At 36.4% G+C, this 72,089-nt stretch overlaps 1 pseudogene; it reads right to left on the reverse strand.

Moving 5' to 3' along the window:
- Positions 1–3,657: 3,657 nt before the first annotated feature.
- LOC101283780 (DNA topoisomerase 2-binding protein 1-like) lies at positions 3,658–11,412 on the reverse strand (annotated as a pseudogene).
- Between the last annotated feature and the right edge of the window lie 60,677 nt (positions 11,413–72,089).

Here is a 72,089-nt window from a genome sequence, read left to right on the forward strand (position 1 = left end):
ATTGGGGAGCTGAATTACTTCAAGTTTCTTACTTCTGAAAGGCTGTTTTTGTTTTGTTGCGGTGCGCGGGCCTCTCACTGTTGTGGCCTCTCCCGTTGCGGAGCACAGGCTCCGGACGCGCAGGCTCAGCGGCCATGGCTCACGGGCCCAGCCGCTCTGCGGCATGTGGGGTCTTCCCGGACTGCGGCACGAACCCGTGTTCCCTGCATCGGCAGGCGGACTCTCAACCACTACGCCACCAGGGAAGCCCCTGAAAGGCTGTTTTGAAGAAAGAGATTTGACCTTAAGATTCAGGCTGATAGTGACACCAGAATTATCTCTCAAAGAAGAGGAGGAGAAGAATGCAGGAGAACAGCAGGTACTGGCCAGAAAAGGACATTTGGGGTCTGCTAGAGGGAAAGTTGGGGACAGTGAGATCACGCATAATAACCAGCTCCTTATTTCAGTCTTCAATTGTGTCCTGCTAAGTGCTACCCCACCCTCCTTTTGCTCATTTTAGCTTGGTGTTTGTGTGGTGGTCCTAAGAAAACAATCTTTTGAAAGTTTGCTTACCCATCATTTCCTGCAGCTAAAATTTTCCTTTTGTTTGGGCCTTCCCATAAACTCTGTATGCTCTCTAAATTCACATACTCATTTATTTTTCTGTTTCTTAGAACTTTCAACCTTGAGCTGTCATTGCTCAGGTATAAGTATCATTTCTTTATGAGACTTTATTTCTTTGAGATCGGTGATCATAGTTTATATGTCTACATCCCTCAAGGTGTCTGTTGTGTTGCCTTGTGCAAGATAGATATTAAAAAGGGTTTGAAAGAATAAAGTTAATACAATAAATGTTTATCCATGGTTCTTTACTTTCTGATCATCAGTAAAAGACAATATATCTACCTAAGCAATTAGATTGTTTTCTATATCAAAAATCATTATACTTTAATAAAGGTGCTTTGTTTAGGTTGTGGCTCCACTTTGGACTAAAGAACTTTTAAGACGTCAGATATGGCTATAAGTGAATACAATTTTTAACAAGGTTAAAATTTAATTGAAACAAAGGATTCCTTCACTAAAAGAACTCTGAAAATGCATGAGATTCTTTAACTGATAGAATTAAACTATTTCTAACTGGGAATTACTTCTCAGGTTTTCTCTACTTAGCTGGTATCTGAAATAATCGATATGTACCTGTCTACACAGTGGTCCTCTGGGCAATTATTATCCAAAGAGACAGAAATGTATCCCTGCCTCCAACATACCTACCTCTTTCCTTTCCTCCTTGCTTCCTTTTTGACACACTTTTTGCTTATTATCTCTAATCCCTTCATGTATCTCAAACTTGTCATTGGGGTGTATGGGGGACACATTGCTATTTAGGAATAAATTGATTATGGACCTTTATTCTGAGTGTTATAATTTGAGACTGTACTTCAAAGTTTATTTCTGACCCACAGAGGAGAAGAATGATCAGTAAGTGTCATTTATTTGCTCTGATCCCTCCTGAAAAGTACTGAGATAACTCTTCAAACATCCTTGCTGGTCTCATGGCCCGCACCCTATATACTCCTCCTGAACATGACTGAAGAATTAGGTGTCATTTGTCCATCTGTCATCATTTTGTTCCAGGTAGTATTATCTTTGTTACAGCTGAGGAAAATTTTTGGTAAGTGAGTCTGGATAAATGACTCTCCCAATTTATTCTAGTAGAAAAACTTGGCAAATATATTCTACTTTTTCTTTTTTCCAAATTGATATGAGATTGCTAATAGAAACATTTATGTAAATGATACATATTAGCAGCTGACCTTGAAGAATAAAGCATTTCCCACATACAGACAAGTCTCCACTTGGCACTTTACTGTGATAATGATCCAGAACAGGTGTTAATTCTCAATTTGCAGGTTCATTTTGGATCTGTTAAAGTTTAGAAGTTGAGCATTTCTCTCATGTGATTCCAATTTTTACTATTTTTATCTATATAGTGGGTTGATGTTCTCTTGCTTCCAAAGAACATATGCTCTACAATGGTAATATGATCCATGTCATATTCAGTATTATATAAACAATCTTACTCTTGAAACATTTGCCTACAAGTGCGATATATTCTTAGCTCCCCTCATTTTCCAAGTTCATTTAGATGACAAAGTGTGGATTTCTTCTCAATGCTTTTACTTTTTTCCCCATGTACTTTTATAAAAGTTTGTACATATTTCTTATGTTGCAGTCTCAAGAGCATTTATTTCCAACCACATGGATAGATGTATTGCTACCTATTTGAATCTTTTGCTTTGTTTTCTACAAGGGAGGGAGTAATCCGAAAACAAAGTATAATTAGTCATAAAAGCTTTATCAAAATGGAAGTAAATCATATATTCATGAATACATTGTCGCACTTTGAAATGACCAGCAGTAGGCACTAGTCTTTTTATAAATACAATGATAAACATTTTTTAAGCTGTTTTACAAATCTTTTATTGCTTCAATAAGAGAATGGATGCCAGAATGCTTTTTTTTCCTGAATTTCATTTTATTTATTTTTTATACAGGAGGTTCTTATTTGTTATCTATTTTATACATGTTAGTATATATATGTCAATCCCAATCTCCCAATTCATCCTACCACCACCAGGCCCCCCACCACTTTCCCCCATTGGTACCCATACGTTTGTTCTCTACATCTGTGTCTCTATTTCTGCCCTGCAAACCAGTTCATCTGTACCGTTTTTCTAGGTTCCACATATATGCGTTAATTTACGATATTTGTTTTTCTCTCTCTGACTTACTTCACTCTGTATGACAGTCTCTAGATCCATCCACGTCTCTACAGATGACCCATTTTCGTTCCTTTTTATGGCTGAGTGATATTCCATTGTATATATGTACCACATCTTCTTTATCCATTCATCTGTCGATGGGCATTTAGGTTGCTTCCATGACCTGGCTATTGTAAATAGTGCTGCAATGAACATTGTGGTGCATGTGTATATTTGAATTATGGTTTTCTCTGGGTATATGCCCCAGAATGCTTTTCTTTTTAAAAACTTATCAATTTGAACAACTACTTTGAGTCACTACTTTTATTCTTTGTCTTTGTTTTCCAAGTTTTGTCACCCAAACTTGGCAAACATCATATTCATGTATATGAATATACGTGTATACACACACATTTAAGTTGAAAGCCTCAATTCCTCATTAAACCTTGTGCCCAGGCTCCTGTTAAAAAGAGGTAAAATGGTGAGAAGCTAAAAATCAGGGAAAACATTAGTAAATCTCAATTGACAACTTCCTTGTTATTATGAATTAAAGCAGACATTTTAAGGCAAAATCAATCACCTTGCTAAAGCTTCCACTAAGCTACAGACTCGGATATTTACAAGAAAATAAATAACAAAAAGCCCCGTACACACGTCAATATGGTTTAATGACAAGCTAGCTAAGGAGTTGTGTTTTGTTATTTCAGGTAACTTTCCATTCAGGAATAGTTAATATTTCAATGATTAAAATTTCAGGTGTTTAACTTCAAGCAGGCTCATCGTTACACTGAAGCTGAATTCTTCAGGTTCTTGTCTTTAAATTACTATACAAATCCATCACAGTCACATTCAAGCTATTAATTTAAAAACCATTTAGCATTTGGTACCTAAGTAAATACAATTACTATACTCTACGTCATTCGATTTTATTTTTCTGTGTACGAGCTGTCCTCTTTTGTGAGAATCCAGTCCCAGGTTCCTTATTATTCTGAAGAAATGAAACAGCTTCTGGTAGACAGTAATTTTCTATTTGAGGAGGGGATTCCTGCATAAGAAAATCAGTAATGTATTACGTTTTCAAGCAGTACACATTCTGGGCAGCAGCTTCTTCTATATTAACTCCCGAGTCATCTGGTATCAGTTTATTAAAGTCACAAAAGAGATGTGCAGCTTCTTTTTTTTTTTCTTTTTTTTTTTAAAGAAGATGTTGGGGGTAGGAGTTTATTTATTTATTTATTTTTGCTGTGTTGGGTCTTCGTTTCTGTGCGAGGGCTTTCTCTAGTTGTGGCAAGCGGGGGCCACTCTTCATCGCTGTGCGCGGGCCTCTCACTATCGCGGCCTCTCTTGTTGCGGAGCACAGGCTCCAGACGCGCAGGCTCAGTAGTTGTGGCTCATGGGCCTAGTTGCTCCGCGGCATGTGGGATCCTCCCAGAGCAGGGCTCGACCCCGTGTCCCCTGCATCAGCAGGCAGACTCTCAACCACTGCGCCACCAGGGAAGCCCCTGTGCAGCTTCTTTAAATAAAGATACAGAATGACCAGGTAGCACTTTTGCTCCTCCTGACTGAAGAAGGCATTTGGATCCTGCTTCTCGGGGCCTATCAACATGTGAAGTAATCTTCCACCTGCTAAATGCTCCCTCAACAATGCGCGATTCTTGTCTCTGCTGGATTTTTCCCCTCCATCTCATCGCTGCAAGTGCTACTTTTCGTTGCTGTACATTGATTCCAGTCAAAACATGAAGTATGGAACTGCTTCCCCGTTCTTAGCCTTCTGGCATGAAACGCCCAGCAGTCCTGCAAGCTTCAAGGTAGGAGCAATAAAGCACCCACTTCCCAGCTGCCACTGAGACTAAATACTTCTCGTTTTGATATGGATGCCCTAAAACAGTGTGTGTACAGTTAGGATCAAAGCGCTGCTTCTCAATCACTAATCCACCTAGTTTTTCAATCAGATGACAATAATCAATACGTTCTTGAGGATTCAGAGATGACAGCTGAAATACATACTGTTTTTTTTAAGTCTTCATGAGTCTCCTTTACCGTTATCATCTTTTCTCTAGGGTGTGGAGCCACAGGTGGGTTGGCTAGGGGGAAGGCAATACCTGGAGCTTGAGGCGTAAGGATCAGGGGGCTGTCTTTTATTGGAGTTTCCAGTTCTTCAGAGATCGGGTGTTTGGGGGCTTCAGTCACACATGTGTTCCCAGGATCACAGCGTGTTCAGCAATTTCTGAATCATGTAAAGGCTCCTGGAAAGGAGAATCCTCCAATTCTTTAACGTCAACCTGAAGCTCAGAGTATTGTGTGGGACAACTAGGCCACCACAAATTGCTGGCAAGTCTCGCTCTCTCTTCCCTGGCTGTGGCTTCATCCCAGATGATCTGTTCATTCTGGGAGGGCTCTGTGTTGACATCAGTTTGGCGAGACTGCCTCAGTGCCTTCAGGACTCTAATTTGTCGGCTGTGGGCAGAGCGAGTGCGGTTAGGGTTTGAAGAGGCACTATTACAACCATTTCTTGAGACGGAAGTCCTCTGCCCTTGGGGTTTCACTACTGAAGTTGCAGACATTATCTCCAGCAGCTGCTTTGGAAAGTTCTCTCTCATCTCCAAGGTCTGTGTCAGAGCTCCTTTAGTTATTCCTTCCATTTCCACTTGAATTTACTGATTCTTTATTACTGGTGGTCATATTGTCTATATCATTTTCTTCTATGGGCAAATGGTCTGGCTCGTCATCCTTCATTGTTGAATCAGCTGAGGTTATTACAAAGTCTGCCATCTTGCCCTGCACTGATATCCAAGCTCATTTTGGGACTAAGAGTATGTGGATAAAGAGAAAAAGTTTTTAAAGGAATCTATTTTTCTTTCTTTTTTTTTTTTAATTGAAGTGTAGTGGAGTTACAATGTTGTTGTGTTTCAGTTGTACAGCAAAGTGATTTCAGGTGTACAGCAAAGTGTAATACATATGTAAATAAATAAATATATATATATATATATATATATTCTTACTCAGATTCCTTTCCCTTACAGGTTATTACAAAATATTGAGTATAGTTCCCTGTGCTATACAGTAGGTCCTTGTTGGTTATCTATTTTATATATAGTAGTGTGTGCATGTTAACCCCATACTCCTAATTTATCCCTCCCTCCACTTCTCCTTTGGTAACCATAAGTTTGTTTTCTATGTCTGAGGGTCTATTTCTGTTTTGTAAATAAGTTAATTTGTATCATTTTTTTAGATTCCACATATAAGCTATGTCATATGATATTTTTCTTTGGCTTACTTCACTTAGTATAATAATCTCTAGGTCCATCCATGTTGCTGCAAATGGCATTATTTCATTCTTTTTTATGGCTGAGTAATATTCCATTGTATATATGTACCACATCTTCTTTATCCATTCATCTGTCGATGGACATTTAGGTTGCTTCCATGTTGTGACTATTGTAAATAGTGCTGCAATGAACACTGGGATGCATGTATCTTTTCAAACTATGGTTTTCTCCAGATATATGCCCAGGAGTGAGACTGCTAGATCCTTTAGTAACATGTAAAAGAATGAAATTAGCACATTCTCCAACACACAAAAATAATCTCAAAATGGATTAAAAACCTAAGTGTAAGGCTGGATACTATAAAACTCCTAGAGGAAAACATAGGCAGAACACTAACATAAATTGCAGCAATATCTTTTTGGACCCATCTCCTAAAGTAATGGAAATAAAAACAAAAATAAACAAATGGGACCTAATTAAACTTAAAGGAAACCATAAACAAAATGAAAAGACAACCTACAGAAAATATTTGCAAACAATGTGACTGACAGGGATTAATTTCCAAAATATACAAACAGCTAATACAGCTCAATATCAAAAAAACAAATAACCCAATCAAAAAATGGGCAGAATATCTACATAGATACTTCTCCAAAGAAGATATACAGATGGCCAACAGGCACATGAAAAAATGCTCAACATTGCTACTTATTAGAGAAATGCAAATCAAATCTACAATGAGGTATCACCTCACAAAAAGCCTACAGACAAAAAATGCTGGAGAGATTGTGGAGAAAAGGGAATCCTCCTACAATGTTGGTGGGAATGTAAATTGGTACAGCCATTATGGAGAACAGTATGGAGTTTCCTTAAAAAAAACTTTTAAAAAAAGAGGCTAGTTATCAAGATGAATCATGGAAAACATAATAAAGTTACCTGGTGAATCTTCAAAATGTTGGAAACTGGAACTCTAACTAGAGTTAATGAGAGAATTTTTTGACCCAATCTGAGACAAACTGAAGTGTAAGGATGTTAGTATATTGGAAATACAGCATATTGGAAATGTGATTATCAAGCAGAATAGAATTAGAAGTGATTACTGTATATGACAAAGCCAAGAATATTAACATATAGATATCAAGTCTACAAGTTTACAATGAATATAAGTAAAAAAACAAATGAAATAATTTGATGCAGAAGTGCAATTTAAATATGGTTATTTTAGTTTACAATGAAATATTGGGTACTTGAAATAGTCTCACATATTTTGCTATTTTAAATATTTTTGAATCAAATAAGGGTTTACCATTTAATTAAAAGTATATGAGAAATGGTTTCTGCAAGAGAAACAAAACAAGAAGTAAAGCTATTAAGAGCCTACTGTGTGCCAGATACTCCTTTAGAAATTTTTACATTAATTTTTCTAGTTAATCCTCACAAATAGCCTGACAGGTAAAAATACTGTCATTTCGCAGATAAAGCAATTGAAAATTTGAAAAGTTTGATTAACATAACTGAATGCACACAAGCACTGAGCAGAGGATTCAAACTCATCTCTTTCTTATTCTACCATTTCAAATTCTTTCCAGAGGAATTCCACTGACATCCAGTTGTATAGAAATATATGTGCTTGCTTGTAGGAAGGATCTGAACCTGCATTAAGAAACAGTCTAAAACTATTTCAGTTGGAGCAGCCATGAGGCAGAGATATTAGATTTTTCATAGTTATTAATTACAGTGGGAGGAAGAGCTGCTATGTTAGAGGAGACTGAGTTCAATAAAAGCTGTTCATGGCAGAGAAAGCAGAAATGGTTCGGGAAGAAGCTTGCAGAGACACCATAAGTACTTTTTTCCTCACACATTTGACTCCTAAATAAGAGCTCTCACTGAAATGATAAAGTCGGAAGACCAGGTAAAGCTTAGTGTCTGAGGAACAGGGAGCAGATGCAAAATCCAGTTTTCACATGCTTTCACAATTAAACAATGAAAAAGGTACATTTTGGAAAGATATGTTTGCTCCCTTGTTTTAATTAAAGACAGCAAGTGCAGAAATACCTTGAATTCTGAGATCCCAAGAGAGCCAAAATAGCCTGAAGGCCTTTTCTACCACAAAAGTTAACGATGCTTATAAAAAAATAGGCCAGAACTTCAAACTTATTACAGCATGAGAGTTATGAGGTTAATAGAGAAAAAAGTGTTCAATGATAAGCAGTGAATATCAGAAAATTGATTATAAAACAAAGCTTTCCAAAGGTCCTACCTCAGGGAGTGGGAGGAAGGTATTGACTTAAATAGGGCTAATGTCATGAATTCATCTTCCACCCACTATGCAACTGGCACCTAGTTTAATGGGAGATGATTTTTCCATCCACTTACCTATCTCATGGATAAGCAAAAAATTATTTGGAGAACATGTTTTAGAATTAGAACATTTGTGAAATTTCATTTATGATAAATTTGGAATTCTCTAGTAATGTTAAAGATGTTCATCTGCTTGAACAAGAATTTCCATTCCTAGTTATATGTACTACAGGGAAACTCATGCACATATGCATGAGGAAAAATATACCTGATAGTGAACAACAGAAAACAACTTAAATGACCATCAGCAGGACAGTGGGTATTTATATGGTGGAATACCTTATAGCAGGTAAAATGAATGAGCTAAGCCATTTCTAACAAAATAGTTGAATCTGAAAAAAAGTTAGTGAAAAAATTAAGTGGTGATATATATTAGAAAATGTTAAATGTGCAAAATGATATTCTACATTATTTATAGATATGTTTTGTAAAAATTATATATTTATAATTTACATTATTTGTAATGTATAATTTACCTCACTTGTAGATATATATATTATATATATATATAATATTATATATGAACACAGGTTTCCTTGAGGAGTGAATTTACCTCTGGATGAGGCATATATAGAATTAAGGAAGCTATAAAGGGAACACAACTTTGTAAATACTGTGTGTGTGTGTGTGTGTGTGTGTGTGGCATAAGTTGCACTCTTTGAGAAGTAAATTCTGATTCAGAATTTAGTGTTCAGGGTGTGTATTAAGGAGTGTCCTTGGGAGGCTTTTTTACCCCAGAATGAATCAATCATTAGTTATTGGCCACTCCAGAAGGACCTATCTTGCAGAGAGCAAATAAACTGAAGCTGAGGCAATTTGTAGGAAATTGACAGCTAAAGACTCTCAACTAACAGCTCCCCAGGCAGCAGTTGGGTCAATGAATTCTTTTGAAGGGGATCTGGGCACAATTAGATAAAGCAAGTCAAAAGACAAATGAGTAATTAAACTGCAAATAAATATGTGCAAAGAATATGGCTAACAAAGGATTGATATCCTTAGTACTTAAAGATTTCTTGCAGCTCATGAGAAAAAAGTAAATCAAACAATCTATTGGAAAAATGAACAGACTATTCACTTTCTCCATACAGACATATTCCATACATCTCCATACAGACATAAACAGACTATTCACTTTCTCCATACAGACATATTCACATGCACAAAAACAGGCAAATGACTACTCAGTGAATGAAAAGATGATATATCTCTTAAGGTCAAAGAAATACAAATTAAAACCAGAATTAAAAATCTCTGTTTAATAATAGCAAAGATACTTTTTGTTACCAAAGAGATGTGAAATACCTTATATGATCTATTGATAAAAATGACTTAAAATGTATGAGGAAGAATTTAACACTATATATCAGAACTTTTTTAAAACGCTTATTGTTTTTGATCCAGAAATTTCCCTTCCAAAAATACAGCCAAAGTACTGACGTATCTGCACAGAGACTATTTGATCAAATTTTAAAGTATAAACAAACACTGGAAATGAATAACCAAAATCTCTAACACTCTGAAACTTTAAATTATCCTAGAGCCACACAATAGAACAATATGCAATCCTTTAAAAATAATATATCTCTTTTGTTATGTAAAATGAAAACCTGAATATATAGTAAATAATGAGAAGAAAACACTATATAATGCCACTATTTATGTTTTCTCTCTTTATATAAATATTCATTCAACTAACACACACTCATACTCACAGACACACACACACTATGCCTGTTTATATGTAGAATCTCATTGCAAGCACACATTACAAGTAACACTATTTGTTATGGGAAGAAGGGTTAAGAAGCTTCAGGGAGAGAAGACTTACTTTTCAAATGTGTAATGTTCAATTATTTTCCCTATGAATTCATCGTGCATTCAGAATCTCTTGGGTTTTCCAATGATCAACAAATAAATGAAAACAAAACAAAAAGTATGTGAAAGAAATAGACCAGCATCCAAATAATTTTTTTCTTATAGTGGCAAGATTTTTATGTTGTTATTTTTTGCAATGGATATATTATATGAACATATAAGAATGTACTTATGAAAGATGAATCTATTTTTCAAATATAAGGAATTTTACAGTTTGGGGCATTAGAGAGGGAACATCAAGGCTTTGCCTAAGTTTTATGATTTTGTAAATTTTATTTCAAAACATTTTTTATATCACTGTAGGTATTTAGAATTTTTTAAATGCAAATTAATAAATGTTTATAAAATACAGATGCCCCCCAAAAAAGAGAAATGCAAACTTTTCTAAACGTCCACCAAAAGAAAATGACTAAAGAATTAATAGTTTGGTTGATATCATCTTTTGATGTGCATATGTGTTAGTTATACTCATTTTTACATTTTTGGTATATAATCCACCATGAACATTTCCATGTTCTTTATGTTTTTTGCTCATAAAGTAATTAATATTTGAGTTTCTATTTTAATATAATTATATTTTTGTTTTCTATTTTATAAAAAGAAATTATTTTGCCTTTTGCACTAAGCTGCTCATATTTAAGAATATTAAGAATATTCTTAAGAATATATTTTATGTGCCCTTACATATTAAAAATATATTGCATGTGTTCCAAAAGAAGTTACCCCTGCCATTTATTTTTTAATATTTTTATTAAAGTATAGTTGACTTCAATATTATATTAGTTTCAGGTGTACAACATAGTGATTTGATATTTTTATACATTGAAAGATGATCTCCACAATGAGTTTATTTGCCATCATTCACAGCACAAATTTATTACAAATTATTGACTGTATTATCTGTGCTTTGCCTTACATCCATGTGACTTATTCATTTTATAGCTGGATGTTTGTATTTCTTAATCCCCTTCATCTATTTCACCCATCCCCCTAACCCCACCCCTCTAGCACCACAAGTTTTTTCTCTGTAGCTGTGAGGCTGGATCCATTTTATTATGTTTGTTTGTTTTGTTTTTTAGATTCCACATATAAGTGAAATCATATAGTACTTGTCTTTCTCTGTCTGACTTATTTTACTTACCATAATACCCTGTTGGCCCATCCATGTTGTCACAATAGCAAGATTTCATTCTTTTTTATGGCTGAGTAATATTCCATAGTACAGGTATATCACACCTTCTTTATCCATTCATCTCTCAATGTGCACTTAGGTTACTTCCATATCTTGACTGTTGTAAATAATGCCGCAATAAACACTGGAGTGAATATATCTTTTTGAATTAGTGTTTTCATTTTCTTGGGAAAAATACTCAGGAGTGGAATTGCTGGATTGTATGGTAGTTCTATTTTTAATTTTCTGAGGAACCTCCATACTGTTTTCAGTAGTGACTGCACCAGTTTACATTCCCGCCAACAGTGCATGAAGGTTCCCTTTTCTCTGCATTCTTACCAACACTTGTTATTTGTTATCTTTTGGATAATAGCCATTCAGACAAGTGTGAGGTGATATCTCATTGTGGTTCTGATTTGCATTTCTCTGATGGTTAGTGACATTGAGCATCCTTTAATGTGCCTGCTGACCATCTGCCTGTCTTCTCTGGAAAATATCTATTCAGATCATCTGCCCATTTTTAATTTTTCATGTTGAGTTTTGTGAGTTCCTTGTTCATTAGATATTAACCACTTATCAAATATATTGTTTGCAAATATCTTCTCCCATTTAGTAGGTGGCCTTTTTCTTTTTCTTGATAGTTTTCATCAGTGTGCAAAGTCTTTTTAGTTTGATGTATGTAGTCCCATTGGTTTATTTTTGCCTTTCTGGCCTCTGCATGAGAAAACAAAGCCAAAAAAATATTGCTAAGACAGATGTCAAAGAGGGTACTGCTTATGTTTTATTCTAGGAATTTTATGGTTTCAGGTCTCACATTTAAGTCTTTAATCCATTTTGAGTTTATTTTCATATATGGTGTAAGAAAGTGGCACAGTTTCATTCTTTTGATTGGAGTGGTCCAGTTTTCCCAGTACCATTTATTGAAGGAACTGTCTTTTCCCCACTGTCTTTTCTTGGCTCCTTCCTGTCGATTAATTGTGTATATCAGTGTGGGTTTATTTTTTGTTCTCTATTCTGTTCCATTGATCTGTGTGTCTGGTTTGTTTGTTTGTTTTGCCAGTACAATACTGCTTTGCTTACTATAGCTTTGTAAATACAGTCTGAAAACACAGAGCATGCTGCCTCCAAGTTTGCTCTTATTTCTCAAGATTGTTTTGGCTATTCAGGGTCTTTGTGTTTCTATACACATTTTAGAATCATTTATTCTAGTTCTGTGAAAAATGCCATTGGTAGTTTGTTAGGGATTGCATTAACTATGTAGATTGCTTTGGGTAGCATGGATATTTTACATGTATTAATTTTTCTGATTCAAGAACATAGTATATCCACTTATTTGTGACATCTTTGATTTCTTTTATCAATGTCTTATAGGTTTTCAAGTACAAGTCTTTTACCTCCTTAATTAGATTTATTCCTAGGTATTTTTTGGATACAATTGTAAATGTGATTGTATTCTTAATTTCTCCATCTGACAGTTTGTTGTTAGTGTATGTAGACACAACAGATTTCTGCATTTTAATTTTGTATCCTGCAACTTTACTGAATTCATGTATTCTGTGGTTTGTTTGGTGGAGTCTTTAGAGCTTTCTATACAGTGTCATGCCGTCTACAAATAGTGACAATTCTACTCTTCAGTTTTTGATTTTATTTATTTTGGCCCTCTCTATTTTTTCTTGACAAGTCTGGCTAAAGGGTAATTTATTTTGTTTATCTTTTCAAAGAACCAGCTGATAGTTTTATTGATCTTTTTTTTTCTTTTTTTTTTTTTTTTTGCAGTACGCGGGCCTCTCACTGTCGTGGCCTCTCCCGTTGTGGAGCACAGGCTCCGGACATGCAGGCTCAGCGGCCATGGCTCACGGGCCTAGCCGCTCCACGGCATGTGGGATCCTCCCGGACTGGGGCACAAACCCACGTCCCCTGCATCGGCAGGCGGGCTCTCAACCACTGGGCCACCAGGGAAGCCCTGATCTTTTCTATTGCTTTCATAATCTCTATTTTTTCTGCTCTGATCTGGTTTGTTTCTTTCCTTCACTAACTTTGGGTTGTGTTTGTTCTTTTGCTAGATTAGATTGTCTATTTGTGATTTTTCTTGTTTTTTGAGGTAGGCTTGTATTGCTGTAAATTTCCCTCTGAGAACTGCTTTTGCTGTGTCTGATTTTGGATCATTTTGTTTCCATTTTCATTTGTCTCCAGTTACTTTTTGATTTCCTCTTTGATTTGTTCAGTAACCCATTGTTTGTTTAGTAGCACATTGTTTGCCATTCACATGCTTGTTTTTTGCAGTTTTATTTTTTCTTGTAGTTGATTTCTAGTCTCATAGTGTTGTTGCCAGAAAAGGGTGCTTAATATGATTTCAGACTTCTTAAATTTATTGAGACTGTTTTGTGGTCTAAGAAGTGAACTATCCTGGAAAATGTTTTGTGTGCGCTTGAAAATAATGCATATTCTGCTGCTTTTGGATGGGATGTTCTATATATATTAAGTTCATCTGGTTTAATATGTCATTTAAGCCATGGTTTTCTTATTGATTTTATGTCTGGATGATCTGTTCATTGATGTAAGTGGGGTTTTAAAGTCCCCTACTAATATTGTGTTACTGTCAATTTATCCCTTTATGTTTGTTAATATTTGCTTTATGTATTTAAGTCCTCTTATGTTGGATGCATATATATTTACAATTGTTATATCTTCTTGGATTGATCCCTTTATCATTATGTAGTGTCCTTCTTTGTCTCTTATTACAGTCTTTGTTTTAAAGTCCATTTTGTCTGATATAACTATTGCCACCATTGCTTTCTTTTCATTTTCATTTCCATGGAATACATTTTTCCATCCCCTCATTTTCAGCCTTTATGTTTAGATCTGAAGTGAGTCTCTTGTAGGCAGCATACATATGATCTGTTTTTTTTCTTTTTAATCCATTCAACCACTTTATGTCTTTTAATCGGAGCATTTAGTCCATTATATTTAAAGTGATTATTGATAGGTATATACTTCTTGCCATTTTCTTAATTGCTCTTTGGTTATTTTTGTATTGATTTTTGTGCCTTTCTTCTTATATTTTTCTCTCTTCCTTTGTGATTTGTTGACTATCTTTAGTGTTATGTCTGGATTCTTTCTCTGTTTTATGTGTGTATCTATTATAGGTTTATGGTTTGTGGTTACCATTTGTTTCTTATGTAAATATATACATATACCTATGATTATTTTAAGTTGATGATCTCTTAAATCTGAACACATGCTAACAACTCTGCATTTTTATTCCCCCTGACATTTAATCTTGTAACATTGTTTTTTACATCTTTTATTTTGTGTATCTTTTAAAGTGTCTTGATGTGGACCTCTTTGATCTAGTTCTTCTTGTTTGGGACTCTCTACGCTTCCTGGATGTGGATTTCTGCGTTATTTCCCTGGTTAGGCATGTTTACAGCTATTATTTTTTCAATTAATTTATCTGCCCTTTTCTCTCTTCTCCTCTGGGACTCCTATAATGCAAATGTTAATATGCTTGATGTTATTTCAGAGGTCTCTTAAACCATCCTCATTTTTTAAATTCTTTATTCTTTTTTTCTGTTCAGCTTGAGTGATTTCCATTACTCTTACAGTTTGCTGATCCATTCCTTTGTATCATCTAATCTAGTGTTCATTTCTTTTAGTGTATTTTTTAGTTCATTTACTGTATTCTTCAACTCTAATTATTTCTTTCTTATAGTTTCTAACTCTTTCTTCAAGTTCTCATTGTGGTTCTCCATTTTATCCCAGTGACAATCTTTATAACCATTGCTCTTTATCAGGTAAAATACTTACCTTTGTATTACTAACTTTTTTGTTTCTTGGATTTTGTCTTGTTCATTTATTTGGAACAAATTCTTCTATCTTCTCATTTTGTTTGACTTTCTGTGTTTATTTCTATGAAACAGGCAAAACTTTTACCTCTCCTAGTCTTTAGGTATGGCCTTGTGTAGGAATATCCCTATGTAAACTGCTGTGTCCAGTGGCTTTGGCTGGAGGGCTGAAGTTGGAATGGGTGTGGGCCAGGGCTTCTCTCAGAGCATGCCAGGGGCCACTGTCTTGTTGGGTGGTCTAGACATGGTCCCAGGTACATCCCAAGACTTTTCCCTGGGTGCACCTGGGGCTGACAACTGGTTGGAGTGCTAAAGCTGGAGCCAGGCATGGGCCGGGGGCATGCTAGGTTGGTCTTGCCAGGCCACCTAGAGCACCAGGTACATTTCAATCAGCTGCCTCTGCACTGGAACTCAAAATAAGTACGTTTGTGTGCAAGCCCTTTAAAAGCAGAGTCTTGGTTTCCTACTACCCTCTGGCTCTCCGTTTCATAAAACCTAGTGGTTTTCAAAGCCAGTTATGGGGGCTTGTCTTCCCAGTGCTAGTTCCCATGGCTGAGGGGCACAATATGGGGCTTGAACCCTTCCCTTCTTCGGGATGACCTCTGAGTTTGTAATATACCCTCTCACTTATGGGTTGCCATGCTGGGCATATGGGTTCTGACTAAATTGCATCTCTGTCCCTCCAACCCTCCCCAATGTGCTTTTTCTTTATGTCCTTAATTGTAGGAGAGCTGTTCTGCTAGTTTTATGGTCATTCTCAGAGAAAGTTGTTCTACATGTAGTTGTAGCCTTGGTGCTCATGGGAGGAGGTGAGCTCAGGATCTTCCTACCCTGCCATCTTGATCCCACCTCTCCATCTCTGCCATTGAATGACAACCTCCTGGAAATAGTAGCATAAGCTAACTATACATGATTGTAATTGCTTGAGAAATGGCCTAGAGAATTCAGCTTTCTGTACCTAGATTTTTCCATTCATATATATTGACATAAGTGTGATAAACATGAAGGAAGTATACCATTTCAAAGGGCACGCACTATTCCATTTAGGGCATAAAGTAATTATGGAACTAATCTATAAATTTTTTTTCTAATGTGAACAATATTGCAATTTTACAAATGCCTTTTTATCCATGTACAAATGGTATTTGTATGATAAATTTTTTTAAACATCTTTATTGGAGTATAATTGCTTTCCAATGGTGTGTTAGTTTCTGCTTTGTAACAAAGTGAATCAGCTATACATATACATATATCCCCATATCTCCTCCCTCTTGCGTCTCCCTCCTACCCTCTCTATACCACCCCTGTAGGTGGTCGCAAAGCACGGAGCTGATCTCCCTGTGGTATGCGGCTGCTTCCCACTAGCTGTCTATTTAATATTTGGTAGTGTATATATGACCATGCCACATTCTCACTTCGTCCCAGCTTACCCTTCCAACTCCCTATGTCCTCAAGTCCATTCTCTATGTCTGCCTCTTTATTCCTGTTCTGGCCCTATGGCCCTAGGTTCATGACCTTTTTTTTTTTTTTTTTTTTTTTTTAGATAGCATATTTATGTGTCAGCATACAGTATTTGTTTTTCTCTTTCTGACTTACTTCACTCTGTATGACAGAGTCTAGGTCCATACAACTCACTACAGATAACTCAATTTCATTTCTTCTTATGGCTGAGTAATATTCCATTGTATATATGTGCCACATCTTCTTTATCCATTCATCTGTCAATGGACACTTGGGTTGCTTCCATGTCCTGGCTATTATAGAGATGCAGTGAACATTGTGGTACATGACTCTTTTTGAATTATGGTTTTCTCAGGGTATATGCCCAGTAGTGGGATTGCAGGGTCGTACGGTAGTTCTATTATTAGTTTTTAAGGAACCTCCATACTGTTCTCCATAGTGGCTGTATCAATTTACCTTCCCACCAACAGTGCAAGAGGGTTCCTTTTTCTCCACACCCTCTACAAAATTTAGTGTTTGTAGATTTTTTGATGATGGCCATTCTGACCAGTGTGAGGTGATACCTCATTGGAGTTTGGATTTGCATTTCTCTAATGATTAGTGATGTTGAGCATCCTTTCATGTATTTGTTGTAATGTCAGAATATCTTCTTTGGAGAAATGTCTATTTAGGTCTTCTGCCCATTTTAGGATTGGGTTGTTTGTTTTTTCTGATAATGAGCCTCATGAGCTGCTTGTATATTTTAGAGATTAATCCTTTGTCAGTTGCTTCATTTGCAAATATTTTCTCCCATTCCAGGGTTGTCTTTTTACCTTGTTTTTGGTTCCCTTTGCTGTGCAAAAGCTTCTAAGTTTAATTAGGTGCCATTTATTTATTTTTGTTTTACTTTTCATTACTCTAGGAGGTGGCTCAAAAAGGATCTTGCTGTGATTTATGTCATAGAGTGTTCTGCCTATGTTTTTCTCTAAGAGTTTTATAGGATCTGGCCTTACATTTAGGTCTTTAATCCACTTTGAGTTTATTTTTGTGTATGGTGTTAGGGAGTGCTCTAATTTCATTCTTTTATATGTAGCTGTCCAATTTTCCCAGCACCACTTATTGAAGAGGCTGTCTTTTCTCCATTGTATATTCCTGCCTCCTTTATCAAAAATAAGGTGGCCATATGTGCGTGGGTTTATCTCTGGGCTTTCTATCCTCTTCCATTTATCTATATTTCTGTTTCTGTGCCAGTACTATACTCTCTTGATTACTGTAGCTTTCTAGTATAGTCTGGAATCCAGGCGCCTGATTCCTTCAACTCCGTTTTTCGTTCTCAAGATTGCTTTGGCTATTCGGGGTCTTTTGTGTTTCCATACAAATTGTGAAATTTTTTGTTCTAGCTCTGTGAAAAATGCCATTGGTAGTTTGATAGGGATTGCATTGAATCTGTAGATTGCTTTGGGTAGTCTAGTCATTTTCACAATGTTGATCGTTCCAATCCAAGAACATGGTATATCTCTCCATCTGTATGTATCATCTTTAATTTCTTTCATCAGTGTCTTATAGTTTTCTGCATACAGGTCTTTTGTCTCCTTAAGTAGTTTTATTCCTAAGTAGTTTATTCTTTTTGTTGCAATGGTAAATGGGAGTGTTTCCTTAATTTCTCTTTCAGATTTTTCATCATTAGTGTATAGGAATGCAAGAGATTTCTGTGCATTAATTTTGTATCCTGCTACTTTACCAAATTCATTGATTAGCTCTAGTAGTTTTCTGGTAGCATCTTCAGGATTCTCTTTGTATAGGATCATGTCATCTGCAACAGTGACAGCTTTACTTCTTCTTTTCTGATTTGGATTCCTTTTATTTCTTTTTCTTCTCTGACTGCTGTGGCTAAAAATTCCAAGAGGGGGCTTCTCTGGTGGTGCAGTAGGTGAGAGTCCGCCTGCCAATGCAGGGTACACAGGTTCGTGCCCAGGTCCAGGAGGATCCCACATGCCGTGGAGTGGCTGGGCCCATGAGCCATGGCCGCTGAGCCTGTGCGTCCGGAGCCTGCGTGTCCAGAGCTTGTGCTCTGCAACGGGAGAGGCCACAACAGTGAGAGGCCCGTGTACTGCAAAAAAAAAAAACCCACAAAACTTCCAAGATTATGCTGAATAATAGTGGTGAGAGTGGACAACCTTGTCTTGTTCCTGATCTTAGTAAATGGTTTCAGTTTTTTACCATTGAGAACAGTGTTGGTTGTGGGTTTGTCATATATGGCCTTTATTATGTTGAGGTAAGTTCCCTCCATGCCTACTTTCTGAAGGGTGTTTTTTTATCATAAATGCGTGTTGAATTTTGTTAAAAGCTTTTTCTGCATCTATTGCAATGATCATATTGTTTTTCTCCTTCAATTTGTTAATATGGTTTATCACATTAACTTATTTGCATATATTGACGAATCTTTGCATTCCTGGGATAATCCCCACTTGATCATGGTGTATGATCCTTTTATTGTGCTGTTGGATTCTGTTTGCTAGTATTTTGTTGAGGATTTTTGCATGTATGTTCATCAGTGATACTGGCCTGTAGTTTTCTTTCTTTGTGACATCTTTGCCTGGTTTTGCTATTAGGATGATGGTGGCCTCGTAGAATGAGTTTGGGAGTGTTCCTTCCTCTGCTGTATTTTGGAAGAGTTTGAGAAGGACAGGTGTTAGCTCTTCTCTAAATGTTTGATAGAATTCGCCTGTGAAGCCATCTGGTCCTGGGCTTTTGTTTGTTGGAAGATTTTTCATCACAGACTCAATTTCAGTGCTTGTGATTGGTCTGTTTATATTTTCTATTTCTTCCTGGTTCAGTCTCAGAAGGTTGTGCTTTTATAAGAATTTGCCCATTTCTTCCAGGTTGTCCATTTTATTGGCATATAGTTGCTCGTAGTAATCTCTTATGATCCTTTGTATTTCTGAAGTGTCAGTTGCTACTTCTCCTTTTTCATCTCTTTTTTTTTTGTGGTATGTGGGCCTCTCACTGTTGTGGCCTCTCCCATTGCAGAGCACAGGCTCCGGACGCAGAGGCTCAGCGGCCATGACTCATGGGCCTCGCCACTCCGCGGCACGTGGGATCTTCCCGGACCGGGGCATGAACCCATGTCCCCTGCATCGGCAGGCAGACTCTGAACCACCGCGCCACCAGGGAAGCCCCTCATTTCTAATTCTATTGCTTTGAGTCTTCTCCCTTTTTTTCTTGATGAGTTGGCTAATGTTTTATCAATTTTGTTTATGTTCTCAAAGAAGCAGCTTTTAGTTTTATAGATCTTTGCTATCATTTCTTTCATTTCTTTTTCATTTCTTTCTCATCTTATCTTTATGATTTCTTTCCTTCTGCTAACTTTGGGCTTTTTTCTTCTTTCTCTAATTGCTTTAGGTGTAAGTTTAGGTTGTTTATTTGAGATCTTTCTTGTTTCTTAAGGTAGGATTGTATTGCTACAAACTTCCCTTTTGGAACTGGTTTTGCTACATCCCATAGGTTTTTGGGTCATTGTGTTTTCATTGTCATTTGTTTCTAGGTAGTTTTTGATTTCCTCAGTAATCTCCTGGTTATTTAATAGTGTATTGTTTAACCTTCGTGTGTTTGTATTTTTTAGAGATTCTTTTCCTGTAATTGATATCTAGTCTCATAGCACTGCGGTTAGAAAAGATACTTGATATGATTTCAATTTTCTTATATTTACCGAGGCTTGATTTGTGACCCAAGATATGATCTATCCTGGAGAATGTTCCATGAGAACTTGAGAAGAATGTGTATTCTGTTATTTTTGGACGGAATGTCCTATAAACATTAATTAAGTCCATCTTCTTTAATGTTTCATTTAAAGCTTTTGTTTCCTCATTTATTTTCATTTTGGATGATCTGTCCACTGGTGAAAGTGGGGTGTTAAAGTCCCCTACTATGATTGTGTTACTGTCAATTTTCCCTTTTATGGTGGTTAGCATTTGCCTTAGGTATTGAGGTCCCCTATGTTGGGTGCATAAATAATTACAGTTGTTATTCTTTATCTTGGATTGATCCCTTGTTCACTATGTAGTGTCCTTCTTTGTCTCTTGTAATAGTCTTTATTTTAAAATCTATTTTCTCTGATATGAGAATTGCTACTCCCGCTTTCTTTTGATTTCCATTTGCATGGAATATCTTTTTCCATCCCCTCACTTTCAGTCTGTATGTGTCCCCAGGTCTGAAGTGGGTCTCTTGTAGACAGCAGATATATGGGTCTTGTTCTTGTATCCATTCAGCCAGCCTATGTCTTTTGGTTGGAGCATTTAATCCATTTACATTTAAGGTAATTATCGATATGTTTGTTCCTATTACCATTTTCTTCATTGTTTTGGGTTTGTTATTGTAGGTCTTTTCCTTCTCTTGTGTTCCCTGCCCAGCGGAGTTCCTTTAGCATTTGTTGTAAAGCTGGTTTGGTGGTGCTGAATTCTCTTAGCTTTTGCTTGTCTGTAAAGGTTTTAATTTCTCCATTGAATCTGAATGAAATCCTTGCTGTGTAGAGTAATCTTGGTTGTAGTTTCTTCCCTTTCATCACTTTGAATATGTCCTGCCACTCCCTTCTGGCTTGCAGAGTTTCTGCTGAAAGGTCAGCTGTTAACCTCATGGGAATTCCCTTGTATGTTATTTGTTGTTTTTCCCTTGCTGCTTTTAATATTTTTTCTTTGTATTTAAGTTTTGATAGTTTGATTAATATGTGTCTTGGCGTGTTCCTCCTTGGATTTATCTTATATGGGACTCTCTGTGCTTCCTGCACTTGATTGACTATTTCCTTTCCCATATTAGGGAAGTTTTCCACTATAATCTCTTGAAATATTTTCTCAGTCCCTTTTTTCTCTTTTTCTTCTGGGACCCCTATAATTCTAATGTTGGTGCATTTAATGTTGTCCCAGAGGTCTCTGAGACTGTCCTCAATTCTTTTCATTCTTTTTTCTTTATTCTGCTCTGCAGTAGTTATTTCCACTACTTTATCTTCCAGGTCACTTATCCATCCTTCTGCCTCCATTTTACTGCTATTGATTCCTTCTAGAGAATTTTTAATTTCATTTATTGTGTTGTTCATCATTGTTTTTTTGCTCTTTAGTTCTTCCAGGTCCTTGTTAAATGTTTCTTGTATTTTCTCCATTCGATTTCCAAGATTTTTGATCATCTTTATTATCATTCCTCTGAATTCTTTTTCAGGTAAACTGCCAGTTTCCTCTTCGTTTGTTTGATATGGTGGGTTTTTACCTTGCTCCTTCATCTGCTGTGTGTTTTTCTGTTTTCTCGTGTTACTTAACTTACTGTTTTTGGGGTCTCCTTTTCACAGGCTGCAGGTTCGTACTTCCCATAGTATTTTATATCTGCCCCTAGTGGCTAAGATTGGTTCAGTGGGTTGCGTAGGCTTCCTGGTGGAGGGGACTCGTGCCTGTGTTCTGGTGGATGAGGCTGGATTTTGTCTTTCTGGTTGGCAGGACTGCATCCAGTGGTGTGTTTTGGGGTGCCTATGACTTAATTATGCTTTTAGGCAGGATCTCCAGTAATGGGTGGGGTTGTGTTCCTGTCTTGCTATTTGTTTGGCATAGGGTGTCCACCACTGCAGCTTGCTGGTCGTTGAGTGGAGCTTGGTCTTAGCGTTGAGTTAGAGATCTCTGGGAGAGCTTTTGCCATTTGATATTACATGGAGCCGGGAGGTCTCTGGTGGACCAATGTCCTGAACTCGGCTCCCGCACCTCAGTGGTACAGGCCTGACACTCGGCTAGAGCACCAAGACCTTGTCAGCCACATAGCTTGGTTTAACAATATATGTATATTTAATTTCTATTGATATAGCAAATGTTATTGCAAAAATTGTCATTAATTAACACTTTTAGTTATAGGTGTGAGGGCATCTTCTTTTAAATACATTCAACAAAATTTTATACAATTGTACATTTTGTTAGATTTGATAGTGGAAGAAAAATGAAATTTCGTGTTTTGAATTTATATTTATTTGGATAAATTAGGGCATCTCATTACATAGCTATTAGCCATTTGAACTTTTATTGGCTTCACTTTTTATATTCTATGTTTATATATCTAATTAATATTAATTAGAGACAGGAAAACTTTGAACATCATACTGTTGGATTTTGTTTCTCAGTTTCTAAGTAGGTTATTTGTTTAAATTTCTTTAATGGTATGTGATATTATAGATGTCATATAGTACGTAGTTTCATTTGTTTATCGTTTTTGTGAAATTTCAATGAGTTCTCAAACTTAAAATCATTTCCATGATGTGTGTGTGTATATATATTTCCCCCTGTGGCTAGTTTATTCATTCATAAAATGTGAATAATAATAGTACTCTATTATTATAGAGTAATACTCTATAATTAGAGTATTAATTAGAGTAACTCTAAGTTACTAAGTAACTCTAAGTAACTCTAACTAAGTAACTCTATAATTAGAGTAACTCTACTCTATTACTGTATTATTATAGTACACTATAAATTCTAGAAAGTGTTGATAATAGAATTTTATTTATTTTCCTGACTGGGATGCTAGTTGTTGATATCCAATTTATAATAATGCAGGTTTCCCCTGCATATTTTAATTTTCTCATCTATTATATAGCAGTTTGTACATCATCTTCTGTTTATTTCTGTGTTTTATTCTGTTTCATTGACTTATCTTTTTTTCCATATTACTTTGCTGTAGAACCTTAATAATTCATTTCCTTATCTGGCAAGGCAACTGTCTTCCATTGTAAATTGTTTTACTTTTAAAGTAGAGCAATATATATATAAGCTATTCTTACCTCTAAATTCAAGGCATAAAAATCTATATCAATATATGTAAAACCCCTCTCATATTGTGTTATTTTATTATTTTCTCCTTTAGTCATCATTTTCATTCTCATGAGTATTCACTGTATGTTCTTACAGTTCTTTTCCAACCATTTATTTAGAATTGTTTCCTTTCTTTAAAATATATTTAGTGTGGTTGTATATACAAGTTCTTAATTTTACATAAATGTTATCATATTACAAATCTCATCCAATTTCTGACATAGGGTAGGCAAAAAGAAATAAAGGAATAAGAAAGAGAAACTTTCTTTTGGTTCAAATAGCTGAATGAATCTTCAGTTAAACTCTTACAATTCATAAATGAATTGAGCATGCTCACTGGGAAATGATCATTACATAAAAATCAATTTTATTTTTATATACCAGCAACAAAACAAAAAAGATAAAATTAAATTTGAAGAACCATTTCCAGTTTTGTCAAAAATACCAACAACTCAGGAATAAATCTAGTGGATGGTGTGAAAACTATAAAGCACTATTGAAAGAAATTCAGAGTCCACATGAATGTAGGGATATACCATGAATACAGTGTATGTGTATTTGTATATATATATCCCATATATATATGTGTATATATATATTCTCTCATACACATTGTCTCTATACATTGTATGTATATGTATATATATATACATACACAATGAATGAGATTAAATATTTTAAATATGTTAATTCTCCCTAAATTTATCTTTAGATTCAATGCAACCCAACCAAACCATTTGGGTTCAATGCAACCCAACCAAATAATCATAATATTATGATTATTAATTGATGAGCTGATTCTAAAACATGAAAACACAAAGGACAAAACTTAGCAATGGGTATGTTTTTCCCCATTCCTCTTTAAGGCTATAGGACACTATCTGGCCTCTGATCCTACACTTGGTGCAAAGGCCTCCCTCACTGCCCTGGTCTAAGGGAATGAGAAGAGGAATATGTAGGCAGATTCATCCCAGTCTCTTTATGCTCTGAACATCTAACACTTCCATCCTTCACTTGCACCTAGAGGGGTACCTGCCTTTTCTCACTGCTGTCTCTGAAAATATGTTGTGTTGTGGTCCCTTCTTTAATCAGATCTCATGGCCCAATATCCTTCAAAGAGTACTTGTAGTTCCACTTTTATTTATTCATCTGATTATAAATTCATTAATTTAAACATGACTGTTCTACCTTTCTAGAGATTTAGGATGGAGAGAGCCAATTGCAATATGTAGTTACAATTTTGATCCAAGTTTCCTAAGTCAGTTTTTCCTTAAAAACTTTGGCAATAAAAATTAGTTGTTGAGTACTCTATATATAGTATCTTAACACAACAACATCCCAAAACAACAGAGTTGTTGAGTATTCAAATCAGTAAAATCTTATGCCCTCTTTTTTTGCCAAAGCAAATTTAAGGGTAAACAATAAGCTATTATAAATGTTTGCAATAATACATATCTATAATTTTCATGAGCTGTCTTCAGCTTCAGTCCTCCATTTATAACACTGATGACTTTCTTGAGGAGTCCTTCTAGACTCACGAAGTAACTGGCAGAATCTCCAGTGGATTTGACATAGAAACGGTATTCCCATGATGAGTTAGCATAGACGTTCAATCTCTAACATGAGGACTCTGGGATCAGTTAAAAATGATTTTCCTGAGTCCTATAAATCAGCAATCTACTTGGAAGGAAATAGCTTACAGTTTCTTTTATTAGTTTCCTGAGGACACCAAACTCTAGATTTTGCTTTATCAGTTTATCGACTACTTTCTTTTGCATACATCATTTTTATACACATATTGCTTATGAATCTAGTAGGGTTTTTTCCTTTAAAATACCCTGACTCAAATGGCAGTTCTATTTTTAGTTTTTTAAGGAACCTCTATACTGTTCTCCATAGTGGCTGTACCAATTTACACTCCCACCAACAGTGTAGGAGGGTTCCCTTTTCTCCACACCTTCTCCAGCATTTATTGCTTGTGGATTTTTTGATGATAGCCATTCTGACCAGTATGAGGATACCTCATTGTAGTTTTGATTTGCATTTCTCTGATTATCAGTGATATTGAGTATCTTTTCATGTGTTTGTTGGCCATCTGTATGTCTTCTTTGGAGAAATGTCTATTTAGGCCTTCTGCCCATTTTGGGGTTGGTTTTTTTGTTTTTTGATATTGAGCTGCATGAGCTGCTTGTATATTTTGGAGATTAATTCCTTGCCAGTTGCTTCATATGCAAATATTTTCTCCCATTCTGAGGGTTGTCTTTTCATCTTGTTTATGGTTTTCTTTGTTGTGCAAAAGCTTTTAAGTTTTATTAGGTCCCATTTATTTTTTAATATCCATTACTCTAGAAGGTGGGTCAAAAAGGATCTTGCTGCAATTTATGTCATAGAGTGTTCTGCCTATGTTTTCCTCTGAGAGTTTTAGAGTGTCTGGCCTTATATTTTGGTCTTTAATCCACTGTGAGTTTATTTTTGTATATGGTGTTAGGGAGTGTTATAATTTCATTCTTTTAGATGTAGCTGTCTAGTTTTCCCAGTACCACTTATTGAAAAAACTGTCTTCTCTCCATTGTATATTCTTGCCTCCTTTATCATAGATCAGGAGACTATAAGGGCATGGGTTTATGATCCAGCAATCCCACTCCTGGGCATATACCCAGAGAAAAACAGAATTCAAAAAGATACATGCACCCCAATTTTCATTGCAGCACTATGTACAATAGCCAGGACATGGAAGCAACCTAAATGTCCATCAACAGATCGATAAAGATGTGGTACATATATACAATAGAATATTGCTCAGCCATAAAAAGGAATGAAATTGTGCCAGTTGCAGAGATGTGGATGGACCTAGAGACTGTCATACAGAGTGAAGTAAGTCAGAAAGAAAAACAAATACTGTAGAATATCACTTATATATGGAATCTAGAAAAATGGCACAGATGAACTTATTTGCAAAGAAGAAATAGGGACACAGATGTAGAGAACAAACGTATGGATACCAAGGTGGGGGTGAGGTGGGTTGAACTGGGAGGTTGGGATTGACATATATACACTACTATAAAGAAAATAGGCAATGAATGAGAACCTACTGTATAGAACAGGGAACTCTACTCAGTGCTCTGTGGTGACCTAAATGGGAAGGAAATCCAAAAAAGAAGGGATATATGTATACATATGACTGATTCACTTCGCTGTACAGTAGACTCTAACACCACATTGTAAAGCAACTATACTGCAATAAAAATTAATAAAATAAAAAAATAAAATACCCTGATTCATAAGTGACATTATGAAGTACATATTAGCAGTGGGATATTCAGAGAGAGAGACAGATAGAGACAGAGAGAGAGAGAGAGAGAGAGAGAGAGAGAGAGATTCTTAGAAGCCTAGATATAGTTTACTTTAAAGAGTTGCCAATATGTCATCTCTATCAAAGGTAGCTCAGAATCACATGCCAAGGGAAAAATGGCCAAGAAAAGAACACCAGAAATAAGAGTAGTGCTCTGAGTGGAAACTAGAAAATTTGACACGAAAAGGCAAAAGTAGACAGAAAATGAATTTTTTCAATTTATGAAGGCATGAAAGAAGTGATGAAAATATCTCATTGTTCTACATGACTAAGTATAATTCACTTTACTCTCATTACAATTTATGGTCACTTCTCTAAACAGTTGTTTCATCTAATATGTGATTGACAAGCATTTTCCTTTTTGCTAAATTAAAATAAGCATGCACTTTAGCTTCAGTTATACATTTGAGGAAAAGAGAGACTTTTTTCATTTCATTTTTTGTTTTACTTTTTTATAATCACAGAAGTGTTGGACTTAAAGTCAAAACTAAATAATATTTCATTTGATGCAGTCTTATCTCAAAGATGCATGAAAGGATTCACAGTGATTTTCTGGATAATGACATTTTGCAGGTATGTTATGACCCCGAATTTTAAGTTCTGTCTTTTATTTTCAAATGTACTGTTTATTTAAGTACACCAATATGATTATCAATAGGTTTTATGTATTATTAACAGGATGAAAATGGAGAATATGTTGGTCTTATAATGCATACATTATTCATCCTATGTCATTTCATTTACTCTTGAGCAAAACAAGATGTGACCTTAATTTTTAAGGTAATAGCTGACTTGCTTCCTTAACAAGAAGTGTGCCTGCATATCGAAGTTAACTTTAATCCCTTAGATATATCTTTAAAAGTTACTTTTTTATTTTAGAAAATTTCCAAAAGTTTTTTGTATACTCTGAACACTTAATTAACAGATATTGCTAGAAGAATAAGTGCAATTTACACCAGAGAGGTAACATGGCAAATCCTAGAACCGTAGATATTATCAAATCTAAATATATGTAACATTATATACTGCAAATCTGTTTGACAAGTTCAAGTACAATAGCTTTACAATTCAACTTGCATTATCCTAGTGATAATTTAGAATCTAACTCAACTCACGTAGAATCTTTACTAAGCACACACACATACCCATATATTAAAATATATCACTTAATATTGTAAGCTTTCATATTGTAAATATTATATAAAATTTTGATTTCTTAATAAAACTTCAAGAGACTTAATTTGTCTAGACACAAGTACAATTGATAGTATTGTGTCTAGACAATATTATAAAGCTTGTATAAGAAAAAAACTAATAATAAAACATTCACTTTTTAGGTGTCAGTAAACCTGTATAGAATTGAACATTTCAGAAATATTGTGATGACTAATTATGACAAGCTCTGCTTTTACCTTTTATTCCCTCTAAGAGAAAATGTGTCCCTTCTTAGGTTGGCACTTATCTCTCCACCTATGTGTTTGTACTCATATATAATATTCTCCTGGCCTCTAAGGATTGTTGTTTCTTCATATTACTCCCTTCTTGTCTAAATTTTAACTTGTCTACACTCACTGGCTCTTTACAGAAGGCCCTAAATATATGCTATATTGCAAATCTTCCATATTATTGTTATCATTATTTTACTACATTTATTGTGGTTCCTCCAAAGCTATGTTCCTCTCTCTGCCCTTTGCTTTCCAAATTCCTGGAAAGAACTTTCTTCCTGTTGATAATTCCCATTTATATTTTTAGTCTCTGGTTTCAGAATCTACCCCTGAAATTTCATTGTACTGGATTGCAGCTACCAAATTTAATGAATTCTTCATTTTTAATATTGTTCCACCCCATGAGACATATCTAATCAGACATGAACTCCTATTCTGCTTTTATCAAACCATTTCATATCAGTCTTTGCTTGTGTCTTTGTATTGTGTCAACAGGGCTAGGGTGAACGACATTTCATTTCCCAGAATACCCTTCATTGTATATTTTATTAAAATGGGTCACAAAAGTGATATTTTAGAGATTAGAAGGTAAAAGTGAAGCACAATTTTTTTTTTTTTTTTTTTTACTGTTTACAGTGTTGGTGGAAGGGCAGCAAGAAGTCTTATATCTCAGGCATGTTGTCACCTACCTGCTAGTTTGTCTCATTGGCCTGAGGCATCAATTGCTCCACTTTCTCTGAGCTCTGTCTTCAACTTCTCCAAGTCCTGGGCCAAGCGTTTTTTTAAGTTCATGGGTAAGAGCATGATTTTCTCCTGAGGATAGCTATGTCATAAAGTTGGAGGCAGTAAGACACTTAGGTTCCAGTCTGTCCTGTGGGTTCCAGCCCATGTTCATGGGTTCCAGTTTATCTTTATTCTATCTTTATTCTTATCTTTATTCTTCATATCCATCTTCTGTTTCTCACTGGCTGCCCTACGGATTTCAACCTCTAGGATCAGATGTGAATACAGAAATCTTTTTTTTGTTTGTTTTTAATTTTATTTTTGCTTTTTTGGCTGCTTTGGGTCTTTGTTGCTGCGTGCGGGCTTTCTCTAGTTGTGGCGAATGGGGACTACTCTTCATTGCAGTGCACAGGCTTCTCACTGCAGTGGCTTCTCTTTGTTGTGGAGCACGGGCTCTAGGCACGTGGGCTTCAGTAGTTACAGCAAGTGGGCTCAATAGTTGTGGCTAGCAGGCTCTAGAGTTCATGGGCTTAATTGCTCCGTGGTATGTGGAATCTTCCTGGACCAGGGATTGAACATGTGTCCCCTGCATTGGCAGGCAGATTCTTAAGCACTGCACCATCAGGGAAGTCCAGTAGAGCAATCTTAACACAGACTCTTTAACCAACTCCCGCAGCTGTGCAAGGGCAGACTTTTCTAATAAATTATGTAAGTATATTTATCTCTATCTTATCTATCTATATCTCTGTATATCTATCTATCTATCTAATCTGTCTCTCTATCCATCCATCTCTCCTAGTGATTCTGCTGCAATTATAAAAACCAGAATGAGAGTCCTGTGATCTCTTAAGAATTCTTGTCTTTGATAGGGATTGCGTTGAATCTGTAGATTGCTTTGGGTAGTATAGTCATTTTCACAATGTTGATCATTCTAATCCAAGAACATGGTATATCTCTCCATCTGTTTGTATCATCTTTAATTTCATCAATGTCTTATAGTTTTCTGCATACAGGTCCTTTGTCTCCTTAGGTAATTTATTCCTAGGCATTTTATTCTTTTTGTTGCAATGGTAAATGGGAGTGTTTCCTTAATTTCTCTTTCAGATTTTTCATCATTAGTGTATAGGAATGCAAGAGATTTCTGTGCATTAATTTTGTATCCTACTACTTTACCAAATGCATTGATTAGCTCTAGTAGTTTTCTGGTGGAGTCTTTAGGATTCTGTATGTATAGTATCATGTCATCTGCAAACAGTGACAGCTTTACTTCTTCTTTTCTGATTTGGATTCCTTTTATTTCTTTTTCTTCTCTGATTGCTGTGGCTAAAACGTCCAAAACTATGCTGAATAATAGTGGTGAGAGTGGACAACCTTGTCTTGTTCCTGATCTTAGTGGAAATGGTTTCAGTTTTTCACCATTGAGAACAATGTTGGCTGTCAGTTTGTCATATCTAGCCTTTCTTATGTTGAGGTAAGTTCCCTCTATGCCTACTTTCTGGAGGGTGTTATCATAAATGGGTGTGGAATTTTGTTGAAAACTTGTTCTGCATCTATTAAGATGATCATATTGTTTTTCTCCTTCAATTTGTTAATACGGTGTATCACATTGATTGATTTGTGTATATTGAAGAATCCTTGCATTGCTGGGATAAACCCCACTTGATCATGGTGTATGATCCTTTTAATGTGCTGTTGGATTCTGTTTGCTAGTATTTTGTTGAGGGTTTTTGCATCTATGTTCATCAGTGATATTGACCTGTAGTTTCTTTCTTTGTGATACCTTTGCCTGGTTTTGGTATCAGGATGATGGTGACCTCGTAGAATGTGTGTGGGAGTGTTTCTCCCTCTGCTGTATTTTGGAAGAGTTTGAGAAGGATAGGTGTTAGCTCTTCTCTAAATGTTTGATAGAATTCACCTGTGAAGCTATTGGGTCCTGGGCTTTTGTTTGTTGGAAGATTTTTCATCACAGTCTCAATTTCAGTGCTTGTGATTGGTCTGTTTAGATTTTCTATTTCTTTGTGGTTCAGTCTCAGAAGGTTGTGCTTTTCTAAGAATTTGTCCATTTCTTCCAGGTTGTCCATTTTATTGGCATATAATTGCTTGTAGTAATCTCTCATGAACTTTTGTAATTCTGCAGTCTACAGATTCAGTGCAATCCCTATCAAACTACCAATGTCATTTTTCACAGAGCTAGAACAAAAAATTTCAGAATTTGTATGGAAACACAAAAGACCCCGAATAGCCAAAACAATCTTGAGAAAGAAAAACAGAGCTGGAGAAATCAGGCTCCCATACTTCAGACTATACTACAAAGCTGCAGTAATCAAGACAGTATGGTACTGGCACAAAAACAGAAATATAGATCAATGGAACAGGATAGAAAGCCCAGAGATAAACCAATGCACATATGGCCACCTTAGTTTTGATAAAGGAAGCAGGAATATACAATCGGGAAAACACAGCCTCTTCAATAAGTTGTGCTGGGAAAACTGGGCAGCTACATGGAAAAGAATGAAATTAGAACACTCCCTAATACCATACACAAAAATAAACTCTGAATGGATTAAAGACCCAAATGTAATGCCAGACACTATAAAACTCTTAGAGGAAAGCATAAGCAGAACACTGTATGACATAAATCACAGCAAGATCCTTTTTGGCCCACCTCCTAGAGAAATGGAAATAAAAGCAAAAATAAACGAATGGGACCTAATGAAAGTTAAAATCTTTTGCACAGCAAAGGAAACTGTAAACATGATGAAAAGACAACACTCAGAACGGGAGAAAATATTTGCAAATGAATCAACTGGCAGAGGATTAATCTCCAGAATTTACAAGCAGCTCATGCAGCTCAATATCAAAAAAACAAAAACCCAATCCACAAATGGGTGGAAGACGTAAATAGACATTTCTCCAAAGAAGATATACAGATTGCCAACAAACACATGAAAGAATGCTCAACATCACTAGTCATTAGAGAAATGCAAGTCAAAGCTACAATGAGGTATCACCTCACAGCAGTCAGAATGGCCATCATCAAAAATCTACAAACAATAAATGCTGGAGAAGGTGTGGAGAAAAGGGAACCTTCTTGCACTGTTGGTGGGAATGTAAATTGGTGCAGTCACTATGGAGAACAGTATGGAGGTTCCTTAAAAACTAAAAATAGAACTACCATACGACCCAGCAATCTCACTACTGGGCATATACCCTGAGAAAACCATAATTCAAAAAGAAACATGTACCACAATGTTCATTGCAGCTCTGTTTACAATAGCCAGGACATGGAAGCAAACTAAGTGTCCATCGATAGACGAATGGATAAAGAAGATGTGACACATATATCCAGTGGAATGGTACTCAGCCATAAAAAGAAATGGAATTGAGTCCTTTGTAGTGAGTTGTATGGACCTAGACTCTGTCATACAGAGTGAAGTAAGTCAGAAAGAGAAAAACAAATACCATCTGCTAACACATATATATGAAATCTAAGAAAAAAAAAAGGTTCTGATGAACCTAGTGGCAGGGCAGGAGTAAAGACGCAGACGTAGAGAATGGGCTTGAGGACACCAGAAGGGGGAAGGGTAAACTGGGACGAAGTGAGAGAGTGGCATGGATTTATATACTACCAAATGTAAAATAGATAGCTAGCAGGAAGCAGCAGCGTAGCACAGGGAGATCAGCTCTGTGCTTTGTGACCACCTGGAGTAGTTTGATATGGAGGGTGGGAGGGAGATGCAAGAGGGAGGAGATATGGGGATATATGTATATGTATACCTGATTAACTTTGTTATAAAGCAGAAACTAACACCATTGTAAAGCAATAATACTCCAATAAAGATGTTATAAATTAATTAATTAATTAATTAATTAAAAAAGAATTCTTTTCTTTTCTGACTTTGATTATTATAATCTTCAAATTGGTCTTTCTGTCTCCAGTCTTCACCTCTTCCAAGCATTCCCTACTGCTCTAAAACTTAATTTCTTTTTATGAAAATCTCTAAATGTACTTCCCAAAGTAAAAATTCTTTAGTAATTTGAAGTCACTTTTATGGCACAGTACCGACACCTAGGTATGATCTCCAAAGCTTTATGATTTCTGGCATTTCTTTATCTCTCTACCCTTATTTTTCACTTTAAACTCATCTAGAAGTATCATATACATATTTTATATCCTGCCATTCCTAACTACATTAATTCTCTAGAACATTATTTTTACTCATGTTTCCCTCCCCCCTGTATTCTTTTTTTTTTTTTTTTTTTCTTTGCTGTACGCGGGCCTCTCACTGTTTTGGCCTCTCCCATTGCGGAGCACAGGCTCCGGACGCGCAAGCTCCACGGCATGTGGGATCTTCCCGGACCGGGGCACAAACCCGCGTCCCCTGCATTGGCAGGCGGACTCTCAACCACTGCACCACCAGGGAAGCCACCCCCCCGTATTCTTTATGACTATTTATTCATCTTCATGGCTTAGCTCATGGAATATCCTTACAAAAATTTTCCTGATCATCCTTTCAGGTAGATAACTTATTCTTCCCTCATTTATTTAGCTGTGGATGGAGACTGTCCATATAGGCCATCCCAATGATAAAAGGAAAATTTACTAGCTTCACTGATTCTTCACATTTCTAGTGTGGCCCCTTAACACATTAATAGGATCAGAGAGAGTGTGTTGGAAAGTTAATTTGGGATAACCTTGTATAGTACTCCTTAGTCAGCCAGTGCAGGTATGTAAAATATGTTGAACTCCATGCTGGGTGTCTTTATGTCTGAGAAACCTGTGATAATAAGTGTGCTTTGCTTCCGTGTGGTCAGCATTTCCATTCCTATGGACAGTGTTTCTGACTCTTAATAATTTCAGTCAGTATAGAGTACCCTATCCATTTTTTAGCTTTTTAATTCTTATATGGCAGATATATGGTAAACACTCTTTACAACACCTTTCAGTATATGTTTTGTTCATTTACTTCCTTGACCCTTTCTCTAGACTTGTGGCTACCACATTTCACTCTGTACTAAATTCTACTCTTCTAAATTAGATTATGTGCAAACATGCAAAAACAACCAAGGATAATTTATTCCTCTGTTCTATAGCTATTCAAAGCTTGGAATCTAATTATCTCAGATGATGTATGCCATGACTGATGTTCAAGATAAGTGGGATTCCTGTCCAAGGTGTCAACTCTGAGAGAAGTGGTGAAGGTGAAAGAGGGCCTTACTAACTGAAATGTTAGGATTAGCTACTTTCCTCTTATGATACCCTGTACCATTTCAATATAGAAAAGGAGCACCTAGTGAGACAGAGGGGTCACATGTTAAAGCACAGGGTTCTGAGCCAGCTTGTCTGCGCTTGATTGTTGGTTTCACTATTTACCTTTTATGTGACTCGAGCAAGTGTCTTTCTCACCTACAGTTTAAAATTCTGCTCCTAGAAAATGGGTATATTGCTACCTACCTCATAAGGTTGTAGTGAGTAATTTAATAAGCTTAATGCCAAGCTTAGAATGCTGAGTGGAGTGAAATTCCCTATAAGAAAAGATGAAAAGACCATAATCTCAAAATCCCTTTATCTGTTATTTGGAAAAAAATAGAGTGCTATAAATAGTTTCCTATCCTTTCTTTCTTCCTTCTTACCTCTCCCCATTTTTCATTCTTTTTAATTAAACATTGTTCTGCCTTTAACGTCCAAAAATATAAGAGAGTATGGCCCATCACTGGAGATTTTTGTATGGAACCCAGAGAATGGGGCAAATTGGTTATTTTCTCCAGTAGGTTCAGTTCAATAAATCCACAGTGAAGAGATACAAGAGAACTGCTTCTTCTGTGTCCCTTTATTTTCTCTCATTTGTCTTGGTCCCTTATCTCTTAACATCGACACATTCCCCCACAGCGTCCTTTTATCTCTAAGCTTCTGCCTCTTCTGCAGGTGTTCCGTTCTTTATGGTATCTCCTTTAAAACATATGCAGATGTGGGAGGATTGAGAGCCTCACAGCCACTAAATGTGTGTAAAGCATGAGGGAAAGATGCCCTCCCTTAACTGAGAGAATACTCTGTAGCAGAAACATGCATTTCTAACGTTGAGATTTAGTACAATAGTATAACACCAGTTATTATGCCAAAAAAGGATTCTGTTTCTTCTATTTGTCTTTCCAAAGTCCTTTAGTATTACTTTATATAGCCCAGAGCACCATAGTAGGAGTATAAAACTTGCCTAAGGGGAAGAAGTACCCTCTCACTTTTTAGTTTTTTGTTTCTGTTTTTGTTTTCCTATGTTTTGGTTTGTTTTACCTTTATGGCGAAGGCAGACAGGAGCTTTGCTCATAGTGGACATGATAGTGAATGTTTAAGAGCAGGGACAACCCATGCTGTATGAGTATGAAGGCCACCTTCAACTCTGAGTGCTTAGTATAGAATGCTCAATCAGGTAAGTATCAAAAAAATAGTCATTTGACAACTGAGTAGAGTTGACATTGATGGGACACTGGTAAGGGTGGCAGCAAAGTCAGAGCAATGTTCCTGAAAGCAATAATCCAGGCTGCACTAATGGCTACTTTCTGGTTTCCTTAGAGCTACTGAAGAGTCTAAGTGTCCACAGCGATAACTGTGACTGTGGCCTGACCAAGATGACCTTAATACTCCACCCAGCCTGACGAAACTTCAGACAGATTTCTTCCTGATTCCAGGCCTTTGACCTCCCTTTTCTTAGAGCATTTACTTTTTTTTAGTAAATTTATTTATTTTCGGCTGCATCGAGTCTTCATTGCTGTGCTCAGGCTTCCTCTAGTTGCGGCGAGCAGGGGCTACTCTTCCTGTGGTGTGTGAGCTTCTCATTGCGGTGACTTCTCTTGTTGCGGAGCACAGGCTCTAGGCACGCGGGCTTCAGTAGTTGTGGCTCGTGGGCTCAGTAGTTGAGACTGGAGGGCTCTAGAGCGCAGGATCAGTAGTTTTGGCACACGGGCTTAGTTGCTCCACGGCATGTGGGATCTTCCCTGACCAGAGGTCAAACCCGTGTCCCCTGCATTAGCAGGTGGATTCTTAACCACTGCACCACCAGGGAAGTCCTGAGCATTTACTTTAAACTTGTAATTGTAAACCCTTTTCTACCCCTTTGAAATGTGTGTAAATTTTCTTCCGGGCTCTTGTCAGTTTTACAACCCAGGACTGAGTTTCTCAAGAACCTGGGAGCCAACTCTTTGAAATGCAATCATCAAGGAAGATTGCACCCCTGGCTTCCTCTTTCTGTGGGAGGTAGGGGCCTGAAAAGGGACTTGCCTTGTTCCAAGTTGTAAAACTACCTCCTGTCATGAAGATAAGAGAATGTTTACTTTTCCTCTGGGTAGAGCTAGTTACCAAATACAGATGACCAGAAGGCCTGCCCACCTCTCTTTGTACCCCTGCCTAGCTCTTAAAAATTCTCCAGCTTTTTGTCTCTGGGGAATTGGGTATTCATAGTTGCTCTATGCTCTCTCCTCTGTCAGTGGCAATGATATCATAAAATTAACTTCTGTCTTCTCATCATGTCTGGTACAATTTTTCCTTAACAGACCCAACCAGGAGAGCACAACATGTACAACTGGTCACTTGAAGATTTGTCTTCAAGGAACAAAAGCAGGCCAGCAAAGCATCTGAAGCAACTTCAGACATGGGAACCATAGAGCAGAGAGTTACCCGGACATTACTACAACTGGAAGCAAAAGACATCCAGGTAAATAAGACTTAGTAAAAATATGTGTGGGACAAAAAAAAGCAGCCCCCTGACAGTGCACATGCACATACGTTTAGGAAAGCGTGAGGTAATTGTAGCTGAAGCTGTTACCTAGAAGAGATTCTCCTCCTGACTGTGAGCGCTCCGGACTGCAGAATAATCTGGACCTCCTTATGGACAAATATACTGAACAGCCTGTTAGTCTCACCTTTGGCTCCTTAACCAAAGAGGAAATCTCTACCTTTCACCCTATTTTTTTTTTTTTTTTTGCGGTACGCGGGCCTCTCACTGCTGTGGCCTCTCCCGTTGCGGAGCACAGGCTCTGGACGCGCAGGCTCAGCGGCCATGGCTCACGGGCCCAGCTGCTCCGTGGCATGTGGGATCTTCCCGGAACAGGGCACGAACCCGTGTCCCCTGCATCGGCAGGCGGACTGTCAACCACTGCGCCACCAGGGAAGCTCTCACCCTATTTATTAAACTTTCTTGTTGGAGCACAGCGAAGTCTAGAGGGACTGTCTTACCCTCCTGCCTTGTCCTCTCTGATACCTCAGGCCCTGGCAGTTGTCTCGTGTTCTCCTGATGCTGTGTTACAGAAACTTGATTTTTCTTCTTCTGTCATTCACCTCACAACCCCACTCACTTCTGAGTCTTCACTTATTCCTTTTTTCCAATAAAAACAGTCTCTTCAGGATTTTTTTTGTAACTGTACTTTCTATGACAACCATAGAATTAACTAACTTAGAAAGAATCAAGGAGAGAAGAGAGGAGAGAAAAGAAGGAGAGGAAGAGTAGGTGTGAGGCTAAAGTTATAAATTGACCAAAGCTTCAGATCATAACAGAAAGGGGTAAGGTAAGTAGGGAAGGGACATACACACAGACTAATGCAGGTGAGCAAGGGCAAAGGCATAGACAAAGAGGCATAGACAAGACATCGCTTGTCCCGGATGATGTCAGAGGCATAGTTCAATGCCAGCCATCATCAACTGGCCCCATGAGGTTTATAAGTATTTAAACGCATTTATTGAAACTACACCTTCTGTGTTCAGTGGAAATGTAAGGGCTTTGTTTAATTTTGGACTAATCAAGTCTTTGTCTCAAGTTTTCACAAGATGCCTAGAGGGATTGGAGATTCGATTTTCAGTACTCATGTTCAAAACTGGTAACTTCAATAGTTCATTTTATGCAATACTCAGTCACAAATAGGAAAACTTCCTAGTCTTGCAGAGATTCAATTTCCTAATGCCTTCCTGGCTTCTCTCCAGGATGGCCTCTGGGTATGTGGAGGATGAGAAGAGTGCTTTTACACTTAAAGTAGAGGCTAATATTCTGAGTGTTCGTGGTTGGTGAAGCTGGTTTCCAAGGCTACCCTGAGGCGAAGGTCCTTGTCCAGCCTGTTGCCGCTTCCCTGATAGCATTTTGTGGTTGAGGCGTGCGGCTTTATAACTCATCTGGAACCTTTTGTGGAGCTCAGAGCTCAGAATTGCTTCCTGACAAACTAGTGCCCACCTCTGGTCTTGCTCAGTGAAGAATTCACAGTTTTCATTTGGATACACGGTATCACGTAATGAGGCATCCAAATGGGTATAAAAATACATTGCCTAATTTGGTGTTCTTTGTTCATGACTTTACTGGGTACCATGGGAACTGTGAGATTAATGAAAAAGTGTTTCTAGAGGTGTAATATAAACTTCAGAAGGAATAGTTGTTTCTAAGTGTGGAAACTAATTCGATTTACATGTGCACCTGAGGTTGCAAAAGAGAAAGTGTTACAAAGCCATAACTAGAGAATTTAGGCATAGGTACTTTTTTGTAGCCAGACTGCATAGATCCTCCATTTTTTAGCTGCCTGTTTCTAGGTAGGTGACTTAACCTCTACTCTTTATTTTTCTTAGCTACAGGATGTGTATAATTCTAGTGCCAATTTCATAAAATTGTAATGAGGATTAAGATACGTACAGCACTACTGTTGGTGGGAATATAAATTGGTATAGCCACTATGAAAAACAGTATGGAAGTTCCTCAAAAAAAAAAAAATAGAAGTACCATATGATCCAGCAGTTTCTGGGTATGCATCAAAAGAATACAAGAACACTAATTTGAAAAGACATATGCACCCCTATGTTTATTGTAGCATTTTTTTTACAACAGCTAAGATATGGAAGCAACATAAGTGTTCATCAATAGATGAGTGGATAAAGAAGATGTGATACACACACACACACACACACACACAATGGAATATTATTCAGCCATAAGAAAGAATGAAATCTTTCCATTTGCAATGGCCTGGATGAACCTAGAGTATATAATGCTAAATGAAATAAGCCAGACAGAGAAAGACGAATATCATATGATTTCACTTGTATGTGAAATCTGAAAAACAAAATAAGTGAACAAACATAACAAAACAGAAACAGACTCATAGATTCAGAGAAGTGGTGATCACCAGAGAGGAGGAAGGTAGGAGGGTGAGTGAAATAGGTGAAGAGGTACACACTTCACAGGGATGTAATGTACAGGATAGTAAATATAGTCAATAATATTGCAGTGATTTTGTATGGTGACAGATAGTTACTAAATTTGTATTATGGTGATCAATTCATAATGTATATAAATGTCAAATCACTATGTTGTACTAGAACTTATATAATATTGTATGTCAACAATACTTCAATTAAAAAAATGAAAAAAATGATACTTATAGCACTTAGCGCCTGTCATATCGTAAGTGATCATTGTTAGCTACCAAAATCATTATCTTTGTCACTGTCATTGTTTTTAATCTTTATTATTATGCCTCAGCTATCAGTTGAAGGATAAAGGACTCGGGGATTTTCCTATTTCGATTATCTATGCGTACAGAGAGGTCACGTATGAGTAGGTCAGTGCAATTACTTCATGTGACCCAAATAATTAAACTAAGTTTTGAAGACAGGTAGACATTTGTTCAGAATTGTCAATTTAAACATCAGACCCCCTCCCTGCTATTCAGGTAAAATATTGATCGTCTTTTAATATGTGTCCTCGTGAAGTGATAGAGAATTCAGGGCAATAATACTGGACTCAGAATGAGAAGTTATAAATCTGAGACTGATCCTGCATCCTGTTCATTGAGCAATTTCTGGAACTTTCCTGAATCTAAATTTATTTCTCAGTAAAATGATGGCCCTGCCTGCCATATAATTAAGTGAGATAATATATGATTATATACTTTAAAGTCCTGTAAGGATTGTCAATATTCATTTAAAAATTATTCATAAAGTTCTTACTCAGTTAAACATTGAGAGTTACTTTTATGGTTTTTTTCTTCTTCACCATAATTCTAAATTGTTAATCTTGGCTATTTGCTTCTGATGAGAGTGGGCAATAAAACCTTGAAAGAGAAAGACCCTGTATTCTTAAAGGCTATGGAAACATGTTTATTCACGAAAGGAAGAAATTTATTGTAGGAATTTAATAGCGAACTTCACGAAGCACAGAAAACCACCTTTAAATCAGTTTTTTTATCCTCAGTCCTAAATCTAGAGTGCACAGAAATACAAACAGAAAAAAGACGCTCTTCAGAGTTTGCTCTGTCCTAAGGGGGAAAACAGATTTGCTCTGATTTGTTTGTACTTTCCTGGAAATCTACACACAATAAATGATTCATAGTGTACCAAAGACTCCAAGAGCCTGTTACAATAGCAATGCAGGTAAACAAGTTTTGCTTGTTTCTCTTTTGATGTGTCATTTATTTGGAATCCTAGTTTTATTGAAGAACAGATTTTCTTTTATGCTGCATCTACAAGTCTTTAACATAAAATAAAGAATAACATATATTCATTGTGTACAGTACAGTCATGTTTCTATTACAGACAGCAGACTCTTAAGACTTTGTATCTTAAGATTGCACGCACACCATTATTATGTGGCATTTGAAATACATAGCTCAGTGGTTTTAAAGCTCCGTGATGCTCATGACTACATGCTTCCCATATACAATTTTGCCATCTGCAGTATCCTGATAGGAATCTATATATCCAAGTACTGCAGTACGATTAGGAGCTACAATAACATAAACAGATGCTATGCATTTTGTTTTTCAGTTATTAGAAAATTAATACATATTATGAAGATTTTAAATTTTCTGGATAGCAATTAAATATTTTTATAATGTAACATTATCTTTTATCAAGTAATACGTGGAAGTAGTTTTAAAAATTAAATAGTTTTATATAGTTTATTTAAAAAAATAAAAATAGTTTCCTTCTCCCCGTCACCCCCCTTCCAGTCCTTGATTCCCACTCCACGGAAGTAACCACCCACAGCTAATTTAGCTCCACTTTAGTGCTCATTTAGTTCTTCTGTTTGTCCATATTCTTATGTAATACGCTTGCACTATTTAGTAGACTTTTATTCAAATATAGTTACTTTCTACTAACCTTACATTGTATTCGTATGTCAACGTCATCTCCTAACTTCACATTTTATGTTTTAGATATAATAACTATTTTCTGTTATTTAGACTTTCATTTTTAAGATACCTAAATTTTCTTTCAAGGATATATCATATATCACTGGATATTTCTTACAATTATTTTTTATTAGTGATGGTTTTCCTTTTCTTGTTCTGAATTGGCTCTGATTATTTCTAATTCCCCTTTTTTTGTTTGTTTGGGTCTCTGTATTTCATGCCACAGCTTTTCTCAAGTATCTGGCAATCCTTGATTATCTAATATATTAAGAATGAAGCACTGAAAAGCTGATTGGAACTTCTTAGTATATGGAAAGCATTTCTCAGTAGCAAGTGGCACTACAATTTAAAAAATCTCTCATGAAATTTTTGGACGATGTCTGATTTTCAAAATCTACAGATTCTTTTGCATTTGGGATGGATGGTAAATTCCTCTGAGAGAATTCTCCAGTCTCTTGCTTAAGGGGGAGAATCTTGCCAACATCCTGAGAGCAATAGCAAGAAAGGGCCTTTAGTGTCATGGATTGGAATATAGTCCTTCAGTTAATCCCCTTGTTCCAGTGTTGCTTCCAGTCACTAGTAGTACCTGTCGTCCCTGGATTCAGTTTCTTGGGCTCAGTATCTCGAGAAAGTAAGCTGCCAGTTTTTTGCTGGAATGAGGATAGGTTATTTTTTTGCTGTGTGAATTGACGGGAAGGGCTCTGTTAGGCTAGTTGCTTTCAATTCCATTGGCACTTTCAGAGCTATTTAGGGTGCACTGTTCTTGAACCCTTCTACGGTTGTGCAGGTAAAGCATCTTGTGTCGGAGGTTTTCTCCACTCTCAGCTCTGGTTTCAGATTTATTTTTCTAAGTCAGCTAACTAACTCCTTTCCATTTGCCTCTCAGCTTCAGTAATGCTGCTTTGTTATTCTCCTTTTACTTTTACTTGGAGTATATTCCCTTTGAAAATGTTTTCATCATCAATTTAAGGGAGTTTAGAAGGCAACACAAGTAAACAAGTGTTTAATATGTCATGTTTAAACAAAAGTTCACAATGTCCTTCTTTCATGGGGTCTAAGCATGATCCTTGAGGAGTATTATGGAAGAAAGAAAATTTCAAAAAATTTACAAGTTACATGGCAGAACTTTTGATAGTTTTTTTTCCTATTTAAAGCATCAAATCACTATTCAATCTACCTTAATTTGGTCACCAAGTCGTAATGTTTTGGAGAAAACTTTAGCCATATCATCAATAGGCAGTGAGTCATTACTTCTTACTGTTGTCACTTAAAAAGTATTCTGCCCTTTCTATTCACATCACCAGATTGTTCTATACAATCCAAAGCATGTTATTGATTATCAAGTTATTTTCTGTGGACTCCGAGTGTCTTTTGTTTGACTACTTGGTAGTTTTATTTAAGGGATTTCCATTGCTTCTCATAAACTCTCACTTGTGCTTTGAATGTTTTCCCCTTTCCTAGGCTGTAAAACTAGTAATCTACTGAACCAGAAAATAAAGGCTCTGAATATTGATCTACTAATTTAAAAGGCCACTGGTGAATCCAACAGATAGATTCAAATAAAAACTTGTAGAGAGGACTTTTCTACCCCTAGACTAGAGGAAAGGTCCTAAAGTTGAAGGAAAAGGTGGAAGGGAGGGAAACAAAGAGCAAAGATTGAGTTAGAGAGAAAAGCTTGAGGCTGGCAAGCAGAGAGGCTCCTTGGAGTCCTATTCGCTGCTGCCTGGTGAGAACTGCCGTGGAGCACAGCCAGCGAGCACCGACCTGCAGTGACACGGATCTGTGGGGCATGAAGCCCCACTTGAGTGGCTTAGGGCACCATGAGATGCCTGAAACTGAGATTGGGACATGGACTAAAGCACTGTAAATGGATCATTCTAGTAAAGACTCTATTAAGAATCAAATTATTCTTTTCTCCTTCTTTCTGAGGATAAAGGGGGAAAATATCTTGGCTACTTTCTTCCAGTAACAGATTCCCGAAGTGTAGTTAATGGATTTGTACATCAGAATCATTTGGTGGGACTGTTAACATATGCCGCTCAGCCCCACCGCAGCACAATCTCTGGAGGTGGGGCCAAGGGTTCTGCACTTTGAAGAACTGCCCTAGGTTGGTGTGATTCACACTAAAGTTTTAAAGCTTCTTCTATGATTATCTCTATTTTGAATGATTTCCAGGAGGGAGAGTATTACTTATATGAATTAATGAAGAAATTCAAATGTTTCTGTTTGTGGTTTGGTAGATTTTGACCTACATTTGCATAAAGGACCTTTATTAACTGGTCACACTTTAATCCCCTACACATGTCCTTTATTTTCTAATTATTCCTAACTATAAATCTACTATCTATTCATCCATCCACCTACCTATCTATCCATCCATCCATCTCTCTTATTAATTTGTTCATTCATGAATTTAACAGGCATTTATTGACCAAAATTATATATTAAGCATTTGGGAGATGTTGACTACCAAAAGATATAGAAGAAAGGATCAGGGTTTAAGAAATATATACCTGGGTATGAATCCTACATATGTTATTCATAAACTACGTGAGTTTAGTCAAGTTAATTTATCTCTTTACGTTTATATCCTCAATGTCAGTAGGGAAATAATGATTTCTACTTTTCAGGGTAACTGAGAACTGTAAGTCATATAGCTAATATAAACTATGCAGTGCAGTGTGTAGTATATACTGCTAAATCTTCTTGTATTATTGTATAATCTTCTTGTGTTATTGTATAATCATTTAAATTATTATTCCTGTACACCTTGTGTAATTAACTTCTACGGAATTATACTGTGGGTGAGGATTTAACCCTGACATGTCTTGTAGGCTTGGGTCTGACAGGGATTTGTTCCAGTTGTAAAGTATAGAGCTTGGGAGTAACTTCAAGAAGTAACTTCATGATTATATTTTTACGTCAGTAACAAAGTGGACATTTAGGCACAAGTTTATGGACTCTAAACAGGGTAAAACAACAAGGGCAAAGCAATATATAAAGACAAGAGCACTGGAAAATGAGGGACTTTTTGGATGAAGAAATTCAAAAAGTAAAGACTGAAGAAATTCTGAATCTAAATTTTTATGTGGTACCATCAGTGTAGGCAGAGAGGAAAGTAGCAATGAAAAGAACACTTTTTCTGATGTAACTTATAGCTCTATGAGGGAAAAATCCATGACAGCACATGGAAATGTAACTACAGAAGAACATACAAAGTATTATGAAATCACAGAGACGAAGAAAACAGTTAAATTTAGAGACTGCAGATAAAATACCTGGTATAACAAACACAAGCCCACTCCCAATATTTGCAAGACTCAGGCAAGAGCACAAATAGAGACCTGCACACTGTTTGCCTAAATATTTAAAAGTTAAAAATCAAACTAACAAAATTTTATGCTAAATATGTTTTAAATTCTAGCTACTAAAACCATGGACTTTCATAACTGTTTGGAGAGCCCAGTACTAACTGACATTCTTTTAGCTCCAGTGAGTTTCCTATGGGAACTTGGTGGTACTGGATTAAAAGGCTACAAGCTCAATTCCAGAAACCCCTTTTCTTTTACTATCCCACTCTCCAACTAGCATAGCAAGGGCCTGTGGACATCCTGGCATGTGCTGTTCAACCTCTACCCATCACCATCCCCAAAAGCCACCCCTTGTCCACTCCCCATGCCTTGGCTTGTACATACTATTGGGTTAAGACATTTGGACAAGGAATTCTGGATTTCTGCATACCCTGGACATTCTCTAAGCATGGAAGAAATGGGTTCTGGTTACAGGATGGCCACATCCATGACTCTTTAAAACATGGGGCTTAGAGCAGGGGACCATCTCTCTTGGGTTTCAGTTCATTTTAAGCAAATGTTTTATGGAAAACTTGAATATTGATGAGATAAATGTGGGCCGGAAGAATACACAAGAGTTCATCTGAAGGAGAAGATAAAGGTTCTTCTAAGAGGTTGGAACAGTACGAGCAAATGCACAGAGATGGAAAAGAAAATGGTTTGTGTGAAAGGAGTTAACCCAGCAAAGCTCACAGTGGAAAGCTACTTGCTCCACAGCAGACTTGGCCCATAGCAAGTGCACTGCAGACTCTGTAGAGAGTCGCAGTTAAGGATTCAGGCCCTCATGCATATCTACATCCCCAGCCTAGTGCTCCATTTGGAGGCCAATTATGTGAGGCCTCCTTATGGTAGGTCTTGACTAAGACCCTGTTGAGACATCTCTGCCAGGACCTCCTTGTAAGAGGAGCGAGGGAAGCTTGAAAACACTTAACTTTGATTCAGTTCTCAGTACTCTTCTACTCCTAGCCCTTCCCCCTCAACCTTCTCCAGTCCCGGGGGTCCATAAAATGTTAGGAGCCTTCCCTCTGGGGCTTGGTGTCTCTCCAGCAGTGAGATGAACCTGCTGTGCTCTGCCCCACCCCTGCCCTTGCCTCAGTTTGCATGGTCACCTCTAACCTCTGGCCTTACCCAGGGCCGTGCCTTTGAGAAAAATGCTATTGTAGGGATTCCTCTGTCATATAGGACTAGCAAATGCCATTTTAAACTCCACTCTACCCTTGTCTTTCTTTCCATGGTAAGAAAGCAATTTTATATTACAGCATTATTAAGAGGAATTCTCTTCTATGTGTTGAGAAATGTTATGTTTAAGAAGAGGCAGAACCTAAAGAAAGTTTAAGAATTACTGAGTGGAGCTTCCCTGGTGGCACAGTGGTTAAGAATCCACCTGCCAATACAGGGGACACAGGTTCGAGCCCTGGTCTGGGAAGATCCCACATGCCGCAGAGCAACTAAGCCCGTGCACCACAACTACTGAGCCTGCGCTCTAGAGCCCGCGAGCCACAACTACTGAGCCCACGTGCCTAGAGCCCATGTCTCACGACAAGAGAAGCCACCGCAATGAGAAGCCCACGCACCGCAACGAAGAGCAGCCCCCGCTCGCGGCAACTAAAGAAAGCCCGCATGCAGCAACAAAGACCCAACACAGCCAAAAATAAAATAAAATAAATAAATTTAAAAAGAATAAAAAAGTTTAAAAATAAAATAAAAGTGACTTCTCAGAGAAGGTCCCTCCTATCATACCATTAAAAAAAAAAAAAAAAGAATTACTGAATGTACCCTTCCAGCACTGGCTGCTTGTGACTCACACCTGCTTTATAAAAAAGGACTTTGGAGAAAACTCACGCAAATGTCTCCTGATAGATGTTTAAAAGGAAATTCAGTAACCAAAGGCAAGTTTCATTTAAGTGTTAATGTAAAAGTAAGCATTATTGGAACTGTACAAATTAAGTGATCACTATCTTTGTAAAAAGAAAAAAAAATATGGAAGTTGTTCCAATATAAAAAAGGTTAAAATTTTCATTTTAAGATAATTTATATTGTTCATGGATAAGTCTGCTCTTGTCTCTTTTTCTGGGTATCAACTATAATGAAAAGTAAAAGCCCTGATTAAAACACATAACTTCCCCTCTGTCAGAATAATTTTATGCTTATTAAAACTTTTTGATTACAAGTAAGTGCCAGAATTTTCTTATTCTCCTTTATGCCTTATTTCTCTGGCTTCCCATCTGCTCTGGTTCCTCCAGTTTGTCAGTATGATCAGCTTTTTCTGACTCACAACCCTGCTGTTCTGCCTCTGCCTTAGGATCAGCAGTATACATTGCAGCATAAATAAGTGTAGCCTGAGCTCCTATGAAGTCTAGGCAGGGAAAGGGGGAGACATCCATAGGCCTTTCTAGCAGCCTTCATCTGTGGATATCCTGATTCTAAGGGTTCCAACTAGGCTGACCTAGAGATTTAAACACAAGTTATACACACAAGATCCAGGTGCCTGGGGATATGGAACATGGATAGTAGCTGATTTTTCAAAGTCAACCTCAGAATAAAAATCAGAAAAAGAGATAAGTTGTAAAAGAAATGAACAAAGCATATGGAATGTGGAGAAAGAAGGTTTGTGGATAGGAACAGAGGCAGCTCAGGTTTTACTGGCTTTGTAATCCCAAACCAGTTCCCTATGTTACCTGTAGATGAGATAGGAGTGCAAAAATATGACTAAGCTTGGCTTTCTTTAGAGCAGTGATCATAAACCCAAATGTCTGCAGAAGAGAGACACATGAGTGAGTGAAGCAAATCCTGTGTAAGAGCATCGTGATCACATTGAGGAAATGGTGAAAACTGGCAAAATGAAGAGTACTCCCATTTATCTAGTAAGGAGAGCTGTTACTCAGGGGCAGGCCATTATTCCCATTTGGAAATAAGGTCCAGTGTTGCCATCTATAGATTTTTGAGGAGCTGTGTATCTAAACTTTAGGTGAAATCCCCTGTTAAAAATGTTGGCAGAAATTAAGAAAGGAGAAGCAGTACTCTATGTATAGCAGCAAAACAGAGTCTGCACTTGGTTGCAGACTACCAGTTTGAGAGATCTATTTAGATAGTAAGAAAAGCTGAGTTAGCAAATCAGTCTGATCCTGACCATTTTGGACAATCTCTGTAGACACTGGCCTAATAAAGGCTCCATAATGTTGAAAGTTATTAAACCCTGTTGTCAGGGTAGAATGATTTTCCCCCACTCCAGTAGTTCCTATATGGATAAAATTTTCTTAAATGCACGCCTGGCCTCTATCTATACTGTTACTCACTTTGCCCCAAACGGTTGTGAAGTGAGACTTGATTAGTGAGTATGGGAGCAAGAACTTGATATGCATGACTCTTCTCTTCCTTTCTTCCTCCTGAGGATAAACTGTTCATAGGGCAAAGTTAGTTGCCATTGTTACTCTAGGTACTTCTCCATCACTGGGAAAATTGCAGCACACAGACCTGCATGGTTTGGCCCAAGGGGTTGAATAGCTTGACCAATTTGGGGATCCTGTTTGAGCAAGTTTACTTGTCCAGTATAGAATAACGTTCCATAATCTGAGCGTCCTTCAGGTTATATTTTTATTTCCAAATGCTACTCCTTCATTTTGTTTCTCAGATGAAGTCATATGGGGAAGAGAGTTGCTACTTATCAGCTGCCTTTTGAGAGACTTCAATGAATATGTTCCAGTTTTGTTTTACCAGCAAATAGTGTTCTATTTGATTATCTATTAACATATCATAGAACACTATTTTGAAAGTATTGATTTTGTCCAATATTCTTTATTGCATATATAGACACCAGTATACTGATTTACATAAGGTTACCTGGAAATTATTGTCAAATCTATGGTAAAAAAGTAAGATAGACTTCTAGCTTCCTTTCTGACATGTAAAGAACTTGGAAGTCACCTCTCCCATTTTTACAAAAGGAAAAAATGCTGAACAATTTGTAAAATAACAACTCTTCTTAGATCTGTCAGAGAATTGAGGTCACAGAGTAAGCTGTCACCCTAAAAAATGCAGAGGAAGATGGATCCTGAGAATCAGAGCCGACCAGGAGCAGAAGCTCACCTCTGATGACAGCACTAGCAGAAAAACGCTGTGATTGATGAACTGCTGGAGGCTCAGTATGGACAAGCTTGAGTTAGGTATTCCGGGGGCCCAGTCTTAGGAGGACGCCTACAGTTTCATGAGTTTTACCTCCAGGAACCCAAGCATGTGAAGATTCTCTCAGGGTGAATATTGGAGAAAAATCCCCTCATGTTACCAGCACAGGGAGGGAAAAATATAACCATTTTAAAATGTACTCAGAGCATTCTGTTCTTACTAGAAGCTGCTTTCAAAGGAACCTCTTTTGCCGGATTCTAATTGACTTGAGGTTATCAGAGCAAAGGCCATTCAATAGAGTAAGGATCATCTTTTCAACAAATGGTGAAGGAACAACTGAATATTCAATTAAAAAATGAATCTAGATACTTTGCACAAAAATTAACTCACAATGGATCATAGACCTAAATGTAAACTGCAAAACTATAAAACAGCTAGGATATAACATAGGAGAAAATCTTGAGTTTGGTGAAGAGTTTGATACAACACCAAAAGCACTATAAAATAGAATACCGGTAAAGTGAACTCCGTTAAAATTAAAAACTCCTTCTGGACAAAAGGCACTCTTAAGAGAATAAAAAGACAGCCATGGGCAGGAAGAAAATATTTGCAAAACGCATATCTGATAAAGGACTTGTATCTAAAATATGCAAAGAACACTTAAAACTCAACAATAACAAAGCAGACAACCCAATTTTAAAAATGGGAAGATCTAAATAGGCCCTGCACCAAAGAAAATACGCAAACGTAAATAAGCATAGGAAAAGATGCTCGACTTCATATGGCATTAGGGACTTGGAAATTTCCTAATTTCCACTATTTGTTTTACTAACCTAGAATTGCTTTCTTACCATACCCATGAAGCAGTCCAAATTATGGAATTTGTTTTCCTATTTTGGAGGTAAGGAAGCATACAACCATAGCTCTTTTAATTAATTGGGCTATTCCCTCTCTTCATGACTTGGTTATGGTGGAATACTCGAAAAGGCAGCATTGCAGTGTGGTTGTTCTCCAGAGGCCAGAAATCTAAATTGTGGTTAAGCTCACCAATGTTATTTCATTCTGCACATCTAGCATACATGAATAAACAAAGTAGTATCAGCCCTGAGAGTCAATCAACAGATATGCTGTTAACCATATATATGTCCTCTAAAGACCCAATGAAGTAAATAATGAAATGTTATCACAACATAAAAGTAAAATCTTTGCAAATAAGTATATGAAAACACTCAAAAATATTTATCAATACTTATCTTAAATTTTGAATTTACATTTTATGTTAACATTAAATTCAGAAGCATAAAATCTGTATTTCAAATTCTTAGAGTAATTCTGGCATTTCCACTGCTTTAATATCTGATCAACAGAGTGAACAGTGTGTTTTTACAGATATCTGCTGTTGAAGGAACCTGCTGTGCAAAGAGATGTAGGTTTTTTCAATTTCAGGAAATTACTAGATTTTATTATCTCCCTTTTATTATTTCTTCATTTTTCATGAATCCAATCATGAATATGTAAGAATATTGGCAGTCTATTTATAGGTACAAGGAAATTGCAAAATAATATTCTATTCAGAGAATTTTCTATTAATAATATCACCTTTAAGTTAGTGTATAAATGAAACACCTCACACAATAAGAATTCTTAGCATCTTTTGTTTATATGTGGAAAACCTCCTTTTTCAGACTCCTGTGAACATATGTGTGTATGTACACATTCACAAGTCCACGTTTGTATGTGTGTTGTATTAAATGGGTCAGGGAGATCTGGAATACAGTGCACACTCAGTGTTAGTACTAACATATGGAATTACTACAACTTCATTGATATGACCAAATATTTACATGAAGGCAAATGTATAGTTTTGGTGTGTTTCAATGTCAAGCAACAACAAAGAACTAAAACTTTGACATGCAGATTCTTGAAGTTTAAACTGCTAAGATATTTCAGGAGAGAATTTGATAATGTCAATAATGTGCCTTAAAATTACTCACAATTTTAGTCTGATAATTCCACTTCTAGGAATTATCTGAGGGAAATAAGCAGAGATACTCAAAAAGATGTATCTGCTGAGAAATCCACTGTTGTATTATTTGTTGGAGTGATAGAAAACAAACGAAGATCCTAATAAAAGGGTATATGTAATTTGATGAGATACTATGAATGAATAAAAATATGGTTTGGAAGAAAATTAATTATGATGTGAGAAACTGTCCTTGTAATATTATGTGGGGTAAAACAAAGCACAAACTTTATACAGAGTACGATCATGATTTTGTCTTAAAACACATTTGTCTACTCAAATGGTAGAAGGAAATATTGTACATTAAAAAGTTAATAGTGACACTCTTCTATTGCAAAATTAAAGATACATCATATTTTAGTTTTATAACCAATTTACTGAATGAAATAGGATGTACAATTTAATTTTTAAATTAACATATACATCATAGTACCTAGTTTAGTAAAAGCCACAAAATCAAGAGAAGTTTCAAAATCCTTGGATTCCAGAAGTAAGTAGTTAAAAACTATAGAACTCACTAAATAACATCTAACCATGATAGCTTCTGATGAGAAGACATGAAAAATCAAGAAGGACTGTTAAACTCATGTGTACCTTCAAAACCAGATGCTGGAGAATGTCCCATTTCATAACTTACCCATGTCCCCCATTGTTAACTAGGTGGTTATTGAAAGCCTATGTCTGATACTTACGGAGAAAAAAAGAATCAAGGAAATAGAATGAATGAAATGATATGAAAGGATGAATTTTTGTCATTAAAATATGCATTTTTTATTTCTATTCTATTGCATGTTTCTCAAAGCAACATAATTAGTGTAGAGTTACCCAGAGTGTCTAATTAAATTCAGCAAATAATAGAGGAGCATACTCTTCACTCTGTGAAGAGGTGAATGCAAATGGCTCTTGCTTCTGAGAGGTTTTCACTGTAACGAGGGATTAATTTTTCTGTATTTTTCTTTGGCTATAAGAGCAAAATTATACTATTACCTACCATTGATAAATCAAACACATGTACAAAATATTTATATACATGTTTAGAAGTATACTTTGTGGGGTTAACTGAAGATAATTCTTAGAAGAACAAAATGGAATTGTTGAATTAGTAAAGTAGATATTTGGAATTGGCATAAAAACAATATTGTGGGAATTTGGGAGGAATAAATAGGAAATGGAAGGCATGGTTCTTGACTCTCTGCTGTTTACCATCTTCTTGAAGAGAGAAAATGTGTATAGGAAGTGTCATGAACACAATGAAAAATAATGTACCTCAAGAACACAAAGGGCATGCAAGCATTTTGTGTAGGCATTAAAACAGGTTGGGCAAGATTGTCATTTGAGTTTTGTGGTAAGAAAATCAGGATGGCATTTTTTTTTCTAAATAACAATGAAACGAGATTAAAAACAATACCTAGCTCAGTGATATGTTATGCAGATGTGAACAGCATATTCTCAAATAATATTCTTGAATTAATGCACAAAAGAAGTTTTTAAAAAGAAAAATTTATGTAGAAACTAATGGTTTTTCTTTGCAATTTCCCTTACTTTGATATTCTAAAAAATGAATGTACTTTATTAACTAAAAAGGTGTGCATGGTTGTGGATGAGTTACCTACGTATAAAATATCTCATACTAACTGGTAACTGGGAAAACAGGAGTCCTCATAAGATTTTGAACTTGAATCTACCTCAGCAATCCTATTAAAAATCCAATTATACTTGTCTCTCCTTTTCTATTTCTTTTGGATGTTTTTATCCTGAGCTTCAACTCAGGCAGTCAGATCTCCTCTCCATTTACCTTTCTCAAAAACCTTTTCTTTACCTGACCCTTATAAATCTTTGGAAATTTCAAAAAAGGTTTTCATAATTAACTGAGCACACTGGGGGTATATGTGCTTTTGCTTACTGGGAACATAATGGTCGTGTTAATATATTTCCTGTATCTATAAAAAGGTGTAAAGAGCTAAATGTTTTCTTTAAATATTTAATTGCTCTCAAATAATTCAGTTAGTTACTTACTTTAACTTGAAAACTGTATTCTTGAAAAACATAAGTGGTCACTTTTTTAGTCTCAGACAGTTAAATAATTCACAGTAAATAATTAGAGGGACCAATTAATTACTCATGTCTCCTCTTCTTTTTAATGTGGATGTATGTATACCCCCACTTTGTTCCAAAAATAACAGAGGCAAAGCAATGATGTTAGAAGACCCTTAACTCTGATAAAATGTAGTTGAGGTGTTAAAATAAGGAGAAATTTATAGAATTATAGAGACTGCAGTTTGGAAAGGACCTCAGAGGGCATCTAATTTAACTAGCTGCCTTGTGGATTGATGTCTTCTGAAAGGCTCAGGAGTTGTGGCTGTGTAGTTTCTGCTTGAATACCTCTAGAGAAAGGAAACTCATTCCTAATGCAATTAGACTTTTTCAATTTCTGGAGAGAATAGTTATAAAGCTCTTTATAGTCTTCAGATCTATTTTATAACCCAAAACCAGAAGTCCTGCATTTTTTATAAATGTAACTTTCCTCTTCATAGTTTTAAAATTGAAATCAAAATGGGTACCAGAGAGCCTCACTGCAAGGGAATAATATTCAGTCCCAAAGGTAGATGGTATTTGACATTTCTGCTTTAGTGATACTGACTTGTTTTCTTCTTCTTCTTCTTCTTCTTTTTTTTTAAGCAAGCAATACATGGAGCTAGGGCCTGACAATGTCTATGTTCAGGTATTCCAAGTGTTTCTTATGCTGAAATTGCCTCGTTGGTTAAGATAACTAAGGGACATTGTAGGAAGTTAAGGAAAGTCATATTAGTTGAGGAATGTGTGGCTATTATTTGTGTGTGTGTGTGTTTGTATAAATGTATCTGTGTGGTTGTGTCTATGTTTATTGTGTGTCTGTAGAAGTGGCTGTGTATATGAGTAAGGAACGAGTACAAAACAGAGATTTATTATTGATTCTGACTTCTTTGAGTGTCATTTAAACTTAACCCCTAGTAACTTTGAGCAATAGAGGAAGACTTTTAACTGTTGCACCTGCATCTTTGAATCATCTTGTGTTTTCACTTGAATATATAAGGCATAGGAAAAGTAGAAATTCATAAATAACTTTAGGTGAATTGTGCATAATGTTGGATTTGTATATTAGATCAACTTTGTAGAGATTTTCTGATTTCAAGTATGTGTGTCTTTGTTGGGATAAGCATGGTATTTTTTTGTTTGATGGTTTTGGAGGAAGAGAAATAATCATTTGAGCAGTTATCTAACTTGGCCATATGTAGTACTCCTGGACTGAACTAAAAATTCTGATTTTTGTATATGAGAAGTGAAAGGTTTAATTTGCAAAATGTGAAAAGAAAATTATTAGATTTTGCGAGCACATACTGTTACCTTCTGCAACCATATTTGGGGTATTTTTAAAAATAAAGAATACCATTTATAAATTTGGAATTCTATCTTTCCTGGGTACCCAGAAAATAAAGCCAAAGGATTCATTTAAAAATACACTGGTAACTTTGCTAATTAAATGTTCTATACGTAAATCAGTGGTACCAAAGACATGGAGCTTTTAGAAAATCTTATTGTTATAGGAGTACATATTCAGTTGCCTATTTGGCTCTATTTTATGTGCTAAAATTACCAGGTTTCTTGAATGTAGTGTTCATTACATGAAAAATTAATTTTCTAACACAAAAAAATCATAGTGATTATTGAGTTTTACCTTTTCTGTCATATGAAGTATGCTTAGTATGCTTTTGTTTGCAAGACAATATTAGAAATATTAAAGAGACATTTAAAAAATCAAATCTTTAAATACATAGAGGCTCTGAAGTGACTTTTTTCTTCATGTTCTCTTCTAAGGTTTTAAGTTTCTGGTACAAAGGAGCCCCAACTGGCTTTTCTTGGCTCTGATATCTCTTTTGATCTACTGTGCTTATAGCATACTCTCTAATACATTTTGACTTTTATTTTTTAAAAAAGCATAAAACAAAAAACGACTTTCTAAGCTTGTGCTCCACATTTTCCTATAGTCAACTTGAAACTTAGCCACAATCATTTATATTAATTAAAATCCAAATCTTAAAAATATAAGATTTGGATTTTAATCTTAAAAATATAATTATCTGAAATAATATATCTGAAGAAATCATATTTAGAATATATAAAGTACTCATACAAATTAATAATTAAAAGGCAAATAACTAATTGTTCTAAGTGTGCAAAAGAATTCAACAGACACTTCACAAAAGAAGATGTTAGTGCCCAATAAATACATGAAAAGCTGCTTAACATCTTTAGTCAAGAAGGAAACACATATTAAAACCACAATAATATATCGTTGTGCAAAGAAGCTGTACCATTTCACCCTCCAACCAGCAATATATGAGATTTCCACCTATTATACATCCTTGCCAATATTTTGTATTGTCAGTCTTTCCCCCAATTCTAATTGTCTGAATTAGTATGTCATTGCTAAATAATATTATTACACATGGTTTCTTTTTGCATGTGGCAGTTTCTTATGAAGATACACTTATACCTGTCCCATGATTAAGCAATTCTACCCCTGGGTATTTTTTCAAGAGAATGAAACAAACATATGTCCACAAAAAGAATTGTACAAAATGTCATGACAGCCTTATTCATAATAACTGAAAGTGAAAGCAATATAAACATTAATGAGTAGCAGAATCAATAAACAAATTGTACTACAACTATTAAGTGGAATACTACACAGCAGTAAAATGGGAAACAAAACTACAAATGCACACAATAATGTGGATGAATCTCAAAATTATTATGAGTAAAAGAAGCCACTTTCCAAATGTTGCAGGCTGTTAATTTAAAGAGGACATTTCTGTTGTTTCTTGCAGTGTTCTAAATATGTTCTGTACAATATGTCCAATAGCTGCATGTCAATGGCCACTACCACTGACCTGCAGCTGTTAAGAATTTGATATGTGGTTAGGTTAGTGTGATTAATAAAATGAATTCTAGATTTTATTTAACTTTAATTAATTAAAATTGAAGACTAAGTAGCCACATGTAGCTAGTAATTGGTTACTACATTGCACAACACCATTCTTTATTTTATTTTAGGTGGTGGTTAAATGGGTGTGTACAATTGTCAAAACTAATCAATATTAAATCCTAATACTTTATTAAATTTACATTACATCTCACAAAAATGCAGAGGTTGCAAAGTTTGTGAACATTTCTATTTAAACAACCAACAAAAACTAAAGTTTAAAACACATAATGACACATTTTTCAGAGGATACTTAAGAAGGCAAGAGGGGGGCTTCCCTGGTGGCACTGTGGTTAAGAATCTGCCTGCCAGTACAGGGGACACGGGTTCAAGCCCTGGTCCGGGAAGGTCCCACATGCCGCGGAGCAACTAAGCCCATGCGCCACAACTACTGAGCCTGCGCTCTAGAACCCACGAGTCACAACTACTGAAGCCTGCGTGCCTAGAGCCCGTGCTCTGCAACAAGAGAAGCCACCACAACTAGAGAAAGCCCACGCACAGCCACAAAGACCCAATGCAGCCAAAAATAAATTAATTTTTAAAAAAAGGCAAGAGGAATAAAACTTCATCTATCTTCAAAATTCAAATAATCCCCAACAAATTAAAATACTGAAGGAGAGCTTTCAAGCCCAACTCAGTCTCTGTCTGTCCTAGCCTTTCTTAAAATTTTTTAAATTTATAAGTTGAACCCACAGTATGCCATCTATTTCTTCCAATGAGTTACATATGTGATTAATCGCATAGCTTTAATTAAACAGCAGATAGCTTGGGTTGATCACCACAACCTCCAATCAGATTAGTTCTGTGAACTCCAACTCTCTTATTGCAATTAACTCCACTCTTTCCACAGGCTCCTAAGAGAATTCTACTATGACTAGTGTCAAGAGGTAAAAGGGTTTGTGAGTTTGCGTTGCTTGCAAACTAACAATTTAGCCTGTCACGGTTTCCTGGGTGCTGGCAGAAGACGTGAAGCTCACGGGTAAGAGACAAAGGACTTTATTACTTGTAGCAAAGCACAAAACATGAACTTTATTGTTGACCTGAAACAAGTAGACTGCTAGATATTTCCCCAGAAAAGATTGGTTTATTTGGGATCAGCAGAGAATTGCAATTATGTGTCAGCAGCCATGGCAAGCAACATGCAAGTACCCACAAGGGAAGGGAAGGAGAATGCTTTTATAGAGAGGAAAAAGAAGTTTGGAAGCTATATTAAACAGAGTCCGTGGCTTTTCATTGGTTGACTCCTTGCCAGGAAATAAGAGGAGCATTTCTTCTTTCTGTTGGGCTCTGCTATCACTGAAGGGCATGAGAGCTCCCCGTTTTGGACTCCCATCTCTATTTAATTGTGGTTTCTGTTTATTTATGTTTTATATTTCCTCCTTTTGATCAAGATCTTTCTCTAAATTATCACTGAACAAGAGTCAGGTTTTCTGGTTTTAGAGTCTTTTTGTCCTTTGTCCTTTTTGTCTTTTTGTCCTCAGAATTCTTCCCGAGTGTAGCGTCTTATGTTGGAGGGAAAGTGCAAGGATTGGGCACCTATTAAATTCTGAGTAAACATCTGAGTAAACAAAGTGGGGGTGGAAGGAGAAGTCTCAGGCACTTTTAATCTAAAGTCCATATGTTATCAAGATGCTAGACATTGGAGATCACCTGAAGTGTTATGCCATTATCAAAACTTTGACAACAAACTTCCAACAGACCTGTTCTGGATATCTTGGGAAAGCTGTCTCATCAGATGTTATCTGCTTCAGTTCTGGGACATCTTTACTTTCAGATCACCAGATAATGTGCAGTTACAGTCAGTGTTTGGCACCTTTAGGTGTGTCACGTGAATCGAAATGTCTATTCCTTGGAGTTTGTTGGCACAATGTTTGGTTAGCAGTACCTGATAGGGACCCTTCCAGCCACATTGAAGAGAGTCCTAGAGGTTTCTTTTCCAATAACTAAAATATTCAGATTGCAAAGTATGACACTTAAGGTCTTCATCTCCCAAAGGCTCACTGTGAAAAGATTGTTCTACCAAAATATGGTTACTTTTAGGAGAAGCAACATTGCAATTAAGCCTTTGCAGTATCTCTCCTTTCATCAGTTGTGAGTCAAAGGAAACAGGAATCAAGTGCATTGGGCACCCTGTGACTATCTCAAAGACTGAGAGTTTATAAGTTCCAAAAGAGGTTGGTGTGAGATTTAGAAAGACCTGTGTTTTTGGCCAGAGTATTGGAGGGCTCCTACAAATTTGCCAGCTGAGTCTTAATGCCGTTAGTGTGTTCAGCTGAACCAGAGGATTGAGGGTGGTAAGCACAGTGACAGTGTTGTAAGACCAGCCAAACAGCACAGACCTGTCAAAGCGCCTGGGCAGTAAAATGGATTTCTTGATTATTATGCAATTTGAGTGAAGTTCCCCAGGTAGAGATAATCTTTTCCAAAAGGACTTTAGCCACAAGAGGCAATAAGCTTATCTGCAAGGAAAGGCTTCAGTCCAGTGTGAAAACATACCGAATGTGACTAAAATATATTTATATCCATTGGATGGAGGAAATTGTCCAAATTCCAATTGTGAGAACTCAAATTGTCAATTAGGCCGTTTAAAATGTCCAGGAGCAGTAGAAACAGGCTTCCTCGGTTGTACTTAGGACAAGGGGGACAAGGGAGATAGGCACTTTTTTCAGCTTTGTTAATGTTTCCCCACCAACATTGATTTATAAAGACTATCATTTTATTGGTAAACCTGTGGTTTAATGCAGGCACAGTGGTAAGCAGGGAGAATTTTAGGTTCTACAGCAGTACTGGGTTGTTATTAGGTCCAAATCAGAACTTTCTCTTTTTATCAAACCAACAATTGTTGAATTTCCGATCTTGTTCTTTTTTTTTTTTTTTTTCCTGAGTCCAATTGTTGGCCTTTTCCAGCCAGTTTTTCTAAGTTGTAATTTGGGGAAATATCCCTTCAGACCATGACAGAGGTTTGTCTGCTGTTGGTCCCTTTAAGGGCAGCATTCCTTGCAGAAATATCAGTAAGGTGATTTCCTTTACCTTCCAGACACTCAAGTTTAGAATATGTGGGAAATTTAATGATAGCTAAAACAACAGATAAAAGTATCACATTCAATAATTCCTGAACATAAGGACATTTTTAATCTTATTTCCAATGGAAGTAAGGAAGCCATATTGCTTCCACAACATTCCAAAATCATGAGCTATTCCAAAAGCATATCTACTATCAGTATAAATATTGACAGTTTTGTCCTTGGCTAAAGTACAAGCCCTTGTAAAAGTGTATAATTCAGCATGTTGAGCTAAAGTATACATAGGCAAAGATACTGCCTCAAGAACATCAATAGGAATTGTAATAGTACACCCAGCATATTATTTGCCATTGTCACCTTTTAAGTAAGAACCGTCAGTGAACCGTGAGAAGTCAACCTTACCCAATGGATTTTCCTGTTATAAGGAGTCAGGAGGTAATCCATTAGCATTAAGCAGTGGTCATGATGGACTTTCTCTGTGATGAAGGGGAAAACAGTATTTGGGTTAACGTTATTACAACATAAAAGAGTCATGTGAGGGGCAGTTAACAAAAAGACATTATGAAAGGTGAGGTGGCTAGTTGAGAAATGTTGAGGGAGATGAGAATTCAGGAGAGTTTTTACTGCATGAGGTACAAAAAAATGGTTTAAAAAATGGTTAAAGGGGATACCACAATGATTTTCTTGGTGACCTTACCCAAAAGGGCAGTGGCTATCATAGCTTTAAGGCGAGACTTCACTGGTGGTCCAGTGGTAAAAAATCCGCCTTCCAATGCAGCAGATACGGGTTTGATCCCGGGTCGGGGAACTAAGATTCCACGTGCCGCTGGGCAACTAAGCCCGTGCGCCACAACTACTGAGCTCATGCACCTCAACAAGAGAGCCCATGTGCCGCAAACTACAGAGCTCACACGCCCTGAAGCCTGCGCGCCACAACTACTGAGCTCATGCGCCTCAACAAGAGAGCCCATGTGCCGCAAACTACAGAGCTCACGTGCCCTGAAGCCCGTGCACCACAACTAGAGAGAGAGAACCTGCACACCACAACTAGAAAGAAACCTGCACACAGCGAAAAGCCCGTGAGCTGCAACGAAAGATGCTGCATGCCTCAACTAAGGCCTGACGCAGCCAAAAAAAAAATAAAAGAAAGAAAGAAAATAAATATAATAAATAAATATATTTTGTTAATGGCTTTAAGGCAAGGGGGCTATCCCCATGCCTTAGGGGCCAATTGCTGGCTAAAATAACCTATGCATTGATGGTGGTCTCCATATTTTTGGGTGAGTACCCCAAGATATTTCCTTCCTTTTCATAAAAAAGGAAATCTGATCATTGGAATGCCCAAAGACAGATGGGTTTATCAAACTCTTCTTTAAGGCCTTGAAGGCTATGTGGTCCATTTCTTTTCATAAAACTGGGTTGGAGTTGCTTTTGTTGAGTTTTACTATAGAGGTTTGCCCATTAGAGAAAAATTTGAATCCACTTTCAGCAATAATTAACTAACATGAGAAAACCTCACAGTTGGCCCTGACTTTTGGGTTTTGAGAAAGTTAAGACATCATAAAGTCTATCTGGACCTAAGAGCAACCCTTATTCTGATATCAGATGCCCTAAAAATAAAACCTGGGTTTGGGCAAACTGCAGTTTTTCTTTGGTGATCTTCTGTCCCTTTAAGGCTAAAAGCTTTAGCAAGTGGATGCTGTCTTCCTGTGAGAAGGCTTGAGAAGGAGAGAAAAGAAGCAAATCATCTACATATTGCTACAAAGTAGAACCCTAAGGAACTTTATGTCATCCAGATCAGCCCTCAGGATTTGTGAGAAATAATAAGGACTCTCAGTATAACTCTAGTCATTACTGTCCATATGATTTTTTTTTCTTCCCAAGTGAAGGCAAAAAAGGTATTGGCTAGCTTCATCACCTGGAGTACTAAAGAACGCACTGTATAAATCAATTACAGTAAAGAATTTACTTCTGCTGGGAATGGATCTTACTGATGTAGGAGGGTTAGGAACAACAGGGTTTCAAGGGATAACAATGTTTGTTTATTGCTTGGAGGTCCTGGACAAACCTCCATCCTTGGCCCTTAGGCATTGTCACTGGAAAAATGTGTTACAGGGCCTGGTACAAAGGATAATGAGGTCTTGAGCCCATAATCTTCTATTATGGGCTTTATGCCTTGAAGGTCTTCTTTGCTTACAGAGTATTGATTAATTCTGGGAAGAGCTTTGAGGGATCTATTTGAATTTTGGTGAGAGGTGTGCCGTACATTTTGCCAACATCAGTTAGAGATTTTGCCCATAAGAAAAGTGGCAGCTGATTCAATGACAAATGATCAGTGTTTCCAGAATCTGCTCTAGTACCATCAGAGATGGAATAAAAGAGGTCAAGAGGTTATTTAATTCACCTGGTTGGTTACTTTGCTGACTATTATCAAATTGTAGAATTATATTTTTCTCTTCTGAGAGAAGGAAATTTCAGTGTGATATTTCTCTAAGAACTCTAGGCCTAATAAATGGATAGAAGCAGTAGAACTAAGGAGAAAAGGGTGGGTATCTCTCAAAGTGCCTAAATAAAAGGAGATAGGTTTAGAGACAGGAACCTCTTGAGGTTCATTAGACATCCCCACTATTTGAATTGTTTTAGTACTTTGAGGCAAGAGCTGTTTTGTAATAGTGGGGTTGAGCACCAAGAGATTGACTCATATCAATTAGGACTAGAAGAGATCCATCCCTAATCTGGAAAAGAAAAGTTTTTCCAACCCAATTAACAGGGAGGATTGGAATGAACCCCTGTAGTTCCTTGGAGTCCCATCATTGAGAACTGGGGAGACATTAAAGGGCTGGTTTGAGGGATGAAGGTACATAAAGCACTTAGATTTGTAAAATCTTTTTTCCAATGTCCTGGCTATTTGCCATAATAGCAGAAACTAGGAGCGTTTTGGTTTCATTTAGGAGACTTCATTTGATGGAGTTGAAGATTAAGAATTTTGGAAATCTTCCTGTGAGGTGACTCATCCAGAGTACTCTCAAGAGCTGGTTTACCAGATGGACTCAGTCTGGAGTGGACATAGTTTCCCATTCCATACCAGTCCTTTTTACTAGAAGGGAAAGGCCTTAGTTCAGCACATTAATAAACATGGAGTTAAAAACTGCTTAAGTGAAATCAACATCTGAAGAATTTTGTTTAAAAACCATCTGAAGTTGATTGTAAAAATCATAGACAGGTCCATTAGATTTTGTGTACAAGCTAAATTTGTTCCTGTCAACAGTCTTTGGAAAAACACTAGGAATTGCTCCATGAGTTGCCTAGCAATTGCCTAAGGCTTATCATATAATAAATTAGCAGAGTTGGCCTCCCAGTTGTAATTCTAGAGACCTTTCAGGATTTTCCCAATTTTCGTGGTTTCCATCCAGTTCTTGGCCTGGCCTTCACTGACAAGCATACGGACTAGCTTACATAAGTCGGAGAAGCCAGGGTGATAAATGTGAATGACTATACAGTTGACCCTTGAACAATGTAGGAGTTAAGAGCGCCAACCCTCTACACAGTCGAACATCCGTGTATAAATAGTCAGCCCTTTTGTATACACAGTTCCTCCATATCCACAGTTCCACATCTGCAGACTCAACTGTGGATCCTGTAATACTGTACTATTTACTGTTGAAAAAACTCTGCTTATAAGTGGACCCATGCAGTTCAAGCCCATGTTGTTCAAGGGTCAACTGTATTAAATCCCTCAGCAATTCTGTGAGGATCTAAGCTTACTTTGGGGAAATTTTTGACTATGGCTCACAGTTCAGCTTTAGTCCAGAGAGTATAAGAAATTAAGGGTTTAGCTTTAGGTAACTCAGAAAACTTAATTTTAAAGGGACTTATTTTGACAAGGTCAGAGGAAAAGGAAGTGGGGAGAGTTTTATGGAAAAGGGAAAGTTTGGCAAGAGAATTAATATGGGGTATAGTAGAGGCATGGCTGGTGTAGAAGGGAAAAGAATGATTCCACTTGAGGCAGGGTCTGGCCATGAGGAGCTGAGGGAGAAAGATAAGGTGGTGCCAGAGGTGGAGCCTGAGACAATGAAGCCAAGGAAGAAGAAACTGAGGCTTTGGGAAGCATTTTGCTTGCTTTAATTTTTTGTTTGCCTCAGTTAATTTTAAAATCTTATTTTGCAGAGAGGCAATTTTAGACTCCTGATAATGCTTGGAAGCCTCAAAATACCAATCAAAATAAGCATTCCACTGGGTTTTGAAATTTTTTGAGCTATTTTTAAGGAAATAAGTTTGGAGAGTTCAAAGTTGAGGTTTTAAGGAAATTAAGTTTGGAGAGTTCAAAGTTCACCATAATGGCCATTGATATTTTGAACTGCCTTTGATCAGGTTGGTTCCTTTAGTTAGAAATTCACATGAAGAGGGACCAAGGTTTTTAAACATAAGCCAGAGTCCCTGTATGAGGGGAAGGGACACCCTCAAAACACTTAGATAACTTGGATCCCATATGTAGAGGTTTTCCTCTATAGAAAAGAATAATTTTCAAACAGCTCATAGCACAAACTACTCAACTCAAATAGCTTGCAAGCCAATTCCAACCAGTCCTAAGGAGACAGTTTGGTCCCAGAGGAGCCTAGCTGAAGACAGCCTTTTCCAAAGGAATAGGCTGAAGGCCAGCTGGGCACAGTTTCATTTAAAGCAGCTTTGGTTGAAACCGTCTGACCTCAAGATCAGACTGAAATGCCAAAGGAGTACTCTGATATTGAACAAGGCCTTAACCAGAAAGGTGAATTCTTTAAGTAGATCCCAAATTAAATCTGAAGATCTTCAAATGCAAAGAGGGAATGAGCTCAGATTTTATAATGGCCTGCAAGCAAACCTGCCCAACGGTTGCCCTGGAAGGAGACTTTATCTTCATCTTCCAAGGCTGTTGACAGTACAACTATGTTTCAAAAGATGTTCCAAAACAAAAGCTGGGTCTGTTTATGACCGTGATAAGGGGCCAACATTGCAGATCTGGGACTGCTGCCCTTAGAAGGTCTGCTTGCAAGATTGACCCTTGGTTGACATCTGAACACATAAATGGTAAATAGTTCTGTACACTGACATAAATTTTTCCCTAAAGTATAAGAGTAACTCACTGGGACTAGACAGTTTGTACAAACTGAATGCTTACCTTCCTTCTGAGAATCTGGAATCTTGATACATGTGTGGTAGAAGTTACCTCCTGACTAGCTCTTGATAAAAACCCTAGGCAATGAGTCTCTAATGAGCTTCCCTTCTAGACAGTCACACTAGACACTTTTTGTCAACAGCTAGTTTCTGGGGTAATTGAGTCCCGTGTGACTCCACTGAGAGGGATTCTTGGAAGTGTGTGTGCCTGATTTCCTCTGGACTTTGCCCTTTGTGCCTTTTCCCTTTGCTGATTTTGCTTTAAATCTTTTCACTATTATAAATTATAGCTGTGAATACAACGATTTCCTGAGTCCTCATAGTGAATCATTGATTATGGCAGGGGGGGGGGTCTTAGTGATTCCCAACACAACAAGAAATAGAGAAACATAAGAAACCCATGGAGAATTATGTCCCAAAAACCTGGAGCTAAATTTTCTTAAGAATCATGGTACTCGTGCCCCTCCTGGCACGCCTTTGCGCCATATCACTGTGGCATGAAGAAGATAAGCGCAGATCCTACCAACTTCCACTCCTCTAACCTCTAATTCAGGAACCACAAGCATAATCAAACCATCATCAACCTATGCTTTTGGTAACGTTAATCTCAAGTGAGTCTTTCTGACACTTCCCTGCTCATCTCAGGTTCCCTGACACCTGACACTGTGCCATCGAGAGTCTACTTCATGCATTGTCACTTCCCAAGTTTCCGAAGATTAAGTTTTTCCTACCTGCCTCTTTTTATTAAAATGTATTTGCCTCATATCAGGTAAATAAAACTCCAACCTCCAAGAGTGAGTTTGTTATTTGATAAATAAATCTGGATTAATACATTTATACATGCTGAGACACATCAGTTTAACTAGGGTGAGTTCATCTGAACAAACATGGATTGCATGTCATTTAGGAGCCAGTCATTGTTATAGATGATATGAACAATGCTTATAGTCTCCAAGTTAAAAAGATGGCATCATACATTAAGGAAGGAACAAGATGTAATAAATGGATGCTTGCCCAAAATTAGACCAACTAGATTCTAGATCGTAACTGTTTGAGTGAGATTGGGCAAATTACTTTGTCTCCAAGTTTTAATAATCCCTTCTATAAAATGAGGAAATTGGGCTAGAATGTTCCAAAAGTCCATTTCAGGTACAAAATTCTACTCAATAACATATTTTTTTCCTCACTTATTATATAGTTTAATAATTATTATAGTAATAATAGATATTGATTATTTAGCATGAATTACATGTCAGAGACTGTCATGAACACAATATTAATAGTACTCAAGAAAGCAAATATTTAGTCAATGCTTACTATGAGTTGGGAACTATGCTTTTCACTTTATTGACACTTTCATTGATTTCTCATGTCAGGCCTGAAAAGTAACTTATTAATCTAATACAAGTATTAGAAAATTGAGACCCAGAGTTAGAGTAATTTGCCAAAGTCACACAGCTACTGAGTGTGTGTGATATGAACATAGTCTTTTTCATCTCAAATTCTCCCTGATGAATGATGTAGGAATGTACTACAACCAAGGAATTGACCTCCCCTCCATCCTCAGGCAGAAAGCACTTTGACTCTAAAACATGCCATCACCACCGCAGATTAATATAGAAAATGATGGTCCCAGTGCCTCCTCGGCTTGCAGCATTATCCCCCACTGATATTCATTCACCTGTTCATCCATTTATACATTTTGATTAGATACCAGTTTTTAAGGTGTTATGTTAGGTGAGTATATGGAGTGATTTTTATCTTCAATTCAATTTGTTTGGAGTACAAATAAGGTCAGATGGAATCTCACAAGCATAATGGTTGGTGACTTCTTGGTGACAGGGCTCAATCTACAGTCACAGATTTAAGTGGAGACAAATGTTTTTTTTTTTATTCTTTTTTTACTTAATTGTGCCACATATAAATTATAGATTTAATGATTTCTAGTTGATTTTTTTTTTTTGCTCTTGTGGGCCACAGTGTTTCAAAGTCACATATCACTTTGCAGAAATATGATTTACTGACAATCTTATCAACCAATTTACAAGTTAGTACTCAAGACTGGTTATGTCTAGATCAAGAGCTATACAGAATTTATGTGTTTTATTGTTCTTGTTCTTGTTGGCCAGAGTGATCCATATAAAGTCATACTACTTAAGGAAAATTATTTTCAACCAATCTATTCTGAGATCTACCAATGATTCTGAAATGTTCCTATACTCAGTCTGAAATGAGTTTTTTCCTAGACTCATAATAGTATTCTACTATAATTAAATATCCTTTATATAGTACTACAGTTTGGAATCATAATATATGTCTATATTTTTCCTACCTTTAAATTTTTCAATTTCTTGAAATCTCATATCTGATATTAAATCAGATCTTAGCTACTCATTTAAAATACACACACCCAGCTTGAATTAATGAATAGATGGTTGAACACTAAATTATCACACATCTATTTTTATCATTACAATTTCTACTGATAAATTCCCTTACAGATTTAGACACAGCACAGTAGAGTGGAGCCAGCCCGGTGACTTGAATTTGAATCTTCGCTATCTTATTCATCCACTACTCTGTATATTTGAGCATATTTGCATAGACTTTCTGTGCCTCAGTGTTTCTATCAGCAGGAGACATCTCCACATTAGTGTGTGATTTGAGAGCTGCATCTCTGAAGACCTAGATTAATCATTGTTCATCCTGCCCTAAGCCAAGCTTTTCATAATTTATTAATAGTTTAACGTTAGATTCTAGTGAATTCCTCTTCCTTCCCTTAAATAAATCTTTCTCAGTTGCTTTAAAGAACATTTTCATTGTGTTAGGATATTTGCGTAAGAATACTTGTAACTTAAGAGATGGAAAAGAGAAGGGAACTATAATTAGATTGCTATCTATGATTTGGAAAGTTTTCATTGTTTTAGTAAACAGCACATTTTCACTATTAAGATAGTATTTCTGAATCACATTTGCAAATAGTGGAATATGTACCAATAGCAATCATGTTATACTGAACAGAGAATGTGGTTTTCTCATTCATATTGGTAAAGTAACTGCATTAAATCAAAAAGCTATTGTGTCATAAAAAGAGTTCTGCATTTTGTAGAATTTCTTTTTTTCTTTACTATTTTAGAAGCTATCTTATTCAACTATTTCTGTCTCTTTTTTTTTAATAGAGCTTTATTGGAGTATAATTGCTTCAAAATACCGTGTTAGTTTCTGTTGCACAACAAAGTGAATCAGCCATATGCATACACATGTCCCCATATCCCCTCCCTCTTGAGCCTCCCTCTCATCCTCCCTATCCCACCCCTCTAGGTCAACGCAAAGCACCAAGCCGATCTCCCTGTACTATGCTGCTGCTTCCCACTAGCTATCTATTTTACATTTGACAGTGTATATATGTCACCGCTACTCTCACTCCATCTGAGGGTTGTCTTTTTGTCTTGTTTATGGTTTCCTTTACTGTACAAAAGGTTTTAAGTTTAATTAAGTCCCACTTGTTTATTTTTGTTTTTATTTCTGTTACTCTAGGAGGTGGGTCAAAAAAGATCTTGCTGTGGTTTGTGTCAAAAAGTGTTTTTCCTTTGTTTTCCTCTAAAAGTTTTATAGTGTTTGATCTTACATTTAAGTCTTTAATCAGTTTGGAGTTTATTTTTGTGTATGTGTTAGGTAGTGTTCTAATTTCATTCTTTTACATGTAACTGTCCAGTTTTCCCAGTACTTCTTATGGAAGAGGCTGTCTTTTCTCCATTGTATGTTCTTACCTCCTTGTCATAAATTAGGTGCCCATATGTGCGTGGGTTTATTTCTGGGCATTCTGTCCTGTACCATTGATCTATATTTCTGTTTTTGTGCCAGTGCCATGCTGCTTTGATTACTGTAGCTTTGTGGTATAGTTTGAAGTTGAGGAGCCTGATTCCTCCAACTCTGTTTTTCTTTCTCAAGATTGCTTTGGCTATTCGGGGTCTTTTGTGTTTCCATATGAATTGTAAGATTTCTTGTTCTAATTCTGTTAATAATGCCATTGGTATTTTTATAGGGATTGCATTGAATCTGTAGATTGCTTTGGGTAGTATAGTCATTTGCACAATATTGATTCTTTCAATCCAAGAACATGGTATATTTCTCCATCTGTTTATGTCATCTATGATTTCTTTCATCAGTGTTTTATAGTTTTCTGAGTACAAGTCTTTCTCCTCCTTAGGCAGGTTTATTCCTAGGTATTTTATTCTTTTTGTTGCAATGGTAAATGGGAGTGTTTCCTTAATTTCTCTTTCTGATTTTGTTGGTGGTGTATAGGAATGCTTGAGATTTCTGAGCATAAGTTTTGTATCCTGCAATCTTACCAAATTCATTGATTAGATCTAGAAGTTTTCTAGTGTCATCTTTAATATTTTCTATGTGTAATATCATGTCATTGGCAAACAGTGACAGTTTTACTTCTTCTTTTCCAATTTGTATTCCTTTTATTTCTTTTTCTTCTCTGATTGCCATGGCTAGGACTTCCAAAACTATGTTGAATAAGTGTGGTGAGAGTGGACATCCTTGTCTTGTTCCTGATCTTAGTGGAAATGCTTTCAGGTTTTCACCATTGAGTATGATGCTTGCTGTGGGTTTGTCATATATGGCCTGTATTATGTTGACGTAGTTTCCCTCTATGCCCATTTTCTGGAGAGTTTTTATCATAAGTGGGTGTTGAATTTTGTCAAAAGCTTTTTCTGCATCTATTGAGATGATCATATGGTTTTTATTCCTTAATATGTTAATGTGGTGTATCACATTGATTGATTTGCGTATATTGAAGAATCCTTGCATCCCTGGGATAAACCCCACTTGATCATGGTGTATGATCCTTTTAATGTGCTGTTGGATTCTGTTTGCTAGTATTTTGTTGAAGATTTTTGCATCTATGTTCATCAGTGATATTGGCCTGTAGTTTCTTTCTTTGTGATATCTTTGTCTGGTTTTGGTATCAGGGTGATGATGGCTTCGTAGAATGAATTTGGGAGTGTATCCTTTCTCTGCAGTGTTTTGGAAGAGTTTGAGAAGGATGGGTGTTAGCTCTTCTCTAAATGTTTGATAGAATTCACCTGTGAAGCCATGTGGTCCTGGACTTTTGTTTGTTGGAAGATTTTTAATTACAGTTTCAATTTCATTACTTGTGATAGGCCTGTTTATATTTTCTATATCTTCCTGGTTCAGTCTTGGAAAATTGTACGTTTCTAAGGATTTGTCCATTTCTCCGTGATTGTCCATTTTATTGGCGTATAGTTGTTTGTAGGAGTCTCTTATAATCCTTTGTATTTCTGCAGTTTTAGTTGTGATTTCTCCGTTTTCATTTCTAATTTTATTGATTTGCATCCTCTCCCTTTTTGTCTTGATGAGTCTGGCTAAGGGTTTATCAATTTTGTTTATCTTCTCAAAGAACCAGCCTTTAATTTTATTGATCTTTGCTGTTTCTATTTCATTTTCTTCTGCTCTGATCTTTATGATTTCTTTCCTTCTACTGGCTTTGGGTTTTCTTTGTTCTTCTTTCTCTAGTTGTTTTAAGTGTAGGGTTAGATTGTTTATTTGAGATTTTTCTTGTTTCTTGAGGTGAGATTGAATTGCTATAATATTCAATAGAACTGCTTTTGCGGCATCCTGTAGGTTTTGGGTCATCGTATTTTCATTGTCATTTGTTTCTATGTATTTATTTTATTTCTTTTTTGATTTCTTCAGTGATCTCTTGGTTATTTAGCAGTGCACTGTTTAGCCTCCATGTATTTGTGTTTTTTACAGTTTTTTTTCCTGTAATTGATTTCCAATCTCATAGTGTTGTGGCCAGAAAAGATGCTTGATACAATTTTAATTTTCTTAAATTTTCCGAGGCTTGATTTGTTACCCAGCTATTTCTTTCTCAAAGATCTATTGTGCTCTTTCCTTGAGTTAGATCACTTACAGTTTAAGGATGATTTTTTTTTTTTTTTTTTTTTGCAAATAAATAGTTTAGCTCCTAAAAGGCACAGGTGAGAAGCAGGGTAGTCCATCTTAAGATTGTATAATCTTATTATGTTTTAGCAGTTAGTTAGAATTTTGTCAATACATTAAAACTACAAATATTCTGAATATTTTATACAAAGATAAAAAAAACATTTTAAAACTATTACTTTATCACTCAATATTATTGAGTCTAAATAGTTTTCCTGTCATTAATTTAAAATTAAATTATTTTGTAGTCTCTAAGGCCTTCAGAATTTGAATTTACTAATTTGCCAATCAAATATCATTACTTTTATCATTCAGGTATTTTGATTCACTAGTGCTACTAACCTAAGGATGAGCAATGAAATTTAGGATTTAGTTTATTAGGCCTAAGAAAATGAAAACTTTCAGAATGTAAAGGATCTTGATCTGAAACTAACTTACTCTGATTTAATGTCTAGGAATCCCAGGAAGAAGTTTGTAATAGTTTTGGAAGAGCTGCTTGTTCATGCTCAGGCCATTCAGACATAGTAATGTTGGGGTCAGGTTTTAACAGTGCCGTAATACAAAATCCATAACATAGTTAATAATGATTTAGACAGTAGTCTAAAATGATGGACTCCTTGTATTAATATTAGATATACTGTGACTTAGAGAAGAAAAAATGTGTAGTTAAGTAATATGTTTGTTTTGCTACTAGCAAAAAAGCGATAACAACCAACACAATCCTGGACTGAATTTGTGGGAGTCTTTGACACTCGGAGGGCTATACCAAATAGCTGTTGTAGCCTTAGAAAAAGATTGTATCAGAAAATGGAAACACATTAGAGGATAGTAATGATAGTGAGTAGTTTACCAAAAACAGTTGTTTCTGCATCAAGAATGGATCCCAGCCATGTGATATCTGATTTCTGGTAAAGGACTCTGCTAAGCACAGTGATTAACTATGAACATGTAAAGTTTTCATTTTAGCTTAGCTATCACTTCTATATCAATGGGTTACATATTACTGCATCAATAAACAGTTTGCTAAACAGTATATAAAAAATCATTTGAGCAGATTCATTAAGAATTTATCTACTTTCTTAGGAAAATAGTAAACCTAAATAAAATACTAGACAATTATACAAGGTTACATGAGCAAATAGAGTAAAATTCTTTATAAGACTTATGAAAAGATGTCACAACACAAAGAAAAATATATAAGTCAGCAGGCAAAAAGGAATATTTTTGAAACTGTGATATGACAAGGAATTAAAAATGAACTTCTCACTAACTCATTTCACTTAGTGTAATACAATTTTGGTCTATCCATGTGTCTCAAATGGCAAGATTTTATTCATTTTATGGCTGAGTAATATTCTATCCTGTGTATACAACATCTACTTTATTCATTCATCTATCAGTGGACACTTAAGTTGCTTCTATATTTTGATTATTGTAAATAATGCTGCAGTGAACACTGAGGTGCATATACATTTTCAAATTAGTATTGTTATTGTCCTTGGAAAAATACACAGAAGTGGAATTTCTGGATCATATGGTACTTATATTTGGAAATTTTGGAGGAACCTAAGTACTTGTTTTCATAGTGGCTGCCCCAATTTACAATCTTACCAAGAGTGCACAATGATTCTTTTTTCAACATCCCCATCACTCCCTGTAATTTGTTGGCTTATTGATAATAGCCATTTGACAGGTGTGAGGTGATATCTCATAACGGTTTTGATTTACATTTCCTTGATATTTAATGATATTGAGCATTTTTTCAGATGTCTGTTGGCTATTTGTGTGTGTTCTTTAGAAAAATGTCTATTCAGGTTCTCTCCATTTTTTAATTGGATAGTTTTTTTTTTGAGTTTGGTGAGTTCTTTATATATTTTGGATATTAACCTCTTATTGGAAATATATTGTCCCATTCAGTAAGTTGAATTTTTTGTTGTTTATGACTTCCTTTACTGTGCAAAAGCTTTTTAGTTTGTTGCAGTCCCATTTGTTTATTTTTGCTTTTGTTGTCCTTGTCAAAGGAGAAAGATCTAAATATTAAGAACGATGTCAAACAGCATACTACTTATGTTTTCTTCTAGGAGTTTTATGGTTTCAGATCTCAATATGTCTTTGATCCATTTTGAGTTTGTTTTTGTTTATGGTGTAAGCAAGTGGTGTGGTTTCATTCTTGTGCATGTCGCTGTCCAGTTTTTCCAAAA

This window comes from Orcinus orca, chromosome 14, assembly GCF_937001465.1.
Source record: "Orcinus orca chromosome 14, mOrcOrc1.1, whole genome shotgun sequence".
NCBI classification, from domain to species: Eukaryota; Metazoa; Chordata; class Mammalia; order Artiodactyla; family Delphinidae; genus Orcinus; species Orcinus orca.